This window comes from Macrobrachium nipponense, chromosome 26 (genome assembly GCF_015104395.2).
Source record: "Macrobrachium nipponense isolate FS-2020 chromosome 26, ASM1510439v2, whole genome shotgun sequence".
NCBI classification, from domain to species: Eukaryota; Metazoa; Arthropoda; class Malacostraca; order Decapoda; family Palaemonidae; genus Macrobrachium; species Macrobrachium nipponense.
In genome coordinates this window covers 16,827,492-16,892,491 of record NC_087215.1, presented here as the reverse complement: position 1 = coordinate 16,892,491, position 65,000 = coordinate 16,827,492, and the positions used below count along the sequence as shown (strand labels likewise).

The 65,000-nt window shown below is 40.8% G+C and overlaps 1 long non-coding RNA gene across 2 annotated transcripts; it reads right to left on the bottom strand.

Annotated features, from left to right (window-relative positions):
• Positions 1 to 5,211: 5,211 nt before the first annotated feature.
• On the bottom strand, positions 5,212 to 42,279 carry LOC135199991 (uncharacterized). 2 transcript variants are annotated; one of them, XR_010311166.1, is made up of 3 exons: positions 42,040 to 42,279; positions 29,791 to 29,833; positions 5,212 to 5,247 (listed from the first exon to the last, which is right to left on the bottom strand). It is a non-coding gene; the product is annotated as an uncharacterized LOC135199991 (long non-coding RNA). The 2 variants fall into 2 exon arrangements; XR_010311165.1 differs by lacking the exon at positions 5,212 to 5,247 and adding an exon at positions 8,213 to 8,231.
• Positions 42,280 to 65,000: the final 22,721 nt, after the last annotated feature.

Genomic DNA, 65,000 nt, shown 5'->3' with positions numbered 1-65,000 from the left:
ATGCTAAAACATGAAATAGCACACACACACACACACACACACACACATCATATATATATATAGTATATATATATATATATATATATATATATATATATATATATATATATATATACATATACATATTATATAAAAATATATATAATATACATGCTTGACATATGAATCGTGCATCAACTTGCCGTGTAAAAATATCCACAATAATACCGGCTTCAACATCTAGCATATAAGTCTCAACAGTAGCGCGTCCAACCCCCTACACATACACATATAAAAACCCGCTCCTCTTCTCTCTCTCTCTCTCTCTCTCTGCTCTTCTTCTCTCTCTCTCTCTCTCTCTCTTACTGAGCCATTCATTTCAACGTTCTCTAGCTCACCATGGATATTACAGTCCCTGTCACACAGGTGTACTTCCTGAAATCATCTTGCCAGACACTTCCGATTGCAGCCAGGAAGAGATGAAAGCGACAACGCCTCGTTCCTAATCCCACAAAGAAAAATCGTCGGCAACATTGTCCGCGACAATGGAATTCAAAGCAGTACAACGGAAGCGTGAATAACTAGTGCTGTTGGATTTATATGTATTTCACATTCTAGGAGCTAACCACTTTAAGTACTCCGTTTAGTATACAAAAAATTAAAAAAAAATAACTCGGCAGATGCAGAAGAGGGAGGACAAGGGTTGGCGTTTAACTAGTGCTACTTGATTTACATGTATTTCACATTCTAGGAACTAACCTTTTAAGTACTCTGATTAGTATACAAAAATAAAAAAATAAAAAACTAAGGAGATGCAGAATAGGGAGGACAAGGGTTGGCGTGAGGAATCCTAACCTTACTTAGAATACTGACTCCTGACTAACCTGACCTTACCTTCCTTACCCTAACTTCCGGCACAGTGCCCTGACCTGGCCGGGTCACCCCCCCAAAAAGTAACACTGAATACCTGTCTCACTACTCTGCATACTACAAAAATGAAGAAAAAAAAATACATAAATAAAAAAGTATTAGTCTTTCCACAGACAAGACCTATAACAAGTGGACTAGTATCTTTTACTCCAAATATAAGGAAAGCTGAGAATTAAAGAATACAATTTTATCATAAAGAAAATACCTCGACACATGACTAACACTTATCAAATTGCCTGTTTACGGCTATACGAGATTCAGCCCGTCTGACGTCCTAAGCACATCTTTTGGGTACCTATCGTCATCCACCCTTCCTACATGACCAATCATAACCAAACAGTGGTCCACACTTTCACCTACGCTAATCCTTTTACCATTTCTACACATCTCTACTTTCCCAATCCTATCCATTGTTTTTACACAACGACAAGACTATGCAAAGACTTTACGGCATAAGCTTCAACCTACTTTTTTTTCATTCACTTCACTTCCATAGAGGAGGGTTGGCTCAACAATCCTTTCACACATTCCCACCTTGACTTCCATAGATGTTCCGAGTAGTATGTTCGCAATTGTTTGCTCAAATCCTGCTGCTCTCCTTGCTACACACAGACTCACTTCTTCTCTCACTGTACCACCATCCCAAATAGCTACATAAAATAAAGTTTCCATTCTTCAACATTAACATAATGAATGAGCGTTCCACCTCCTGTTTAGCATTGCATACATTTACTCTCAACTTACAAAAACTTTCACTTTATGTTAAGTGTACGTGCACCGCTGCCCTTATATAAATCCTATTTGTTAAATATTTCTTTCAGCTACTTTTACCAACAAGACCATTTTCAGTCATGCGTCAGTTAAGACTAGCAAACTCTCTTTTTTTCTTTCTTTCTTTTTCTTTCTAACAATTCATCATACTTATTTACGTAAGCGCGCGTATGCAAGGATCTATATTACTGTATATATTCTGATATAATTGGCTTTACTTTACCCCCCCCCCCTCTCTCTCTCTCTCCTCTTTTATTCTTTCTTTACTTTTTAACAATCTTCATCATAACTTATTTTATACGTTACGCCGCGCCGGTCATGCAAGGATCTATATTACTGTATATATTCCTTGATCTATATAATTGGCTTTCACTTCTTCTTTGCTTTTTTTATTTTTGTTTTTTCTTTTTTTTGTTTTTCTTTTTTTTTTTTTTTTTTTTTTTTTTTTTTTTCTTTTTTTCTCTGTTTTTTTTTACTTTGACCCCCCACCCGCCCACCCCCCCCCCCTTCTTCCCCACCCCCCCCCCCTTCTCGTCTCTCTCTCTCTCTCTCTCTACTAATGAGAATATCGATCCAGCTAGTGGTTCTATCCCACTCAATCGATAGAGGCACTACTAACACCCCCCCCCCCCTCTCTCTCTCTCTCTCTCTCTCTCTCCTCTCTCTCTCTCTCTCTCTGTCCTCTGAATTTAAAAAACCCCAATCAACTGCAATGCAACGACCAACCTTTCTTTTACTTTCAACATGAAGTCCGACGCACTGATCAGCTAAAAAAAAAAAAATGCCCTTACGTAGTTTAAAGAAATAAAGTATAAAAAGAAGAAAGGTGGATAAATGGAAGCCTCTTCAAAGATAAAAGAAAAAAGACCAACACGGACAATATAAACTCTCCCCTTTTGGAAGACTGAATATAAAGTTGAATCAAGTTTTAGAAGCCTCTTCAACGACGGTGGATTAAAGAGGTTCTGATCAAAATGGAAGTTGGATAAAGGGGCAATTTCGTGAATAACACAACCACCTCTATACAGTGCTGATTCATTTGTTTTTCACTTGTCTAACCCACGGCTTCTTTTTAGGACCATGTTTTAGCACCTACTTTTTTCATATACTCTAATAGATTACTCATCGTTTCTTTGTTCACTGTCGATATCCCATCATAAAATAAAATACTTGAAATGTCTTTTAGATAATAATACCAACATAAATACCTGTATAATTCAGTCGTGACTGAGCAGATTCAACTGTAGGTTAAATAACTTTATTCAAAGTCCCTGTAAATAAAGTGCAGTTACAAATATGTAAGCAATCATGAATTTAAATGGACAAATTTCTATTTGAGAGAGAGAGAGAGAGAGAGAGAGAGAGAGAGAGAGAGAGAGAGACGCAGTTACGAATATATAAGCGATCATGGATTTAAATGGACAAACTCCTATACTGAGAGAGAGAGAGAGAGAGAGACGCAGTTACGAATATATAAGTAATCATGAATTTAAATGGACAAACTTCTATAACTGAGAGAGAGAGAGAGAGAGAGAGAGAGAGAGAGAGAGAGAAATGAATGGGAGAGGAGGAAAGGACAGACAAGGGTGGAGATATCGAGCGAGTGCCAGCGATCGATATGAGGAGGGGGGTGGGGGATAGGGAGGGTGTGGGTGGAAAAGTGGAAGAGAGAGAGAGAGGGAGAGAGAGAGAGAGAGAGAGAGAGAGGGGGGGGGGGGGGGGGGGTGTTGGCAGCGGCCGGTACAAGTGAAATATTCAACAATTCGAAACCGACGACAGGCCTCGGCCAACATCTCTTTATATTCCTAACTACGCAACTTTCTTTTTCTTCCAACATCCATTTATCCCTTTATTCCATCTTCTCTCTCCCCTCTTTCATCCGAACACCTTTATCCCCTATTCCATATTCCCTTTCTCCTCTTTTATCTCGTCCTTCCCTTCCAAGTCCATTCCAGTCCATTCCATTTTCCCCTCGTTTACCTTCCATTTACTCCCTCCTATCGCCGCCATCTCCACTTCCCCTCCTTCTCATTCCATTCCTATCCAACCCGTTTCTTCCCTATTCCTTGCACACCACCCTTTCCCTTCTATCACTCATTATCTCCATTCCCCCACCCACGTCACCCCCTACCCATTCCACCTTCCCTTCCAGATTCTACTCCATTTCTTCCTTCTTCCTTTGCACCCACCACCTACCCTCCCCTCTTTCATCACCCCTTATTTCTTCAAGTTCCCTCCTCCCTTTCCTCCCCAGCTCCCTCCGTCGTTTCCTTACTCCGCCCACTGCAAATGACAAACGCGAATCGAGCTACTACTGCCTGTGAACAAACACACGGCGATAGGGAGCCCACAATAGCCAGGTCACACTCGCCCCGAATCTTACCAGAAGCCTCGAATGTTTGGGGGCAAAATCATGAAGATAATGAAATTTATTCTTACTGGAATGTCTGGGGGTAAAATCATGAATATAATGAAATTTATTCTTACTGAAATGTCTGGGGGTAAAATCATGAAGATAATGAAATTTATTCTCAGTGGAATGTTTTGGAGGGGTAAAATCATGAAGATAAGATTAATTCTCTCCCGAACGTTTGGGGGGGGATCATGAAATAAAATTAATTCTCACTCGAATGTTTGGAGTAAAATCATAGAGATAAATTAATTCTCACGAATGTTTGGATTAAAATCATGAAGATAAATTAAATTCTCACTCGAATGTTTGGGGTAAAATCATGAAGAAAAAATTAATTCTCACTCGAATGTTTGGGGAGAAAACATTAATAAAAAATTCTCACTCGAATGTTTGGGGTAAAATCATGAAGAAAAAATTAATTCTCACTCGAATGTTTGGGGAGAAAACATTAATAAAAAATTCTCACTCGAATGTTTGGGGTAAAATCATGAAGACAAAACTAATTCTCACTAGAATGTTTCGGGGATATTCTTGAAGATAATAAAATTAAATCTCACTCGAATTTTTATGGGACAATACAATTAATTTTCACTCAAATGTTTAGGTAAACTCACGAAGAAAAATTAATTCGCTCTCGAATGTTTGGGGGTAAAATCATGAGGATAAATTTAATTCTCACTCAAATGTTTGTTGTAAAATCATGAATAAAAAAAATTCTCACTCAAATGTTTGTTGTAAAATCATGAATAAAAAAATTCTCACTCGAATGTTTGGGGGTAAAATCATGAAGACAAATTAATTCTCACTCGAATGTCTGGGGATAAATCACGAAAAGAGAAAAATTCAATATCAAGAATAATTCGGAAATTAATGAAAGTGCAAATTAATTCATTTGGGGGAAAACAAACCAAAGAAAGGTTTTATTTAATCGCACGAGGAAAATCAAGAGTAAAATAATTCAAACCAAGAAATCGTCATAAAAATTAAAGGGGAAAATGCAATTCATTAAGGGAAACAGGAAACCAAAGGGAAAATTATTTCCATTAAGACAAGCAGTTTCTTTTAAGGAAACTCGATTTCCCTGAAGTCATAAGTCCAAATTCAAAATCAAAACTTACATAGAAAACATAATCCGCGGTAGGAAACCAAAACTCCTGAAAAATCAAATCATACGAGAAAAACTGTTAGCAAAATGATAACATGGACAAATTTTAAATCCACGATTAAAATGTGATTCCAAAAAGTTACATTTTTTAAATCCCCATTAAAATGTGATTCCAAACAGTTACATTTTTTAAATCCTCAATTAAAATGTGATTTCAAACAGTTACATTTTTAAAATCCTCAATTAAAATGTGATTTCAAACAGTTACACTTTTTAAAATCCTCAATTTAAAATGTTATTTCAAACAAGTACATTTTTAAATCCCCAATTAAAATGGTTTTCCAACAGTTAAAAATTATAAATCAACAGTTCAATCATTTAAATCCAAAATCCAAATGTGATTTCGAACATTTAAATTGTTAAAATCCACAATTAATATGCGATTCCAAACATTTAAATTATATCTCAAAATAAATGCAATATGAAATCCGATGAGGAAACATAAACCTTCCAAACAATTAAATTATATCTCAAAATAAATACAATATGAAATCCGATGAGGAAACATAAACCTTCCAAACAGTTAAATTACATCTCAAAATAAATGCAATATGAAACCCCATGAGGAAACATAAACCTTCCAAAACATTTAAATTACAAATCTCCAAAATAAATTGCAATAAATGAAAAACCCTAGGAAACATAAACCTATCTGGGAAAGGCGAAATTCCACAGGGTAAATGACATCCCTCTGAAAAACGGAAATCGATCAGGAGGAAAACGAAGTCGAAGTCCAAGAAAGAAAATATACGTTGTGACGAAAATTGCGTTCAAACACGAAGGCTAAAATTCCACGAGAAATCTTACGCCTTCGGAAGACATACAATTTCTTGGCGAAAACTAAATACCATTTCAAAGTAAGCGACGGAAATTATTCAAATGACAGAAACATCACTACACGAGAAAATGACACCAAATCATGACAGTTACTTTCCAGAAAAAAAAAATAACCCCCAGGGGGGCGGGGTATCTTAAACCCAACCATAAACATTTCCCATACAAATATAGGGTCGCTTAAGAAAACTTACTTTCAATAACAATCCCACAACGGCAAACCAAGTCTAAGAGAAAATAAACAAAATAAAAATCACAACGAACGAAATATCCCTTCACTAACACAAAATCCATTAAAGAAACCGACTCACACTGAAGCACACAAAGAAAACTTGAACCAAGGTTAACACTGGAAGTGAGGCTTCCAGATACTACAAGACTTTCCTGTCTTAACTTAGAGAGAGAGAGAGAGAGAGAGAGAGAGAAGGAAATTCTTAAAATGTAATCATTTTTGTATTGTATGCTACTTTACCTACAACGATAAATACATTTTTCTTCAGCCGACAAATTACATGATTCTCCAGTTAACAAAATGTAACTGTACAAGCTATTTATACTTTTTCTCCGCTTGCCACAAGTTTCTCAACTCATAATACAGATTCCTTTATTGTTCCACCAAATTAAACCTCTATCTAATGCAATGAATGTTTCAATTACCTCAAAGAAAACGTATACTTATGCCTTCTACAGGACTTAGCGGAAGAAAGCCACAAAGCCAGACAGAAAAACCCCAAAAAGAGCATTTTACCTACAAATCTCCTTCACCTGACATATTTATACTCAATAAATGTCTTATGCACAGGCCAAAGGAAAAGGAACCACCAAATACCATGAGCTAACCTGAGTCCAAAAACTAACAATACAGAAATGTGGGGATTAACCTCGCCTTTCAAAGACTTCAGCTTAAGCCATTCTGGGAAACCGAAACATGGCAATTTTGCTAATCTGATAACACGAAAACTTAAGTCAGACGGCAAATGCTTCAAAGCAAACACGGGTATAATAAAAACTCTTTGCTCATACACAGTTTTTGTTTTGGCAGGAGCCTAAGTAAATCGAACAGTTTTGTCCATCTGGGGCAACTTTAAAAATAAGAAATTCGTGAACTAATTTACTATACCTTGGAGCTTCTTACAAAGCAAATACTTGGACATGCACATCTTGCAACCTAACATTTAAAAATGAATAATATATAAACCAAGATTCATTCTACTGTCATTATAAGTATGGAAAATATAAACCAAGCATTCTACTGTCATTATAAGTATAACAACCAAGCGGTAGTAAAACAGCCAGATGAAGAACATGTCACGAGTAACTGAACCAGTTTAAAAATGAAACCAATTTAACAAACTGTATGCGTGCGAAAGAGCGAATTGCAAACTCTGTGTGAGAGAGAGAGAGAGAGAGAGAGAGAGAGAGAGAGACCCCCATCAGCCCATCCTTACGTAACATCAAAAAACTTGAAATCTCTAAAAGCCCCGGTCCATACCTTATCTGAGCGAAACAACGCTCTACACAACTTTTCCCCTCCTTTACTCCACTGGGCCCTTCTTGAAAAGCGTTCCCCTTACATCCTCCCCTCCCCCATCCCCCTCCCGCAATTCCCTTATCACCCCATCCCACCCTACCCACTACTTTTCGACCATTGAACCCTACATTTATTGATCGGGGAAGCGGGATGGCATGAAAACGCATACAATCCGATAGCCAGCGATACACAGGGGAGGACAGACAGAGAGAGAGAGAGAGAGAGAGAGAGAGAGAGAGAGAGAGAGACTCATCCAGCTAAGTTTGCAAAGATTACGGAGCCAGAAAGTGACTGGACCCTAAACCCCCTACCTCCCCAATTTCGCTCGCAACTAAATTGTAGGGGGTCTAAACAGCTTGATTGATGTATGGGTTTCAAACAATCCCGCCCTCTCCCCCCCCCCCTTATTTTCCCTTCTAAAAAGTTCGACTTCTGAGATTAACTAATAGCTTAACATGAAGAGGAAGGCCTAGGGTTTCTAAGAGCAGCCGTGAGGATAATTTTTTTTTTTATTCACTCACCACTTACCCTCTTTTAAATGGCAGGCGTATGGCTCGAATTTCGGATTAGGGCGTTGGCGCCTGTGCATCCTACTTTCATCCTTTGGACTGAGAGAAATAAGGGCGATAAGGCACATTTCACTTGTAACAAATTAATGATAGTAATTAATATCGTACAACCCCAGTTACCCATGCCCCCTCAATAGTTAGGTCATAATGAGCATAACAACAAGGATCCCCTTCTTATACGACAGTTACTTTCGAAAAAAAAAAAGAAAAAAAAATTATGATCGTTATTATTATTATTCATAATCGTTAGAACTCTAGAGATCGACTGTACATATACCACACATACATATATATGTATGTATGTATGTATGTGTGTATATATATATATATATATATATATATATATATATATATATACACACACCACACACACATATATAATATATATATATATATATATATATATAAAATACGCCCTTTACAATTTCCAATAAGCTTTCAAACAACTGCCACATACGACAAAATATTTTACATTCATTTCGATGTCTCAAATACGGGTGAACCTTAAATATTTCCGGTCTCCAAACCACCACACTTCGACCCAACGTAAGCTAGACAGGACAGAGCCAACTGCCCAGATGAACATTTAGATATTTCATGAAAGACCCTTTTGGGGGGGAGGGTAAAATATTAAGTTTCCCCATTAATTGCATATGATTACATTTAACTTAACACTTAACACTAATCTTCAACCCAACAGACCACTGTCTTCAACATCCTACAGATAATAGACCAGGGACACTATCGCCGCCCCCAGCCACTGACGCGCAATCCGCTGAAACTTTTTATAATTCTCCCATCACGAGTATCAAGGCAGAAAAATCAAAGTCAATCGCCCGAAATGAAAAAGAATCCTCCGGGAGAAGACGACGGCGACAAATCCATTGGCAGTTTTTTGTGATCGCTCAAAAAAAAAAAAAAAAAAAATTCCCTCTCTTTTTAATATCATTCAGGAAAAATTTATAGCCTTCCGGTATCGACAGAAATGGGCAGTTTCTTTCGCTGCCTACGTTCTATAATATTCCGACAGAGAAACGGAGCTTCTTATTCGTTCCTTCCTTTTCATAACTTGATAGACGTAATAGCAGTTCCTGGAGGTATCTATGTTCGCTCCATAATTGGACGTATTCTTTTTTCATGCACCTTCGTATTCTCATCTCTTGTCCATCTATGCTACATTCGCATTTTTGTTATATTTTGGGCCATTCACATCTACACTTTATTTCGTAAATAAACTACACACTTTACTGCCAGTTTACACTAATCCTTCAGGTCTCAATGATCTTAAAATTCTACACAATATCACGAATCTTGAATACGAGTATGCTTAAATGTTTTCTGTGTATAAGCGAGTAGTATTTTTTTTTTTTTTTTTTGCTACAGACCTATAAAAATAACAATAATTAATACATACTGGTATACAATGATGGTCAAGGTCAAAAGAGACTTCTGAAATAACGATTGCATACACTTATAACAATTATATATATCATAACATTACCTCTCGGTACAACCCACGCCTCCGCCCTGACCACATAACACAGAAAACTCGCTCAAATAATTACACACTAAATTAAAGTATTTCAAGATTCAGGAACTTCTGAGTGATCAAGAAATTCGAGATCCTTCTTCTGGCTTCACTTTCGTCTGTATTTACGAACGTCGACGAAACACCTCGAGGACGGACGAACGGGTTCTGAAGTTAAAGCTGGACATTAAGGGAAATACAGAATAGTTACAGTTTCTAGGGCGAAAAGCTACCCAATCTTCACCTGTAACCAGCGCGGGATGGGTACCTGGAAGAAGGGCGGGAAGGGGGGTGTCACCAAAAGAATATTTTCAATTACAAAAAATCTGGTGATTATTTTCCAAGTAATCCTCCAGTCAGGCAGATACAAACCATACTAAGGTCAAGCTCTTTAGTCCTAATAATAATAATAATAATAATAATAATAATAATAATAATAATAATAATAATAATAATAATACAGGGACTGGCTAAGATTCATCGACCGACAGCTGGGATCTCTGCATAATCCGAGAGGGGAACTCAATAGCCAATCAAATATGGATTTATAACGGCTTGTCCTTATATATACCTACCGAAGGAGAGAGAGAGAGAGAGAGAGAGAGAGAGAGAGAGAGAGAGAGAGAGAGAGAGAGAGAGAATCTGCTCAGTTAAGGCAGAGTGAAAAAGCCACAGTGCAAAATACCACATCACGTAACAGTTACAAAGAGCCATAAATAAAATTAGTCTTGTCTCTCACACGGTACTGATAATTCAACTATGAATGTCTAAGAGAGAGAGAGAGAGAGAGAGAGAGGAGAGAGAGAGAGAGAGAGAGAGAGAGAGAGAGAGAGAGAGAGAGAGAGAGGCTTCTACAGCAGCCAACAGAAACACGTAAAGGGCCTCTCTGCTTTCAAAAACCTCCACTCCTCCTGCCTCCCAGCTAATCTATACCAATACAGGTGCCCAAAGGATCTCACCTGACACTGGGCAGTGCGAAGGGCATATCCAAGCCATCGAAATCTCTCCTATATCCTTTTCTCAACAGTATTTTCCCATTTGGAATTATTTCTAAAACTATCCCTGCCATCTGACTTTTCGTAATATTTTTAAAGCTTTATCTTCAAATCTGCAAAATCTGACATAGTTTCACTTTTACACAGTGATAGAGCAATGCAAATGGCGTGATAAACAGTAAATGCATCTCGTAAAAACGTTTTTGGTGTTAGATATCTTTTGAAACTCTCTAAATAACATGAGACACCAATCTAAAATGGTTAAACTCTAGTCAACATCCAAAGGCACAAAATTTACGAGATCCAATTAAGTAGTTTGTTTATTTGTTTGCAAGGTGTTTTTACGTTGCATGTATCAACCAGTGGTTATTCAGCAACGGGACCCACGGCTTTACGTGACTTCCGAACCACGTCGAGAGTTAACTTCTATCACCAGATCCATTCATGTAGTGCACCTTGAACAAAATTCCTGCCGAGATAATAATTAAAACCTCCGACTAAATTAGAACCCCCCTTCAGCGGGGGGGACTAGCACCGCCGTATCGAATTTCGATGAATAATACGCAACCAGATTATACATGTCAATACACAATTTGGCAATAATGATGCGACAAACATAGCTCTCAGTCAAGCAATCAATCAAAATTTCAATCATGTCACCCATGGATTAGGGGCTGGGAGTGGCGTCCTCTCATTTCATGAAGAGCCGACGACGTGGTTTGAGATAATATCATATGACTAAAATCTACTGGACTAGACGAATGCCGAATTGGTGGAAAAAAACTGAGCAAATATTTGGTTGGGATAAGTGAAGTCTGAAGGAAAATGTAAATACAAATAAATAAATAAATAAATAAAATAAATAAATAAACACACATGGGAATGAATAATTTTTTTTTTTTCTTACATCAACAAAATGTTACCAATACAAAGGAAAAAATACTTAAAAAATATGTGTACTATATATATATATATATATATATATATATATTATATATATATATATATATATATATATATATGTATATATGAGAGAGAAGGAGAGAGGAGAGAGAGATAGAGAGAGAGAGAGAGAGAGAGAGGCGAGGGAGAGAGGAGATGAGAGAGAGAATAATACAACACGGAATATACGAAACCTTTGAAATACTAAAGGAATATAGCATAGAAGATATTAAAAAAAAAAAAAGGGTCAAACATAAGTCAAATGTGAGAAAAATAAGTAGCTATATACACACACATACGCACACACATACACTGTATATATACCATAAACGACAAAATCAAACGTGGCTCAAGAGCCAATCCATCACGTCCATTTTTTTCCCCTTTATAAGACGGCCAAGCCTGCCAGAGGATACCCGATCAATTTCCACCCAGAGCCACAGAGGTCGTCCTGAATTATGAATGGCACTTAAAGGTTCCCTTCCAGTTTAAGTCTCTCTCTCTCTCTCTCTCTCTCTCTCTCTCTCTCTCTCTCTCTCTCTCTCTCTCTCTCTCGTCTGTGTGTGTGTGTGTGTGTGTGAGTGGTAAACAGTATCTTACAAACCAATTCAACTACAAATTAAGGTATTTAGAGGAAATTGGAACACTCACTCACTCACTCTCTCTCTCTCTCTCTCTCTCTCTCTCTCTCTCTCTCTCTCTCTCTCTCTCTCTCAACAGTATGATGTTATAAGCCCATTTAACTAAAAATTAAGATGTTTAGAGGAAATTGAGACTCTCTCTCTCTCTCTCTCTCTCTCTCTCTCTCTCTCTCCGTCTCTCTCTCTCGGTCTCTCACTTCGCTCACTCTCAATCTCTCTCATCTCCTCTCCTCTCTGGTCTCTCTGTGGTAGCCACTGCTAAGTAAAACTTAAATCCTTCTTCCCCAACCCCTATTTTATGAACTTTCCTCCACTTACCTTATTCAATGAACCCTTAACAAAAACCTAAAAAACTAACCTGAGACAAAGTATTTTAATATCAAGACAGATATTAAAATACTTTGTCTCACGAACTATGTCGGATGAACATGAGTGAATATGACAGCTCTGATATCCCTTCGATACGAACGCCTTACAAATTAAGCATTTCCCCTTATGATTCTGACAAGTTCATTCTAAATTTCTCCATCTGAGATGATCACTCCCATTCAAAGAACAGTGACAGGTTTAGAACATGTACGGTCCCAAAAACGTAGCATCATAATAATAATAATAATAATAATAATAATAATAATAATAATACACGCGGTGTTGAACCCTCTCTCACCGGAAGTGCATATAGGGTACATAGACAAACAGTCCGAACATAGATTTTAGGCTGTGGGACAAGCCCTCGGACCCATGAGGTCATTCAGCGCTGAAAAGGAAATTGAGAGTAGAAAGGGTTGAAAGGTGTCACACGAGGACAACCTCGCAGTTGCACGACGAGACAATTGTCAGGAGAGGGTGGAAAGTAAGATGGAAGTAAGAATATGAATGGAGGTACAGTAAAAGGAATGAAAGGAATAACAGCTGGGGGGGCCGAAGGGACGCTGCAAAGAACATTAAGTAATGCTTACTGTACTGACAGCAGTACACAGAAAAAGGTTTTTGGCCTGAATATATTGAGACCTTTCTGTCAGGTCGATACGACCGGGCCTTACTATGGCGAACCTATCAAATGACAGCCTTTCTCGACCGACGAATAAATATACTAGTATATATAATATTAATAAAACCCAATGCACAGAGCCAGGTAACTGCCAAAGGGCTATCACGTCCCACAGCCTCTCCATGAAATCCCACAAGCCAGCCATGCTCGATTCAGTAGATTTGTTTCCAGGCTCCAGGATTCTCTGCCAGCAATTATTTATATATATATAGATGATCTATAACATTTCACATACAAGTCTGGTTTTCCATTTTAATTGCGGGTCAGAACTCTTCTGTTTTTTCCTCTCAATTTTTCCGGTTTAATTCTGATGAAGGTAGACAACCGGAATAAAAACTAAACAGCAACTAGCCAAATAAATAATCAAACCCTACGTAAGACCTTTTCAAATAAAAAACCACGCGCAGGGTGCTCTTTCTGACCACCCGCCATACAAATTTAAAAATGGCAATTCATGCGTAGACACAACTACCGTTTTATTTTTTTTAATCTACCAGGTGGCGTTACCCAGTCAGCGAAATTGAAATATAGACCCAGGCCGCGGGAAGGGCACAAGATGCACGACTGTTGCATAAAATCAGAGTTCCGGTGAGTTTAAATACCGAACATTAAACTTTTTCACTTAACGCACGAAATTTCATATTTTCCTTTCCAGTTACTTCATACTGCAATATTTTCTGCATTCGTACGAAACCATATAACCGTGTCAATCAAACCAACTGAAAACACAGACCTTTTAAAATTTTAACATTTTTATACATGTAACAATCTCTCTCTCTCTCTCTCTCTCTCTCTCTCTCTCTCTCTCTCTCTCTCTCTCTCTCTCGTGCGCGAGCATGCACGACGTACGTATACAAAACTCAAGACCTAAATTCACTGCAATAGGTAACCAATAAAACGACTATTCTGCAGAGAGAGAGAGAGAGAGAGAGAGAGAGAGAGAGAGAGAGAGAGAGAGAATACATAATATATAAAGATAGCCATCTAACACATGTTACAAACACCTGCCGTCTCTCACGCCAACTACAAGAGGCCTATAGTACAGGCGGCTACGGCCCACTCGAAGGTCCTGTCGAAATTCTGAACGTTGGGGATTGGGTAGTTCGAGGCTATACGGTTCGATCTGCCTTTAACTAAAAACAATATCAATAAAAAAAAAATAATTCGATGACAAGCGATATATGTATATGTATATGTATGTATGTGTATATATATGTATGTATGTATGTATACTATAATTACATATATTATACATATATTTACAATTATTATGTGCCTGTGTCCGACTCGTTTCGTTTCTTGAATGACAGATATTCATCCGATTATACCTTTACAAATAAGATTAGAAATGATCTCTATCAATCATAACTAAAGCCAAATAGTTCCCCTCAATTTAACACGGCACTCTTCTCGATATGCACCCAGAGAGAGAGAGAGAGAGAGAGAGAGAGAGAGAGAGAGAGAGAGAGAGAGAGAGAGAGAGAGAGAGATGAGACTACATCATGCATAAAACCAGAAAAAAAAATCGACACGAATCAAAGAATACTGACAAACACAGACAGCTTTCAGAGACGACCAGAAACTCCTATAATTCGACCCAATACTAATGAGACTTAATTTGCACACTTGCATGGACCTTACTTAGCACACTCCACTTGAGAACTGGTAATCCTTTACTGGATTTAAACCCTATAATCAATGAAGGTCCGAAAGACATCCAAAGCAAGTCTTCCGCGTTACTGTTACAGAGACGTGGGGTTCGAAAAGAAAAAAAAAAATATTAGGATGGGGGGAGGGAGGGTTACGACAAAAAAATAAAATTATCTGCAAAAAAGGCAAAATTAAAGGTTATTAACCCCTGGTCATATATTTCACCAGAGAGAGAGAGAGAGAGAGAATATTACACATCAGACTCATTTGCCAGGCTACATAATTATGGACCTACATAGTTCAATATCCAACTTCTTGACAAATATAAAATACCCTACATGATCCCGTTTTCTATCTTCCTTCGTCTGTAAAATCAATTATTAAGATTTCTGCTCTGTAGTTTCCTTTCACTGATCTTACAACTTTTCGTTTTTCTTAAGCTATTTTAAATTTCTCATCAAATCATTACGCGTGTAACGAAAAAAAAAATAAAATTTTTAGGAAACTACTGCCGATAGTCCCTCATTTACCTGAAACAGATTCAAACCTATCGCCATTAGTCCCTAATTAACCTGAGACTGATTCAAACTTATTGCCATTAGTCCATAATTAATCTGAGACTGATTCAACCAGCAAACAATTTACATTGAAACAACCACTGAAACAACTTTCAGTTCTCTCTGAATGATTCAAACCTAGCTTCAATCAGTATAAGAAGGAAATAATAATCCCAATCGCGTGTCTACAAGGGGCAATGTCCTCATTTCCTTCCCCTCAGTGAAACGATCTTCATTTCTTACCCCTTTTTCCGTCCTCCGCCCCTCTCCCTTTCCCTCACAACCCCCAACCCACCCACCAACCCCCTCTCTCACAACCTCCGCCGCCTCTTATGTAGATCGATAAGTAACCGAAAACCATTAACAACATAGTGTAACGCTACATCCACTCCCTACAGTAGTTATGTTATATTAGGACAAACTCACTTCTCTCTCTCTCTCTCTCTCTCTCTCTCTCTCTCTCTCTCTCTCTCTCTCTCTCTCTCTCCTTAATGGAAACGTCTGAAAAAATCAGCCGGGCCCGCAAATATAAAAAGATTTTGATGAAATAATTAACTAATATGAGTCAAGAATTTTTATATATATATAAATAAATATATATATATATAATATATATTTATATATATATTATCCATATATGATATATATATATATATATATATATTATATGTCTCCGTGTTCTACTATATATATGCAATGTATGCCTATAAATCCAATTTTTCCGACTTACGTTTTAAAGGTAAAGAAATCGACCTTTAACTGATCATAAAATCTCAAACACAACTGTGTTCTGGATAGTCCGAATCAATTGCAAAATAGCTTAAATATTGCCGATATTTTAGACGAAAAAAAAATGGGAACACCACTCTCATAATTCTGTCACATTAAATCTTCAATAAACATTACATTCGCGTTCAAAATCACCCAAGCAGTGTGTAAGACGCTCAAAATCAACCCCCCCCCCCCCCACCCCTCCCCAACACCCTCAGCAGTGACAAGACGCGTTTTATCACGTCGAAATTCCCTGGACACTTCGTTCCTCAAAAGTGACTCCCACGGACCTTTTCCTACGGGGGCATTTGATAAGAACGTCGTGGATCAAACAAAAGCTCCTCTGGGGAATCAGGGATATAATGAAGGCTCTCCGACACAACTGGCATCAATGATGGTACGATGATACAATGAATGCTGCTGAGAAACGTTCGCTTTATATTTTCGTGCAATTCATGATTATAACACCAACAAACATATATACACAGATAAACGCATACATACATAATTAACACACACACGCATATACCCAAATACACAATATATAATTAATTTCTATATGAATATTCTCAGGGATTTTCCTCTAAAACGTTGAATGGTAAATGATATAAGATGAGATGAATTACCGATATATTTTCTCCTTAATATTGTCAACAAGTTTACGTACGTACAATATTATATATATAGTTATATACTTAATATACATATACATATATATATATATATATATATATATAGATATATATATATATATAAATTATAAATTACTCTTAATGAATGAGATTAAGTGCGCTCACCCGTCTCATGGATGTTAAGGTACTGGCTTTTAGATGATTAAAATAAAACATAAAAGGATAAAAGTTGGTTATGAACACCTATTATCCTTTTTTTTCTAATCCTAGACCCCATTCACGTAGGATTAAACACTTACTGTAGCCACTTTCTACACTTTCTAGTCAGATCAAACAATTACTTTATCCATTCCTACCAAATAAAACCGAGAGGGAAGAGAGAAAAAGTTGGAGAGAGGCTCAAGGCCTAAAAATTTGGAACAACTTTACTATCATCACTTTGATGGATTACCGGAAGTCTTTGATGTACTGAAGGAAGCTTGAGGCAGGCCTACAGAGAGAGAGAGAGAGAGAGAGAGAGAGAGAGAGAGAGAGAGAGAGAGAGAGAGAGAGAGAGTTTTTTGGACTGAGCCAGCCTTGTGCTGGCATGGGCTCTTGCTCATAGGGCAATGCCTTCTTGAACTGACTGTCAGTTCAAGAAGGCATTGTCTAGGGTAGCCCCCCAGAGAGAGAGAGAGAGACGAGAGGGCAGAGAGAGAGAGAGAGAGAGAGAGAGAGAGAGAGAGAGAGTCACTCACTGGCCCCTGCAAGCCTGTTCCATATGAACAGAATTCATCTCAAGAAGAATAATAATAATAATAATAATAATAAGTTCATCTCAAGAAGAAAAAAATAAAATAATAATAATAATAATAAGAAGAAGAAGAAATCAAGGAAATAATTCTCTCTCTCTCTCTCTCTCTCTCTCTCTCTCTCTCTCTCTCTCTCTCTCACGGAAAGAAACCGAGAGAAAAAGAGAGCAAGGCCACGATGTTCCACACACACACCACCCGAAAGAGAGTAGTACAAGTGAAGGGGGAAAGATAATGATGGACAGGCGAGGGAGAATGTGGTGGGGGGGGGGGGGGAAGAAATTGTGAAAAATTGGGGTAAAAAGGGGAAGTGATACATATAATGGAAGGTTATCGGGGTGAATTTTCGAAGAAGTCCACCACATAACATTCAAACACAATGCAATGTGGGTCGAGGGCAGAAAGATATGAGCGAGAAGCATCGTATCTTGTCTTGAAAATAATAATGGCAGGAGGTACAAATTCTCCGCTGTAAAACATCAACAACAAATACAGAGATATTAAAAATATTCTTCCAAATGCACTGGATGACCGAATGTATATTTAGAAGTGCTGCTTTCAAAACTTTGTTTCTAATTTTTCCGAAGCGGAGTTTTAAACAAATCTAATGAAGTTAAAATAACCTTAAATTTAAATTTGACTATATACTTTTTTTTTAGTAAGCGCCCATTGCCAAAGTTTGAAACTCGTCGGCGTATACAACTTTCTTATACGTATGTCAATATATCTGCACATGCTATGCAGACACGCATGACTTTGACACTAATGATATTTGCTCAAGTTAGTCTCCAGAATTCACAGGAAACACAGAAGGCCAGAATAGAGCCAGTTTCAAATGCGAATAAGTGGCAAACATTTTACAAATACGAGAGAGAGGAACAGAAGAATTCTCTCTCTCGCTCATCTTCTCATCTCTCTCCTCTCTATCTCTCTCATCTCTATCTATCTATCTCTCTCTCTCCTCCCAACACGAACCTCAAGTGTTATCTGCAAGTGTACACAAGCACAGACATCAATACACTTCGAATGTGTTGGAAGTAGACTGTCAAACAAAATTGCATAAGCCACTTACGGAACGCTATCAGTTCAAGTAGCCGTAGCAGCTGCGACGGAGCTTTTTAACAATTCATCGGAGAACGGAGCATCTGGTCATTACAGATAGCGCGAATTATCGAAAGGCAAACACGGCAGCTGTTCGACCAGGTGAGTCCAACCCACTCGGCCATTTTAAGGTTGAAAGAGAGACAGGCACACACTTTTGATGATAAGACCCACAACGCTATTCTTTTTCATTTTTTTTTTATCGCAAGTTATCTCGTTTGGAATCGTTCGTAAAGGCGATCTTCCTATATCAGAAAAAATATAAACAAAATACGTTATCATAATTCATGGCATGTTTACAAACTCGTGTCGTTGCCAAGTCCTCATGAAAAAACTATGAGGGCTGGGCATTTAAGATGCACTTGTATTTTTTTTTATAAATCATAAAATAAATCTTAGCATTCTGAGACAATCGAAAATAGGGAGTACGATGCGGAAAGAAAACCAATATAAATCACCAGTAGAGTATAAGGTTTTTTAAAGTTATTTCTCATGCAATAAATTAAACAATTCACTTATTAATTCAGAACTTATTAAATTAGGCTTCAAGTTCTATTTCCTTTTGAAGCAAAAACCGAAGGGACGCGCAACAAATTTAGCGCAATTCTTTAGCAAAACAAAAAATAAATCTATATAAAAAGAAGCGACAATCTAACCAGGAAAAGAACCTTATATACGGATCCCCATCGCCGAAAAAGGTATATATGGGTAACACGTATCAACCCACGTTCAACCAGAAAAACAAAAAATAATAAATTTTCAGTTCCTCATCCCGAATATGGATTCGCTACTTCAATTCCGTTCTCCCTCGGGCAACCCAATGCCCTGACAAGGAGGAACAAGACAAGAAGGGAAGAACAACAAGACAGGAAAGGGGTACCTCTCACCACCATTTGAAGCAGAGAGAGAATACTGGTCACGATACTTTCTGAATAAGGGGGGGGGGGGGGGGGAACGGACGTATGGCGGGAATGGGAAATAGCTTAATGATATTTGTATGTATTTATGTGTATATATCAGTAGAAGGCTCCACAGTGATATTCTTGTATATCAAGACGAATCATATTTGTAGAAATATTTACAATGCTTAGAGCTTTCGTCCATTCTTCTGTGGACTAGATCAGTTTGTGATCAAGTCCAGAGTCCACAGGAGGATGGACGAAACCCCTAAGCATTATAAATATTTCTACAAATATGATTCGTCTTGATATACAAGAATATTACTGTGGAGCCTTCTACTGTTTACTTAGAAAGCACGATACGTATCTATCTATATATATATACACAATGTATGTATAGTGTAATTTACGTATGGATAAAACCCTAGTCCATCATAAATTAAGAAGCATATCTCACTTGGGCGTGGCCAAGCTGGCACCCACCAAAACGCAAAAATACAACAACAAAAAAAATGAACACGCAGCTTTCCTCTCGCCCCCTTCCCCTTATCTAATCAGCTTCGTTTCCCCCCCTTATTAATTTGTCATTATTCTCCTCACTCCTTTCACACCATACCGCGCCATGTCTTGCATTAATTACTGATGTAGTTGCCAAGAGTGGTATTCCCTACACGACACACGCTCTACACACCAACAATCAATAAATTTGAACATATTTCGATATTATATATATATATATATATATATATATATATATATATAATATATATATATATATATAGCAAATGGAATAACTGGAGGTCTGCATCAGGGTAGTCCCCTGTGACAAGAAGGGTCCCCTGAAATTGAAGGGAAAGTTTCATGGGACGGTGGTCAGACCACCTATGTTATATGAAACAGAAACAGCAAGTATGAGGAAAACAGAGGAGAAGAAGATGGATGTAGCAGAAATGAGAATGTTGAGATGGATGTCGGGAGCAACAAGGAAAGATAGGATTAGAAATGAGTATACAAGAGGATCTACAACATCCAGAGCAACACGGAAAGATAGGATTAGAAATGAGTATATAAGAGGATCGACAAAGGTAGGTGAAATACCAAAGAAGATACAGGAGGGAAGGCTTCGATGGTATGGACACCTGTTACGAAGAGAGGAAAATCCTGTCGGAGGACATACGATGGAAATGGAAGTGCGGGGAAGAGGGAAGAAGGGAAGACCAAGAAAGAGATGCCGTGATTGTGTAGGGGAAGATATGTTATGGAAAGGTATTGACGAGAACGAGGCACAGGACAGAAATCGATGGCGAAGACTCATTCATAACGGCACCCCCCCAAATAAAAATGGGTTAAAACTAGGAAGAATAAGAAGGAGAAGAAGATAAAGCAAAAGGCCTAACGCTGGGACCTATAAGGTCATTCTGCGCTGAAACAGAAATTAAGAGTAGAGAGGTTTAAAAGGTGTAACAAGAGGAAAACCTCGCAGTCGCACTATGAAAACAATTGTCCCTTCGGGACGCTGCAAAAAAAAAAAAAAAAACTCCAGTAATGCTGCAGTGCACCGCATGAGGTGACCAACTGCCGGCCACTAACCAACCCCCCTCCTGGGTAGCAAGCATGTACCCCAAAAACAGTGTCCTAACCTCTTAACTACTTTTAATTAACCCTCCTCAAGATGGGGTCAACACTTTCGTCAGGCTCTCTATAACCCTCCCCTTCAATTTCTAGTTTCCCTAGGCCCTGGACTGGAAAAGACCACTATAGGCTGTTCGTCCTTTCTGCCTCTTGATGGAAAAAAACCTGGGCATATCTTCATGGAATGGGGTTTCTTCTGCCTCGACTGGTTGGCAGGTCGTAATGTCTACACAAGCCTTAGTGTTCTTCAATACGTAATCTCCACACTGTCCCTCTTAGTGTCTTCGATACATTACCCCAATTACAGACGGTCGACGGCAGGGGCTGGAGTTGTAATAATGAAGCCTTTTGTAACCAACTCAACAGATTCCCTTTCTTTCTTTGTCACAAAACGGGGGAAAAAAAACTGTCATGGGATCTCTATTTTGAAGTTCTGCCGTTTTTTTATTCCCTTATTTCCTAAAACCTTCTAAATTCTGAATTATCTGGGGCTATCTCAGACATTCACGTTTCAAAAGCGCATGCCAATGTCAGACTGACTTAAAGGCACTGTAAGGCCGCCTTTTAAAATGGCTTGTGGAGAGATGTTGCATCTCCTATACAAGTTAACTGGATGACCTGCAACTTCTACAAAAAAAGAGGTTATAACAGTTTCACTGTTAGAGTTGGTTGCTTTGTTTATATGGTGTTTTTACATTGCATGTAAACAACAGTTATTCAGCAACGGGACCAAGGCTTTACGTGACTTTCGAACCACGTCGAGAGTGAACTTCTACCACCAGAAATACACACCTCTCACCCCTCAATGGAATGCCCGAGAATCGGGCTCGTTGCCACTGAGGTGGCAGGCCAAGACCATACCGATCACGCCACTGAGGCGCTTTCAATATCTGAGACACAAACACAGAATAACAAGAAGTTTAGGCCAAAAGGCCACGAGTTGCTGGGATTACATGAGGCCATTCCATTATAAAGGAACAAAACTGACAGTAAGAGGTTGAAAAGGCGTAACCGGAGTAAAACCTCGCAGTAGCACTATTTAACATTGTTCGACGAGGGTAGAAAGTATGATGGATGAAAGAATATGAATGGAAGTACAGTAAAAGGAATGAAACTGGCTGCAGCTAGGGGCCGAAAGGACGGAACATAGAACCTCAAGTAATGCCAACAGTGAGCCACGTGAGGTGTACTGACGGAACTGTTCCCCTCCGGGGTTTCACAGTTAGCCTTCCTTTCCAACTTTCAAAAGACTATCGATGAATGTTTGAAGTCTTCCTTCGTAAGAATCGCTGTCGTAGCAGCGTGTGCGACTGCCGTGAAATGAATCAGATTAATCAGATGAGGGTAGGTGCTGGGAAGTATATGGAAGCGATGATGAAGGGAGGCGTCTTCTTCTTCTCTGACATATCAAGTAAGAACTGCTGACGTGACACGTCAACCAGGGACAAACAAAAAGGGATTTACTATGAGATTCAGGGCTCTGTAACACGGTTTTTTCGCAATAACTTTTTATCTATGCATTCATCAAATATAACGCTTATTCAGAATACATATTATATTCAACACATAAATTTTGAGTGTATTCTACACTACGTAGGTTGAATAAATTTGGTACTTATAATGTAAAAGTGAACCCTTTTGAAGACGGGCCAACTTACTCAGAAGAAAAGGTTTCGAACGCACTCGTTACGTAAACTTATGACAGCATTTCTTCCCTCTTTCTCGATGGATGATTGGCTATACGTAACGAAGGCTAAACCTTTGGCAACAATGACATACAAATTTAAATACAAACAAAGCAGTACACCTTTATGAACTCTGGAACCTCTCCACTGATAATTGTCATAATGAACAAACCAACAAAATATGTTAATGAATACAAATGCACTTCGATTATTAGTCTAACTCCCAAAATAAGTTTCCAAAGAAATTACAGTCTACTTTATAGGTCACAATCAGATTGACAAGATGTAGGGAATAGTTGGTAATTATCAAAAACATAGTAGACAAGCTTGATTTGATAACTGCTATATCCAATGTCAAGCAATTTTTATTTATTGGCTATCTACCTATTTACTGAAAAAAATAGCCGGTACCGTATATTGGCTTTAAACCTTCACCAATAATTATCGTCAGAATGGGACTTCATGAGGCTCCACCCACTTTCGCCTCGTTATAATTATCAGGATAACACTGAAGGCTACCTATGGGCATTGTTGAATTAGAAAATTCAAACTTCTGGCTATAAAAACTAATTTCTCGAGTAGTTGAAAGAAGTTCTAATGATCCTCAAGGATCCCAGCAGTTGGCCTAAACGTTTAATTCATGTATATTACTGCTATACTGTTGCGGCACTACTGCTACAGTAGTATTACTACGCTAGCACTGATACACCCACATCTATGTATCGTTCCGCCATTCATAAAGTCTTTGGGTTTTCAGAGCCGATGGAATTTCTGTCTGGTGGATGGGCGGGCAACATTTAGTCAAAAGGTGTTTGTTTACCTTGCTTACGTAATGAACTGTTTTCGACTCTTGGCTCGTAATCATTGGCCATGTGTCGGCTAGATCATTTTTACTCTATAAAAATTAAAAAAAAAAACTATCGGGTTTAGGTTATTGATAATGCTGACAAAATTTGTGTGTGGGTTGTAAAATATACAGATGTCAACTTTCAGCTACATCCGATGCTTTGACAAGAAGCAAAGTCCAAAAAAACCGTGTTACAGAGACCCTGAATCTCATAGTTGTTAACCTCTATAAGATTTGAAAGTAATAAAAGAAGTCCTATTCCTCTCTCTCTCTCTCTCTTTTCTCTCTCTTTGTGTGTGTGTGTGTGTGTGTGTGTGTGTGTGACAAGCAAAATATGTTCAGTAAACCTATACCACGATGTTCAGAAACTGCCTACCATAAAGAGAAGTAAATGATTGTACTCTCTCTAACTCTAATCTCTCTTCTCTCTCTCTCCTCCTCTCTCTCTCTCTCTCTCTCTATCTCTCTCTCGTGTTAACGGGTCCCCTTCCATCTGTCCGCAAACAGTATCGCTTTTAATTTTAATTAACGCCATCGTGTACTTTCCTCAACCCCAATTCCGCTTATCGGAAAACTTCACAATGTGCTGTTGCTATCGATGCGGGATAGAATAAAGCCCCTCTGCCAAATGAAGAGGAGGTGGGGGTATGAAGCACAAGCGGAAATAACGGGGGCAGATTTCAGAATTACTTGTTGACCAATAAGGGGACCTTGTTTTTCTGTGCCTGAACAGCAATAATCATGGAAAAATAACCGAATAGATGCTAGGCTGTTTAGCTGTTAAAAATAACAACCAAATACAGAAATAAAAAATATATTGTTTAGCTATAAAATGAACAAATTAATATATATATATATATATATATATATATATATATATATATATATATATATATATATATATATATATATATATATATATAATTGTTGGTGAGTCAAAATGAACTAGCGCCAAATTACAGAATTTACAAATCAAAAGTTTGACCTAAAACTTTCACGAAGGCTTCCAGCGACTTTTTTAATTTTTTTATTTTTATTTTTATTTATTTTATTTTTTTTACCTCAAGTAATCTCCGGTGTCGAATTCTGTTGCCAATAACGTATAATAACTCACAAAGAAGGACCTCGGATTCTGGGAAAATATGAAATGTAATAAATAAAAAAGTAAACATTTGACATACGATATCTCAACACAGTTATTAGTAGATTCAGTCATATAATACTGAGTCCAAACATAGAGATATGTAATCACCATATCAACTTTAAAATTAGGCTTCTAAATCATACCGCTGCTAATAAAAAATGCCTCACATATAACTATTATTTTCGATTCAAGCATATAACGGCCTAGCATCTAGTAAATCCTTAGACTAAAATCTATTACTAACAACTGACCAAAATAAATATAAAAATAAAGCTATTAAAACAAGCCCCTCTACGTGGTATATTATTAACGTTCACCGTTTTCTTTCGTTAGCGACGAAATTCACGTTAAAGAAAATGCACCTGATACATTTACAGCATGGACTACGGAAAACATTACTCTAGGACGCACTCAAATAAATAATTGCTGGGTATCCATTAAAAATGTTAACTGCTTAGTACTCTTTTATCTAAACGATTTTACGGGTAGTTTACAGTTTTGCGGGATTATTTCATTACAATCTCCAATACTGCAGGAAAAATGATCAGCATATACCTAGCCTAAAACCCATCTCAATGATTAAGTAGAGATGCTACTGTCCGTTTTTGGCCTATGTTCTCAGTGAGTACTATCCACTTAGGCTGAACATGTTAGACGGGGAAAAACCCCACCAACTGGAGAGCTCGACACGAACTCAGCCTTGCTTCCAATTCAAAATCATATTTGCAATGAATTTCTAATTTATGTATTGTATTTATATATTGCAGCCTCTAGAGGTCTGAAATTACATACTACTATCTTGCTCAAAATATATGACTCCCATGGACAGCACTCGATCAATTTTATCATTTAGAATACACATTAAACTCTTAATTAATCACAGATTACAGTAAACACTCAAATTCCAGGAATTTGATTAGTATCAATTGTTAAAGATAATTAGCATTTTTCCAAGAGATGCAACCTCTAAGTCTATTTTCTAGATATTCTTAATCGTTTGTATGGGTATACAGCACAGTATATATTTGACACAAGCTGGTTTGGTTGCTGAATCTGGGTAACAAGGATATTAATTACTGACAGGGAGATGACAAGTCAGGGGAGCTGACCACTCATCTGACTATTAAATACTGCCACTGTTCTAATGGAATCTTTAAAAAAAAGAGATGAACCTCTTCCATGTCTAACACTGTGTGACAATGGCTAATAACTGGAACGTTAGCAAATCAATAATTGAAAATTTAAACTTCATGGTCAAGTGTAAGATCAGGGGAGGGCTGATTCCATTGATCTATGAAACCAATCATCCTATGTGGCTGATATGGATTTATGCCAAGGATAAATGAAAAGTGCACTTCATCTGGCACCCAACCATTTGTTAAAGAGAAAACACATCACCATACTACTAAAGTCTTATGGCCAATGCAAAGGAGGAGAAGAGACCTGGCACGAACCTTGAAAGATGCAAGCTTGTCTAAAAGAGGGTGAAAAGCTACTTAAAAGTTTGAGGGTACAAAACAAAGTCCAAGGACCTACACATGTTATCTAGTAGAACAGTGGGAGGATACTAGTCAGTCACATTACTACACTCAGTACCTAAAACCAAAGTTGCCCCTGAACAGGGTTACATGTAACTCCGAAACATGTGCATTTACACTGGAATCCAGATCATTTCCTTTGCTAAAACTTGTTATTGAGTCCATGCATAGGAAATGGAGTCAAAAGTGGTAGGGTCAAGCTCACATTCTTGGTAGGGGCAATTCAACCCAACCCAACTGAAGTACTGGGAAGTTACATCATGCTGAAACTTCTAGCAGTTCTAGCCAGATTCCCAATTAAGGGCAGAACCTTCATTACAAAAAGGAGACTGAACCATGCCCAACCCTTCCAAAGTTGAACTAAGAGAGTGGTAGTTGAGTCATAAAGAAGCTTAATTACTAAAGGATATCTCCTACAGAATACATGGTCTGTAAAGTGAGATGTCTCCTCTTCTCTTAATGAGCAAGTCTGGAAGGTAGATGATCCTTTAGGCTACAATGGAGTCACGTACACTGGTCACCTGCTTCTCAAGAAGAATGCTCAACTTGAAAGACAAAGCAGTCACAGAGGAACCTCTGCTATGCAAGGCAGAGAAGAGATTTTTCCAGATCCCCATGGTAGAAAGAAATTGCAATTTTCCTTCAACCCAACAAAGAGTACTGTTATCCAAAAAGAATAGATGGCGGCCATACTACCAGACTCCTAAAACATGGTGATTTTCATTATTGCAATACCTTTGATGATTTTTACAATTACAATATTTGATATTATATGAGGTCACAGTGACTTCTTGACTTGGGGTACTAATCCCTTACCCAAGAACTAAAGTTTTAAAAATATGGCTTAACAAAATGGTAAAAAAACATTCTAACAAAAAATGAAAAAAACATTTTGGATATTAGCATATGATGAATGCTTTAAATTAGCTTTAAAAAATGTTGACGTCAGCAGGACCTGACAGTGTCAAAATTATTGAAGGTTAAGCATATTCTACATTATCCTGATAAATGGAGCCTTGAAACATTTGAATGAAGGTTGCTCACTGGTTAATGGAACACTTGTGGATTATATAATACATATATCTTCATATTTTAACCTTACACATATATACTGTATATTTTTATATTTGGAAAAAACTCACAAAATATGCACCCATTTTAATATGTGGAATAATTTACAAAAGTAGAGGCACCACTTTTTTTTTTTAAGAACACAAAAGTTGATTAAACAAAGATAATGAAAGTTGAGCATATACTAAATGGGATGAGCAATGTCTGGGGTAAATGCAGCTGAGTAAAGATTTCCAATCACCAGGGTTACATGGGTTGTTAATGCAATGTTACCAAATGTATGGCATCACATTGTGAACAATGGCTTTCATCCAGTTTTCACTATTTTTTACATAATTATTATCTATCAGTTACATTCGGCATCATTTCTGTAGTTACTCGAGTCTGGTTTCATTCTAAAGCAGTAAAATAAGTTAAGTCATATGAAGACTACATCTGGTACCTAAGCATTACATGAGCATAAAGATTGTTTATAGTTTTCATAGTCATTCATTAAAATCATCTCTTTCTGTCCTGGGTGTTTTATGAATAGTTTGTATATTATCAGATTTAGCTTGAAAACAATGTCATGTAAACAACGTAAACAAACAGACAGTGGCTTTATCTCCAAGTTTAGCAGATTATGTTACAGCCTTATCAGCAGCCACAATTTACCAAAATTATTTAAGTTCCTTGATTTGTCAAGCTATAGGTATGTAAACCACTAAATAGAGATAAAGTAGGTGTCGTTACCAAAGTGGCCTGACGGGTGCTGGTACAGTCCAAATAGGCTGCACTGTGCAAGATGATAAATAATCTACTCACTCATTTGATTATTTTAAAAAGATACACTATTATTACATAGTAAATAATTCACAAAATTTGTTACTGACGATACCCTGACTTCGACAGATATTCTTATGCATAAAATTTTAAAGATCTATAAAAAATAAAGGGACCATTCAACCCAAGTCTAAGTCATCACTGTATGACCAGAAATGTTCAAGAGGCAACCAGTGATTGCTGTTATGTCATAAAGTGACTCCCTACTAGGGAATGTTATAACGCCTTTGCCGTTTGGTCTTTTCACAGATTTCATATTGAAAAAAGTGGTCAGAGATGGAAAAGGAAGCTTAGACTGTAATTGACAAGACTTAGAGCAGGCAGCTAATGCCCTTATATCAACAGAACACCACAATTTACTAAGCTTGATTAACAGAACACATCTAATATATTTAATATCTAGATAATTTGTTTTACATCAAGCCAGCAGCCTTGTGCTGGCACAGGCTCTGGCTTTAGGGCATCCCATAACTAATATCTAGATGGATGGGACTCAAAATAATTCTACACAAAACACGAATAATGAGAACATTATGTAATTAGGGATGGAATAACATGAGGTGAAAATAGCATTAATGAGGCTGAATCTTTAAAATATTTAGGAACAATGATATCCTGTATAAGTCTGAATAAGATTTGAAGATCAAATTGACTGAAAAGTGAGGCAAAAGTACAAGTATACCTAAGTCTGGTTTACTGTAATCTATATACGTATTGTATAGCTAAACTGACATGAACAAAGTACAACAATGAAACTCAACTACGGTACATGTATATCTAACAGATTTTGTTAATCTGAGAACAACGCTTTAGGAAGAATATCTGGAATCTGATGAAGAGATCAGAAAGAATTATAACAATATCCAACTCTGAAGTTCCTTGTGTACATGACATTAAGATGATAGGTAGATGGAGAGGGCTCTTTGTAATTTCATTATATTTCTATACATGTGTGACATTTATAATTATCAGGGAACACTTTCACAATTTCTAGTACAGTACTATTTCATCTTATCTTCAAGACTGAAGTTTTGAAGGGATTATAAAAAAAACTGCTCCCCCTCAACTCTATTTCCAAAAATGTATCACTAAAAGAAGTTCAAAAACATTTCACGTTTAATAAAGAAATGTGACAAATAAACTTAATTTTACAATAAATATGGCTAAAAGTTTGCAATAAAATATGCCTATGTAGTATACTTGTTCTACTGTGGTATCCTCTAAATTAAGCACTGGACATTAATCTGTAAAATGTATACTGTGACTTTACAAAAAATATGAAAAAGATTACTCGCACTTACTTCGATCTGCTGAACTGTCATGAGCTAGGGTAGACTGATGAAACTGAAACGAAAAATAAAACTCAAGGTTAAAAACCTGCCACCTAACAAGTCGAAGACAGTATCTGTATGAGAAAGAATACAGCTATAAAAATGAAGGTGGCTCAAACTTCTAAAACAATTACAGAGAAACATAACTAAAAAATGGGAGAGAAAACGAGTGTGGCATCTTTGGGCAATTTTAACTGGCCTACTGAAGTTCTGGAATTTCTTAAATATGTGTACCTAACCAAAAAGAACCATCTATCATTTTAGGATGTTCTTTCTTTCAATTCAAGTACAGTAAAATGATATAGGTAGCCTAGATACTTTAGGATAGGCAAGAGATCCATGGATACAGTGTCTATGTAGGTGAAGTTAAGGTTTTATATGTAGCCTTAGATAAAATACATGAGACAGATGATTGCATATTTTTGTCTAATCCCCACCTTTTGTACAATTACTAGAGATTCAAACATGCAACTTGGAATCTTAATTGTTCCCTTGTCTCAAAACCCTGCAATCCAGATGGAATCCACCTGAACTATTTCATTGTCTAGAAGGGTAAACAAATTTAGATTTGTTTTTTGCAGATAATCTATGGTCATCATAACACTGAACTTTTCTTATTCCATAAATCTCTATTAACACTGCTCTACATCCATGATGTTTGAATGTTTCTTTAAAATGATCAGGTGGTGAACCAAACCTAGTGAAGAAATGTATGCCAAAAAGGCAAACTCTTGGTGATCACAAAAAAAGTTTAGACTTTTACCATTCATGTCATTATAAATACCACTTAGTATGACACATTCTTATTAAAAGGCTAAGGGCCATTGACAATATCCCAATGCATCCACAAAATAGAACATAAAATAAAATAAAGATTTTTTTTCAAAAGGCTAAACTATATTTAAATATCTGAACTAGTTGCAGACATTAAAAAGGATGGCAAATGAATATTGTTTTACAACAAACACAATAGCAGCCTGTGGTATAGGTTAGGTCAGGTTAAAGGTTTGGGGGACCAGTACCCTAGCAGTGGGTTGACACATTGCAAGGTTAATATGGTTAACCTCTTCTGTAGACTATCTTCAGCAACATAATATCATGAGACAACTTGGAAATCTGCAAATCTGCAAAATATTGTACACTATTCCTTTCATGCAACACAACTAGCTGTGACTAGAAACCTGATCTTACACACACCTGCCTTATATCTTTTGAGTAAGTGCTGATAATCATTTCAGATTAAACAAAATTAATAAAAATTGCTGCTAAGTGGATTCCTATAGTACTGTTCAATTAAAATGTTCTGTTATATTCAGAACTCATAATAAATCCATGGTTTGGTTTTCAAGTTCTGAAAAACTAAAACAAATTTTTTTTACACTATATCAATCTTGATTTCACTACATCAGAAAAGCTACCAACCTGTCAAATTGTGAAAAATGTGTTTATACAGGTTAAAGCTACTACAAATGACCTGATCTTCATTTGCTATATACTTGACATGTTTCAAGTTGTATGGCCACTAGGTGATAATCAAGCTAGAACTTCTTTAAATGAAGGAAAAAATAGGAACATTCAAAATGTTGCCATCCTCCTGTTGTGGCATTCATCATAGTAATCAAGTGTAAACAGTTATCTCCCTTATGAGTTACATATCTGCTGAGTTCTAGCTATTCTATTCATTTTGTTCTTAAAATGAATCACTGGCTATAGCTACCTGCCTCTCACTCCAATTGTGTTACAAATTGCAGGGCTAGATTACTGGACGTAAACTAAGTCTAGCATCAATGCTGGTTACACAAACCTTTAACCATTCTTTAAATATCAACTCTCACCTAAACCTAAGGTGACTGTTTACACAACCATAACAACAAATATATATTACCACCAGAACTGACGAAGAAAGGTGTAAGGATCACTAATATACCAAACTCAAGCAATGACTTTGTCTTTACAAGTGTCATTATGTATCTCTCTCTTCTAATTTATAGTATGCTAATTTTGACTAGGCTACTTCAAAAGCAATGTAGTCTCCATGACATATCATACGTTGCCGAATATTTGTCTTGGGCTGTAAAGTCTGAGAAATAAAAATACAATATATATTCTATACTCGATCGCTCTTAACCTGAAACTAAAGACCTAAATGGCATTTATCTACTAAAAAACTGTACTTTCTAACAGTTTTTTCAACAAATGGTAAAATAATTCCTCTCAATGAAAACATGGTATTTTTATTATAAAATAAGGTTTCACACATACTTACCGAACAATTACATAGCTATACGCTTCTTACCTACGGCAGTCGAAATTCCAAATTTCTCGGCGCTAATTGGCGCTGCTGACGTGTAGGTGATACAAACCCCGCCCACTTTCGGGGTATCCCCCGGTACTACTGAGCTTTGCTGACAATTCGTTTAGCCGCCCCGTCCATCTGTGGGGAGGAGGCAGGGAGGGGCTTTAATCATTGTAATTGTTCGGTAAGTATGTGTGAAACCTTATTTTATAATAAAAATACCATTTTCACACATGAAACTTACCGAACAATTACATAGCTGAATCCACATTACCCGGCTGGTGGGTATATGGACTTTAAGTGCAAATAAGAAAAAAAAACTCACATTGCAAGAATGTTGTAGTACCTTACCTCGTGAGAGAGCAGCTGCAGGAGAATACTGCCTCTGGTCGGCGCTCTCATCACTTGTAGGGAACGTGGCAGTAGTGGCCAGGATCGTTCCTACTACTAGTGGGTATTCTGCAACCATGGAGGTTCACCGATGGTTGATCAGAATGAAATAATATGCGCCCCTTGCACTGGGCTGTGACCAGATTAAAATAACAATCAAAGACCATCACCTACACATAACCATAAAAAAAATAATAAACCAAACCCTACCATAAAAACTGGCGGGTACTCCTCGGTACCGTGTTACCCCCAGGCTTCCCAAAACTCGACCACCTTCTAATCAAAACGAAGAGATAGTCAAAAGGAAGGGAATTGGACCAAATCCCCCTATGCTTCCTTTCCCAACACCATGCCCATCACCGACAAAGGTCCTAAACGGACAACAATTATCAAACGTTGCTTCCACATCCTTCAGGTAATGGAGAGCAAAAACCGATCTCGACCTCCAGAACGTAGCTTGTAAAATAGATGCTAGCGACGTATTATGTCTAAAAGCCATGGAAGTCGCTACTGCCCTAACCTCGTGGGCTTTAACTTTACACACCTGTAGAGTCTGATCTCTTACTGACGTGTGTGCTTCCTGAATCACAGGCTCCTTAAAAAGAACGAAATTGCGTTCTTAGACATAGGACGGCTCGGATCTTTAACCGAACACCACAATCGGTTCGAACTTCCTCTCAATGCCTTTGTTTTATGAATATAAAATTTTAAAACAGTGCTCTCACCGGACACAAAGAACGTTCTGTTCCTCGTCCTCTTCTCCTTACTAATCCTGACAAGCTTCGAATGGAGAAAGAAAAACGAGGGCCATGGTCTCGAAGGATCTTCATTCTTCGCTAAAAAATCCTGAGTATAGGCACACACAGCTTTGTCTTGTGTAAATCCTATCTCTTACTCATTGCTTGCATCTCGCTGATTCTACCAGCTGAAGCTAAGGCGACTAAGAATAACGTCTTCTTAGTAAGATCCTTCAAAGAAGCCGAATTAAGAGGTTCAAAATTCGCTTTAGAGAGCCAGGACAATACCACGTCTAAATTCCAGTCCACTAAACCTGGTCTCCATTGTCCTAGTGGATCAAAAAGATTTAATCAAGTCGCTGATGTCCGAGTTATTAGATATATTTAAGTTTCTACTATGTTTAAAAACTGATGCCAACATAGATCTGTATCCTTTTATTGTCGAAGTCGATAACTTCCTAACGTCTCTCAGATATATTAGGAAGTTTGCTATCTCTTGTATAGAGGTTTTAGAAGAAGTTGTGTGACTTTCTCTGCACCAATTTCTAAAAACTCCCCATTTTGACTGATAGAGTTTGGCCGAAGAGGCTCTTCTACAGTTAGCAATAGCCTCTGCCGCTCTTCTTGAAAAACCTTTCGCTCTGACCAGGTCCCGGACAGTCTGAATCCTGTCAGAGCGAGATACGACAACCCTTGGTGATTTCTGTCGAAATGAAATGGGGCTGTTTGAGTAGCGATGGAATTTGTGGCAGAAGCCTGGGGAAGTCTACTAACATCCTCAGGAGATCCGGGAATAACCCACTCCTTTCTGGGCCAAAAAGGAGCTATTAGAGTCATCGTAACGTTCTGGTGACTCTGGAACTTGTTTAATACTTCTCTGATCATCGCAAATGGTGGAAATGCGTAAACATTCAGACCTGACCAGTCGAGAAGCATTGCATCCGTTTTCCAGGCTAACGGGTCCGGGACCGGAGAACAGAATAGAGGAAGCCTGTTGTTCCTGGACGTTGCAAAGAGGTCTATCGTTGGTTGTCCCCACAACCGCCATAGATCCTGACAAACTCTGATATCCAATGTCCACTCCGTCGGAAGAACCTGATGCGCACGACTGAGTTCGTCTGCTAAAACGTTGAGCTTCCCTTGCACGTACCTGGGGAAGAGAGTCACTTTGTGCGCATTCGCCCACAGAAGAAGATGCTCCGTCATTCTGTACAGGGAGAACGAATGTATCCCTCCCTGTTTTTTTATATATGACAGCGCTGTGGTGTTGTCCGAGAACACCGCAACTTTCTTCCCTTCGACTAGAGGGGTGAAACTTTGAAGCCCAAGAAAAATTGCTTTCAGCTCTTTTATGTTGAATTATAAGACCTCTCTCCTGCTCCGTCCAGATACCTGATGTCTTCTCTTTCCCCAACAGGGCTCCCCATCCTGAGTCCGATGCGTCGGCATAAAATTCTAGCTCTGGATTCGTTCTTTCGAGAAACAAACCCTCCTGAGCTCTTTCCTTATCCGACAACCACCAACGAAGATCTTTCTTGATTTCCTCGGAGATCGGAATAAACAGTCGAATCCGGTTGAATTTTCCGGTCCCAATTGGCCTTTAGGTAGAATTGTAGCGTCCTCATGTGAAGACGACCAAGTGTAACAAAAGTCTCCACCGAAGCGCGAGTCCCTAACAGGCTCATCCACTCCATGAGCCGTGCAGGACGAGCGGTTTAACAGCTTCCGTACAGTCGCAAGGAGAGGGAGTATTCTCCTTGGGGAGAGAAAAACCCGAAAAATTGTGAGTCCAGAATCATCCCCAAATATGGAATCCTCTGACTCGGTACTAACTGTGACTTCTCTAAATTCATTACTAATCCCAGTTGCTGTGTTAATATTAGTGTCCGATTTAAATCCCTCACACACTGGAGACTGGAGTCGGACCTTAGAAGCCAGTCGTCCAGATAAAAAGCAATATTGATTCCCATCAAATGTAACCATCGACTTACCGGGGCCAGGACTCGAGTAAATACTTGTGGGGCTGTCGAAAGTCCGAAACCAAAAAGCGCTCTGAACTGATAAACTCTGCCGTCGAAAAACGAAACCGTAGATATTTCCTGGAGCTCCGATGAATAGGTACATGGAAATATGCATCTTTCATGTCCAGCGATACCATCCAGTCTCCCTGGTCGAAGAGCTGACATAACCGACCGGTTGGTTTCCATACGAAACTTCGTCTTCAGAACAAAGATATTGAGAGCACTCACATCCAGGACCGGCCTCCAGCCCCCGATGACTTGGGGACAACGAAACAGCCGTGTAAAAGCCCGGCTGAGATGTCTTCCACTATTTCTATGGCCTTCTTGGTAATCAGGGCTTCTATCCTTTGGCAAGAGCCAAAGCTCTTTCTGATCCCTGCGAGTATGCTGTTAAGGCGATGGGAATACTCGACAGTGGTGGATCTTGCACAAACGGGATCACATAACCTTCTCTTAATACTGTGATCCCACTGTTCCGCCCCTCTTCGACTCCATTCCCGCCAAAACAGGCGGAGTCTTGCTCCTACATGTGTGTGAGGGTAAAAATTCCTACTTGTCCGACTGTCTCGAGGGTGGTTTCTTACTGGTTGTGGCCTGTGGACGCAAATTAGTCCTTGGTCTGGGATGCCATCTAGACTTTCCTCCGCGAAAAGGTTGCTTCTGAAGAGGTGACCCTTTAGCTCCTGTAGGTGGTGTCTCCTTGGGTACGTCGTGTCGACGAACGAGTCAATAAGTCGTTGTAGACTTTTTTTTTTTTCTCTAGATCTGCTAGAAACTTGCTGAATAACCTGTTCAGGGAATAAATGCGACTTACATAAAGGCGCAAACATGAGAGCAGACTTCTGGTTAGAAGTTACTCCTTGGAGGTGAAATGAGCACCAAAGTTCTCTTTTTAAGGACGCCAGAGTAAAAAGAGATGCAAGCTCCCCTGAGCCATCCCTGACTGCTTTGTCGGCACACGATAATACATCAAGCCAGTCTGTCGCCAAGCTATCTTTCCAGAGACTGACAATCCTCTATTTTCCTTGCTAATGCAGCAATAGTCCAGTCTAAGAAGCTGAAAACTTCTATTACCTAAATAGGTTCTTAATCAGGTGGTCGAAATCAGGCGAAGAAAAGAAAATTTTCGCCGACGAAAACGCTGTCCTTCTGTTAGCATCCACCAGACCTGAGAAATCTCCTTGGGCGGAGGCAGCGACTCCCAAAGAGGGCAATTCTCCGGTAGCATAAAATTTATTTATATGTCTTCTGTAACTTGGACGGTGGGACAGCGAAGGCGGCTTTACCAGACTCCCTCTTCTTCTCCAGCCAACTTCTCTGATTCTTTGAAGACTCTTTTCGCCGACTGCGAAAGCACCAGTTTAGGTAGACTCGCCGAAAGTACTTTCCTATCCTTAACAAAGGTAGAAGGAGGCGAAGATAGAGGAGCTGGCTCGAATTCCGTATAAGAAGCCAGCAAAAACTTCATTAAGTTGGAGTAAGCAGAAGCCGCTTTCGACTCTTGTTCCGACTGATCCTCCCCATCCGACATTGTCGACTGCTTGGCTTCTTCATCCGATTAAGACTTAACTTTCTTCAACGACTTAACTAAGTCCTGAAGCTGTCTCAACGGTTCCAAAAAAGCTTCTTCTTTGTTGTTCGCATCATCTCCCGATGGTGGGGCGCGAAGGAGACAACTTCCTTGATGAAAACTTGCGAGTCGCACTCTCTCTCTCGTTAGCTGGCGAACGAGTCGAAACTTTCCTTGTTTCAGTCGCGAGACAAAACCATGCGAGTCCGACACTGATACCTCGCGAGATCGTTTGCGAACAGCACCCGAACCTCTACTAGGCGAAAGATACACAGGGTTCTCCCAAATGCTACACGAGGGTTGAGGACTCTTTTCCCTCCCGCCCTCTCACAGTTGATGACGAATTATCCAATGGCACTGCGCGCCTTCCTTTTCAACGGGCGTGACCCTTCACTCCACTTCTTTCGCCTGGTATTCAGGCGAACACACCTCCGAGTCCGACGACAAACCTACACCAGACACATCTACACCTTTCCAGTGGTGTCTCTTTACAGAAATCGAGTCGAAATTCACGACTGAGTCGACGGCCGCCCGTGGGCAAACCCTCCAGTCTCCCTTCGACTCACGGTATGCTTCTCCCAGGTGCTGGGGAGCGGGACAGTGACCTCGGTCTAGAAGACGTGGAGGGACGGACAGCCGCCTCCTCGGATACGACACTTGCACTTTTCACTTCACCAGACTTAATCACAAATTCACGAAAGATGTACCTAAATCCATGACAGATTTAGCAAGCAGCTCAAATTTTCCTATCCATCTTATTTTCTAACTGGGCAATGGTGTCGGAATCAGAAGCATGGGGAACCTGAGCCGGAGTAAGGTGTACTGAAGTAGGAGGACTATCAATAGGAGAGACGTTTGACAAAATAGGAGAAGGAAAAAGCGGGCTTCTTTGCCTCTGACGGCAAAGGAGTTGACTCTAATCTAGCCCTACTATCAGCCCTAATGGCTGCCTTTCTTTTCCTATCTTTTTCCATCTTATCAAGATGAGACAAAAAACTCTTCCATCCTTGATCATCTAGATCTTCACATTCATTACATGTACGCTCTTTAGTACACTCTTGCCCCCTACAGTTCACGCACTTCGAGTGTGGGTCATAACATAACTTGGCTAATCTAGTTTTGCAGCCTTCACTGCAAAACCTAACGATGAACCTGAATCTGACATAACTCACACTAAACAGATGAATAAAGAAAGCAGCTAAGCCGTCACACAAAAAACAACCAAGAAAATTGTACTTCACCAAATCGGGTGTCAACAAAAATGGCGAACAGTTGACTGCAGCGAAATACACAGGTGTTTCACCGTGGGCGGCAGAAAACGAATTGTCAAGCAAAGCTCAGTAGTACCGGGGATCCCCGAAAGTGGGCGGGTTGTATCACCTACACGTCAGCAGCGCCAATTAGCGCGAGAAATTTGGAATTTCGACTGCCGTAAGGTAAGAAGCGTATAGCTATGTAATTGTTCGGTAAGTTTCATGTGTGAAATGAACAGTATTAATGGTCCAATGATATTAACTAAGTTTTTCATGAGCATTTGTGATAAATCCAAGGATAAACATTCAATGCCTTACTGTTCATTAGCATGGAAGACAATATTGGAAGATTGAAAAATATGCATAACCAGAATAATTAAAAATAAAAGTTCTTTGTAGTTCAACTGTGACGAACCTACCACATTAAACTTGTGATCATAAATAATCTGCGTAATAAACACTAATGAAAGAACCTGAATCATAAACATATTCTAAAAATTACAATGCACACAAGTTGTGGCTTTCAGCACTTGCGCTCCACTCAGGAACGACAGCCGGTGTCTTATAATGAATGCAGTTAAGGAGAAAATTTGGATTTGAATGCAGCAAAGGAGAAAATTTGGAGTTGTCTGAAAATAAAAGCATAGCTGGAGAATAAAAAAAAAATCAAAATTCTTGTTGACTAAATATGTGGTGAATCTATTACTTACACCTTGAGATCATTAAAAAGAGGAGCGAAACCAAACACAGCACTTTTCATTAGGCCTACATATTCTAACAAAACTTCACCAAGGTCTAGCCCTAAGAGAAAATGAGTCATGTGCTTTGGTTAAATGCCCTAATACTATAAAAGCATTAAAAGAGGCATTAATAAATGTGCACAAGAAGTACAAACAGGGAACTGTGAAATTTACAATTCCTACCCAAATTAAACGTTGGATAAATTTTAACAAAATGGCCCAATCTGTAAACTCTACTAGGCTCTATCTGAATCCCCAGCCCTGAACCTTTGCAAAATACAGCAGAGCATATTACAGAATCCTATATTAATAATTGCAATAATTCTACAGAAGAGCTCCAAACAGAGAGGTCGTTTATTAATAAGATTTTTTGACTGAACAATATAGAAAGGGGTGTATATAATGTAGTACTGGTGAGATAATTATATAAGAGAAATTTATGGAGATAATTTGAAAAATTTACCATTTTTTTTTTTTATGCTTTTACAATCATCTCCATGGGCTGGCACTAAACTCAGTATCCCCAAGAGCTTTTCTGTATAATAACCTAAATAATATATACAGTACAGGTTCAATCTGGGCTGCATTTTGTAAAATAAGATAAAGTGCCAATCTTGCTAATTAATACCTTGTTCTTCATTTTCTTTGCAAAAAAATAAGAAAAAAATGCAATCATCATTACACAATTTATGATGCTATAACTGGGGTTTGGCAAGATATCACCTTATCACACCAGTACCACAAGAATTGTACATTGGGCTAGGCTATCATCCAATAATCTATAGTCGATTCATATAAGGTAGATTCTTGCGCCTACGAGACGTTTGTTTGGCAGCCTCTGATTGGCTGGTACCGGGAGGTAGGCCGTTCGCTCATTGTGTCCCATTTTCGTCTGTGACTTAGAAAACATGCAGTATGTTTATATTTCTTCATTTATCTCACGTTTTCCAAAGATAATAAAGTTTTGGTCATACCAAAGGATTCGGTATTAATTGTACAACTAAATAATCTTTTCCTGAAACCAATTAGATAAAACACAAAGGAATTACAACGAGTAAAAGTGAAGAGAAAAAATTTCAATCTTTACACCTGTTTTTATTTATCATCGGATCTTTAATAAGTCATACGATCAAGATGAATTAAAACTTGTATTTTCATACAATAAAATCACCCTGAATACGCTGGTGCTTTCAGATTTTGGATGCGTGTAATATGTGAAGACAAAATGAAGAATATGTCTTATTATTTTGCAGCCGTACTTGACTCAGCCTGATAGGAAATCTATCTTTCTTGATTATTTGTTGTTTATTATTTCATATCACTCAAATAAGTCTCTGATGTCTCTTTCATTTGAAAATATATTCATAAAATAAAATTAGAAACAATATCTTGAAACAACCTGATTAAAGTTTAGGCTGAGTTGAAGAGTGTGAAGTCGTCTTTCCACAGAGTTCACTTCTTTCTGGATTGAATTCCCTCGGCCCGCATGTGTCTGAGCTAACGATGCCAGATGCATCCATCTGATTATTATTATTTTTTTCCTTATCAGATATGCCCAGACATACTATATGATATTGGATTTAAAATGTTCGACAGTTATAATGGAAATTCTGTGTATTTATTTTCAGAAAATGTAATAATATAACATGGTAAATATTGTCGAAACTGCAACCTTTTATATCGATAATTGGCAACTGAAATCTCTCGCTGAAACATGACGCCTTGCAGATCTCATTCTCTCAGCAATACCGTCAAACTTGAATCATTTACTGATGCAAAATAATAAGACATATTCTCCAATTTTCTCCTCACATTTTACACGCATCCAAAATCTGAAAGCACCAGCGCATTCAGGGTGAATTTGTAGTATGAAAACACAAGTTTTATTTTATCTTAATCGCTCGCGTTAATGATGCAAAATCCGATGATAACTAAAAACAGGTATAAAGAATTAAATGCTTCTCTTTTCACTTTTACTCGTTGTAATTCCTTTGTGTTTTATCTTATTGATTTCAGGATAAGATGACTTAGTTGTACAATTAATAGCCGAATCCTATGGTATGACCGAAATTTTCCTATCTTGAGCAAAGCGTGAGTTGATTGAAGAAATTTAAACATAATATTGCTAGTTTTCTAAGCCACAGTAGAAAATAATGAGACTGAGTGAGCGGCCTACCAGCCAATCAGAGGCCGCCAAACAAACGTCTCGTAGGCGCAAGAATCTACCTTAAATGAATCGACTATAGTCACTTTTACAAAAATGAGGGGAAATGCCTATAATAAAAACAAGAAATTTAAATCAAGATGGCCATCAGCAGGTTACTAGGTAGTAGGTACGTTGTTGTTTTTGGTCAGGTCATTGGGAAAACGTAAAAAAAAAAAAAAAAATCAATAAAGCACAATAAAGCATTTAGCCTAACATTCTGCATACAAAACTAAGCATGGCTAAGCCTAGGCCTATGTTTAAAACCAGATTTCATGGGAAATAACAAAATAATTCAGATTAGCCTACAGCCGACTTTAATTTAGATTTAAGCCAACACTGAATATGCATATAAACGATGTTTCGATCTCTGCATACAATTTGTTAGGCCTATGTACTCAACACCCTATGTTCGCCTACACTAACCTTAGCCAGGTAACCTAGGCCTCTATCTTGTCTTGTAATAATAGGACTACGGTTAAGGATGTAATTACATCTTCCGTGTGTAAAAGCAACACTGACTGAACCTAATCTAAAAGCTATCAAAGTGAAAGGCTTGGCCTAAGCTAGAGTGTTTCGTCAGGCTATTTCCGTGTAGGCCTACCTAGCCTATGCTGAGCCAAAGTAGGAACACCGTATTTTCTTACGAGTTCTACCCAAAACCCACCACTAGGATGTATAATACGACATAAAGCCCGGCACTAGAATGTAAAATAGTACAACCTCCAACAATAACCACAACCCCTGCGATGTTATTTATTCCCGGAAAATAAGAAAATTGGGAATTACCGAGTCACCCATCGAGCCCACATTATTCCGACGTCAAATAAGTACAACATCGAACTCATCACTGGGATGTAAAATACAACATCTGGGCCATCATCCGGATGTAAAATACAACATCGCACAACCCACAACCCCTACGATGTTATTTATAACCAGAACATCATCAAACGATGACAGGGGGAAAAAATACGGGCGCCCCCGAAGAAGATGTGATTTGGCTCACCTGGGCCAGTGGCTGCACTCTGTTCAGTTCCCCGTCGTGTAAAACCGATCTAAAATTCCCTTGAAACTGAGCACACAAGTGTCCGATTTGCCCCCCCAAACTATAATTACTGTCCACCGCCGCCCACTCCAACACAACCACAACAATAACAAACGTCTAATAATATGGCGTCATCGAAGGTCAAGTCACGTGACCCAGAGCCGTTAGTTCCTCCGGCCGACAACAGATGGTGCTGTGTGGTGTCTCTCTCTCTCTCTCTCTCTCTCTCTCTCTCTCTCTCTCTCTCTCCCTCCTCGCTCTCTGTGGCACTATCGCGGTGTGGGGCTCCTCCTGGCTCACTTTTGAATAAGTTCTTTCTCGTTTCTTCTTATTTATATGTAACCCCCTCATTCGTTAATAACGAATTTGCCACTACATAAGCATTCGCCTTTACAATATGCTCTTTACTGGCACATGTTCCATCGCATTGTATTTCTTATTACCACCTTTTCAGAGAATTGAGAAGCAAACTTCCCAGAAAATGAAAAGGAAGGGGAGGTCAATTATGATATAATATAAAAGACATGAATCCGTTTATACAACATTTCACGGGGATAGTGGAAAATTCATGATATATATAATGTAATGCGATGTTTTAAATGACTACAATTTAGATGCAAGCAAGACAAATGTAGGGTGAACATGAATGTGCAGTATGGCAAATGAGACAACCTAGTACACTCTACACAAAATAGGATACCTATGCTTGAAGGACAAAGTGACTGTTTTTGAAGAATATCACGAATCAAAGCGCCGCCTTTTGAATATTAACTAAGTGAGAAGCGCAATTAATGAAAGACGATAACAATGACAAATAATCTTGTCGAGATAAGGTGTTTTTACTGACAAAAGACCGCGATATGTATACTGACACAAATGACAGATAGAAGATAAATGAAATGTTACCGACCATACAAGGAATTTATCATATACTAAGATTTATAAATCATACTGAAGTGTTAATGATAATAAGAATAGGCCAATTTTGACCACCAAATACAAATGCTGTAGATTTAATAACAAAATAGAAGACCATCTAAATACTTCTGAATTGGTCGTGTTTCGTCTGATGAAACTGTAACTTTTAACTTTATAGAAGCTGTTGCATAGACCATATATGAGGGTCGACAGGAGGACGTAATAACAAAGGACAGAAGTGATTAAAATGGCAATGATGATTTCACGATCAGTAAAACAAGATTTAGCAGTTTGTGTTTTCAGAGACATATATGACGACGCTAAATGTTATAATGATCATTACACTTCCTGGTGCAAAGAAGAAGAAAAGTCCAGTACTTGGTTGGTATTGCCAGTAAATGTAGGTATATGTTTGGGATAAAGTGAATGTAGTTATTATAACAGTGGCATAATGTCGTGCACTTATAGAACTTTAGAAATTGAGCATCGTGGTGAAAATTTATCTTTTTAAGCGGCAGACGATCATACGAGCGGCACAACTGAAAGTACTGAATTTTAGAGTGATATCGATTCTGTTGTAAACTGCTCAGGTTTCAAATATTTCTTGGGGAAAGATGGCTCTTAACTTATAATACAAATCCCCTATCAAATGCACTATCTTGTATTGTTACAAGCTTAAGTGACATCAAAGATCAATTTTTAAAAACATTTTTTTTACAATTCCTTCTCATGTTAAAAGGTAGACCTATATTCTATGTATTTCACTTGGAAATAGATCACGTGATAATGCTGTTTATCTTTATATAATAATTACAGGGGAAATTTATTGATATAAAGAGATGCATCTGCTGCGAATTCCATTACTTATATACAAAGAACACAGTCGATGCTACTTACAACATCACCACTTTCAAAGCTAGGCTCATCGACCTCGAATCTCCTTTTATGGTTGCACTGTATACTGAGAAATGCTTTCCCATCGCCTACTGTCATTTCCTTCATTTTGCTCTCGAAATCTTTACAGTTTCTTTCTGCAGCTAATTTATTTTCCGCTTGCCCATGTTATTTTCTCATTCACACGTCAAAATTCTTTGTTTGGGGAGTGATGCTGAGCAGTTTAGTTCTACAAAATATGTTACCCATGGAGCTTCTAAACACTCTTATTTATGCCCCTTTTCTTTTCTCTGTCGATGCTTTTGACTCCGAGAATTTCCAGTGTTTGTTTATGTAAACTTTTTTCCTCGATTTTTCCTGGAATATTCTTAATTTGGTTAATGGCTCAATCTTTCTTTCTGGGAAGACACCAGTTCAGCAAGCTGGAAGATAATAATAACAGCGCTCCAATAGTCTAAGCTTCTATCCATAGCTTTGACTTCAACTAATTTTAGAGAACTATAGACTCTGTTAAACTCTTGTCGATTTCGTCATCTTCAAAATAGTCAGGCTTCTTTCAGATTACCAGAATACCCTTTGAAGCTCATTGAGAGATTGTTTGGATGTAATTCTAGACGTCTCTCGATCACTGGTATGGTATATTGGTTTATTAGTTAATCCTTTTGCCAATTATTCTAAACATTATTTTGTAAATGCTTGCTAAACCACTTCATATCTGGTGTTGCTGATGGTACTACATCTTTTTCCTTTCTCGTTTCTACTTGTGCGCTTCCGGGATTCAGTGGCTTATCTTCTTTATAACTGAATCTCTCTAGTTGGTCTTTTTTCCATTATGCCTGTTTTCCCAAATGGTTAAATTGTTAGGGGCAGTTGGGACGGGCAACAAGAGGTCCTGTTCTTGCCCAGGGCCGAAAAAATAAGAAAAAGGCAGAAAGGAAAGGGGGCTCTATAAACCGTATTGATATGGAACAAGCCCACCAAAGTGGCCACTGACTTGAAATTCAAGCTTCCAAAGAATATTATGGTGTTCATTAGAAAGTAGTAACAGAAGGTAACAGATAAACAGACAGAAGAGACTAGTAATTGGAAAAGAAAAAAAATAAATGGACAAATAATGAAATAAATAAACAGATACTGGTAAAATGTAATGAGATTATAAAATACACACTGTTAACAGTCATTTCACGTTGGTCTATTCCACGTGGTCTATTCTTGCTCACAGCTGTGGCCCTCAGGATTTCCTTTAATTAAAGAGAAAAATGTCTAGTTCCTGAATACGCTATTTCGAAAGAAGAAGAAGAAAAACAGACCTTCGGGGAAAGAAAGAAAGAAAGAAAGACAGAGAGCGAGAGATTTCAGCAATTTATAACACCAAGAGACAAGACATAATTAAAATTCAGAATCTTTCCTGCTATATTTCGATAAACCAAAATATCTCTCGTGGAATATAGAAAATCAACGAAAAATCGAGAGTGAGAGAGAGGAGAGTATATGAACTGGATACCTCAGATATGGATTTCAGTTTGAAGAAAATGTGGCCTTATCTGGCCTTGGCAGTAGCTGTTATTATGACGTTGTTGTCCAGATGTTGTTGGAAATCCGGAAGAATAGTGATGTTGTTTGGTGTGGGTGCCTATTCGCTGGCGAGATTTCTCTCCTGACTGATAATGATGGAGCTGAAGAGCCTAAGGAAAAGGAACTGAACGAGAGAATTGCTGGCTTGCGAGAAGCCATCCAATGCCAGAGAGAGCAGCGTGTGCACTTGGACAGGACAATAATTCTTCAGCTACAAGAGAGGCTCGACTACCAAGAAGAGACGCAGAAGGCGGGTGGAAGGGAAGAACGCGTTGGTGAAATGCAGATGACTCAGGAGGTGTTGCAACAGCAGGCCTTGCAAGAGAGGGCTCACTCGCTCGAAGCTGGAACGATAAAGAGAAGAGGGAGAAACGGCAGCTGGAAGACAAGATGGTCAAGATGGCCGAAGAAAACCAGCATGTGAAGAACAACGTGAAGGAATTGTCAGAGGACGATGCCCTTTGTGAGAGATAAGGAACTGTCTGGGCAGTGGTCAGACGTAAACCTGCCTGCTTGAGGGGCTCGAGAAACTGCTATGACAGAAGGAGAAAGACAAGTGCAGGCTATTGATGGCAGAAGCGGCAACGGATAGCGAGGCTCATCCAGGAACAAAAAGACTCAAACGAAAAGTGGAATCCGACAGGAAAGACTTGGAGCTGAGGGTTGCAGCGCTGCAGAAAGGCTTTGGAGGACCTCTTGGAAGGAAAAGCGTGGGGACTCCAGTGTAAAGTTGAAACAGCGAAACTCAAGAGGAAGGAGCTGGCATGCCTCTAGAGGAAGGAAATAGTGGCCTGGAGTCGCTGAAGAAGAAGGCCGGTGTCCAGAGCGAATGGAACGACCAGATGGATGATGAGGTTGAATGGCTGCGAGGAACGAAGGAGAAAATGGTCTCTGATTTGAAGAAGCTCCAGGAGAAATAAAGACGAATGGAGGAGAGCAAGTGAAAAGTGCAGAAGCTTGTGTGGATGTTGAAGAAATGGCATGATGAAGACTGCACTGACCTCATTCAGACGGATATGTGGAAATTTTGAGGAAGATGTTTATTTTGTAATAAGTTTGTTTTGTTAATCGTTGAAGGAAATTTAACTAGAACGGGAAATAAATATGTTAAAATGTTTTCCTAGAGTTTGATTAATTGGTGGATGGAAAAGAAAAGGGGGGAATATAGAAAGGGTGAAAAAAATGTGGGGATTTGTGTAGGTGCCAGGAGTAGTAAAGAGGATTAGGAGAGCCCAAGAAATTGAGAGGATTCGAGTAGGATTAGTGGAGGTGCCAGGAGAAGAAGAGAGGATTAAGTAGGATTGGTGGAGTGCAAGGAAAAGAACTTGAAGATTCAGAGGAATCCCAGGAGGAAATTGAGAGGATGCAGTGGCATATTCTGGTTCTAAGGTACAGAATAGCTATTATACTGTGCAGAGACTGGCGGGCGAGGCCCGCCGAGCATCCCGGGACGGGGGGCGGGCTGGCGTCCGCCGAGCGTCCCGGGCTGACGGGCGGGCAGGCGTCCGCCGAGCGTCGCGGGACGGGCGGGCAGGCGTCCGCCGAGCGTCCCGGGAACGGGCGGGCAGGCGTCCGCCGAGCGTGGGCCCCGGGACGGGCCTGGGGCAGGCGTGCCGACCGCCGAGCGTCCCGGGACGGGCGGGCAGGCGTCCGCCGAGTTCGTACGGGACGGGCGGGCATGCGTCCGCGGGCCGAGCGTCCGTCCCGGGACGGGCGGGCAGGCGTCCGCCGAGAGTCCCGGGACGGGCGGGCAGGCGTCCGCCGAGCGTCCCGGGACGGGCGGCAGGCGTCCGCCGCGGTCCCGGGATGGGCGTGCAGCCCGTCCGTGAGCGTCCCGGGACGGGCGGGCAGGCGTCCGCCGACGCGTCCCGGGACGGGCGGGCAGGCGTCCGCCGAGCGTCCCGGGATTCGGGCGGTTAGGCGTCCCGCCGGAGCGTCCCGGGACGGGCCGGGCTGGCGTGGCGTCCGCCGCGGGTCCCGGGACGGGCGGGCAGGCGTGGGCCGCCGGCGGTCCCGGGATGGGCGTGCAGGCCCGTCCGTGGAGCGTCCCGGACGGCGGGCAGCCCGTCCGTGGAGTTCGTCCCGGGACGGGCGGGGCGGGTCAGCAAGTCGTCCGCCGATTGTCCAAACAGGGCGGGCAGGGCAGGCGTCGCCGCGGGTCCCCCGGGAACGGCGGGCAGGCGTCAACCGCGGGTCCCGGGAACGGGCGGGCAGGCGTCCACCGGCGAGCGTCCCGGGACGGGTGGGCAGGCGTCTGTCGTGGGTCCCGGGACAGGTGGGCAGGAGTCCGCCGAGCGTGGGCCCGGGAAGGGCGGGCAGGGCGCAGAGAACGTCCCGGGACGGGCAGGGAGGCGTCAGCCAAGCGTCCCGGGACGGGCGGGCAGGCGTCCGCCGAGTTGTCCCGGGACGGGCGGGCAGGCGTCCGACGAGCGTCCCGGGGACGGGCCGGCAGGCGTGCCGTGCCGAGTGTCCCGGGACGGGCGGGATTGCGGGTCCCGGGACTGGCGGGCAGGCGTCTGCCGAGCGTCCCACCCGGGAGGGTGGGCAGGCGCGGGGCGCCGGCGTCCCAGACGGGGCCGGGCAGGCGTCGCGAGTGTCCCGGGGAGGGCGGTGGGCAGGCATCCGCCGAGCGTCCCAAGGACGGGCGGGCAGGCGGGCGTCCCGGCGAGCGGGGTCCCGAGCGGGTGGGGCAGGCGTCTGCGGGGAGAGTCCGGGAACGGGCGGACAGGCCCCGCGGAGCGTCCCGGGACGGGCGGCAGGCGGGTCAGCCGCCCGGGTCCCGGGAGGTCGGGCGGGCAGGCGTCCGCCGAGCGCCCGGGACGGGCGGGGCAGGCTTCCGCCGAGCGTCGGGACGGGGGGCAGTGTCCGCCGAGGTCCCCGGGACGGGCGGGAGGCGTCCGCCAGCGGGTCCCGGGACCGGCGGGCACGGAAGTCCGCCCCGGGTCCTGGGACGGGCGGGAACAGGCGGTCCGCCGCGGGTCCCGTGACGGGCGGGCAGGCGTCCCGCCGATCGTCCCCGGGGGGACGGTAGCGGGCAGGCATCCGCCGAGCGTCCAGGGAGGCGGGCAGGCTGCCCGACCGAGCGTCCCGGGACGGGCGGGCAGGGCTCCCGCCACCGCGCGTCCCCGGGAGGGCGGGGGTGCAGGGGTGTCCCGCCGAGGTTCGTCCCGGACGGGCGGGGCAGGCTCCGCGAGCGTCCTGACGGGGGGGGCAGGTCCGCCGAGCGTCCCGGGACAGAGGCGGGCAGGCGTCCGGCGGGCCCGGGACAGGCGGCAGCGTCCGCCCCGGTCCGCGACGGGCGGGGCAGGGCAGTCCGCGCGGTCCCGTGACGGGAGGGCAGGGCGTCGCCGAGCATCCCGGGAAGGGCGGGCGGGCGTCAGCCGAGAGGTCCCGGGACGGGCGGGCAGGCGTCCGCGAGCGTTCCCAGGGACGGGCGGGCAGGCGTCCGCCGAGCGTCCCGGGACGGGCGGGCAGGCGTCCGCCGAGTGTCCGGGACGGGGGGGGGCAGGCGTTTCGCCGTGGGTTCCCGGGGAGGGCGGGCAGGAGTCCGCCGAGCGTCCCGGGTCGGGCGGGCAGGCGTCCGACGAGCATCCCGGTCGGGCGGGCAGGCGTCCGCCGCGAGTTTTCCCGACGGGTGGGGAAACAAGTGTCCGTCGAGCGTCCCTTGACAGGCCGGCAGGCGTCTGCCGCGTGTCCTGGGACGGGCGGGCAGGCGCCGCCGAGCGTCCCGGACTGGCGGGCAGGCTGTCCGCGAGCGTCGGGACGGGCAGGGCAGGCGTCCGCCGCGTCACCCAGGACGGGCGGGCAGGCGTCCGCGAGCGTCTCGGACGGGCAGGCAGGCGTCTGCCGAGCGTCTGGGACAGGCGGGCAGGCGTCTGCCGAGCGTCCCGGGGAGGGAGGCGTCCGCCGAGCGTCCCGGGACCGGCGGGCAGGCGTCCCCTGCGGGTCCGGGACGGGTGGGCAGGCGTTCGCCACGGGCCACGGGCGGGCACTCTAATGCTGAATGCGAACGAGTGTTCAGTAAAGTCAACCTCTTTAAAACTAAACAAAGAAACAGAAAGAAAACAAGGACAGTTAATGGGCTTTACTCTCTGCTAGTTGCATCAAAGGTTCAGGAGGGTATCAGTGTTCATTTTACTCCTGCAAATGATATGTTTCCAGAATAAATAATCATGCTCAGTTATTCCGGAACGTCAGAGAACATGAATTTGATTAGGAAGAAGATTCTTAAAGATATACTTTACAATTATTATTGTTATTAATTCCTTTATCATGGGATAGGTATCAGTACCAGTCATGTTTAGTTATAAATATTTATTTTAAATTACTACTCAGTGATGCTATTTTGATTTTCGATGTTTTGGGGTGTTCAAAGATATGTATGGGTGGGCCTATCAACTCACATATCTTCGTGTTAATTCGTTATCAGTTTAGTTTACATTATGGAAAGAAGTGACGTTCTAAGCTGTATACTTTTTTTCCACAGTGTTAATACAATATAGTAATAATTTGTCTATAAACAATTGTTTGATAACATTAACTAATTATTCATAATTCCTTTTTTTCGTTTTTGTAGAGAGAAATGTTTCATTTGTATTTTCTTCTTAATTATATATGTAAATTGCAAGATATTAATGACTACAAAGAAATCATACATAAATTCATTATTTTGTCAAATTATAAAAATGTGTTAAATATCAGAAACATTGTGAGATAATAATTACGATAAAATCTACAATTTTGTACGATATTTTTTACTGTAAAACCCTTAATTTTGAGGAGCCAGTACGATGCCACTCTCTCTCTCTCTCTCTCTCTCTCTCTCTCTCTCTCTCTCTCTCTCTCTTTAAACCTATCAGCTCAGATTTAAGAGTGTATGTAGATGAAGAACGTATATAGTATCTTCAAGGCACAACTTTTACCTTCTTCTATCTTCCCTGATAGCCAAGTCGTACCAATTTGGTGAAAATATAATGGAGCCTCTTCTTACTATCTGAAACACGTACATCGTTCGAAGGTCTTAGTATCATTTCAAAACATTATAAGTCATGAATTCATGTTATGAATTGTTTTCAGCCCATGCAGTTACTCAAGCTGTATATTGATCTTATCTGTCCATTTCCGAATATTGTGCTTCTATTTTGGCTCTCCTGAACAAGATTGAGCCATAAAGCAACCACTTAAGCAACGGACCTTCCCATTTTTCTTTCTGGTGTGAGAGTAACTCACTTTGTTGCAGATTAACCTTGTGCCTCCCCCACCCTCCCTCCCCCTACCTCTCTCTCTCTCTCTCTCTCTCCTCTCCCCTCTCTATCTCTCTCTCTGTTTGTGTTTGCTAGCTATGGGTACGCCATTTGCTTCATTTATAGGGGTTAGGATGTTTACCAACCCACAAGGGAATCAAAATGTAACCTTATGCATGATATTTGATATTTTGGGACTGATAGTAGGCGCCAGTCATACATGCAAATACGTTTATTAGTACCTGTATGATTTTAATTTACGTTTATAAATCACGAATGAAAAAAGTTTATTCTTTAAAAAATCACGGAATCTGCCTATGTCCTCATGTAATTCTACGAAGACCTTGGTCAGTACGTATAAGAAAAAAAAAAACAAAAAAAACTTGGCGGTTTCTCCCAACCCATCTCTATTAACTGTGTATGGGATACGTGATGTTTATTGGTTTTCATGGCTTTTCCTATTTTCTTCTTACTTAAGATTTTATGAATATTTATTAGTCTTAAATTCCCATATGACCTGCATAGTCAGTACTCCAACCAAAAGAAAGATTCAATGGTCATTGATATTTCCAAATGTTTTAGCAAGATGTCGGATTGGTAGAAGACTTGATTGGTACCACTGTGGGAAAAAATAACGTACGCGTTACTTTAGTATCTTAATAAATACAGCATCATACTCGGTGAAATTGAAACTAATTAAATCATATGAATTTACAGCATAACACAGGCAGGGACAATCATAGATCATAATTGTGTAATAATAATTCTTGAAATATTTTACAAAAAGTGGTCAAAGACGAATGTTTTTTTTTCCATGACGCGTTTAATGTCCAGTTTATGGACCAACAAATCTAAATTTATTTTACAGGTAAAATATACGAAAAAATTACTAGTCTTTTGTTGCACTTATGTGTGTGATTTATAGATTATACTACACATTTTTCCTTAAACACAGAGAGCTATTGTTCACGTACTGTGTTCGCTGAGTTGCTGTTTGCAAGAACAGTTTGTGCTTCTCGTTCACTTCACAACATGGCTGTGTTTTATGGTTTTAATGCTATAAGTGTAGACATAATGCGATATTATTATAACATTACTCTGATTACATGACACTGTAACTTAATATCAGTAATTGATGTTGTCTGCTTTCCTTATTCTCACCTAAAGAATGCTGCTAATTAGGATTTCATATTTGATGTGTTTGAAGCTTAATCGATGTTCGTGAATAAATCACAGTGGTGGAAAATAAGGTAATGTAAACATAGAATACAACGAAAACAGCGTAAAGATAGAAAAAAAGAAGAGTATACTCATATATATGTTAAAATATGGTAGGGATTTATGAATACCCAGAGTCTTTAGCATGTGTTTGCTAGCATATTAGCCGATGAGACTCTGCGACACCATTATATAAGAATAACAAACCGATTTGTTCGTTCGTACATCCATTTGAATCCCCGATTTCACTGACATCACAAATCCCGATAAATTGAGGCGCGACAATGTCAGAGGCCGAAGAAAATGGCAAAGATGTGACAGACGAGGGAGAGGAGAAAGGGATAACGATGGTCGACGTTCTAAATGAGGAGGAAGAGAGAGAACTGGACGCAGCTGCCGTCTTGGGAGGCTCAGACGATACCAGCTGCACCTACGATCTTGTAAGTTCTCCATGGAGCATGGTGATTTCTCCCCCTTGCTTCGTTATTTTCTTATGGCTGGAAGCCGTGGTGACTTTAGGAACTTATATATTGCCATTATTCCCTGTTTGTCATTTAGCGCAAGTATGTCGACCCTTAGGTTATTCTCCGTGATCTTCAACCTAACCTGCTGCCAAGGTACCTGTTAGGGTAAGAATGACGTACCTACCCCAGGCAATTCTTTCAGGTTAAGGATTCGTCTCATCCAACCTACCATGGCAGGCCTAGCAGGTTTCGGACAGGATAGTTATAGGATAATTCTTCCGAATTCTAACATTAATTATGACCAAATACCCTGTGCTGAGGTAAGTTTTAAGCAACCATTGGTTAGGTAGACGAGCTGTGGTCAACTTTTTAGGCACAAGATATTGTTATGGCAGCCGTATCTCTGATTGTGATAGGGGGAAAAACCAGAGACTACCAACCCTTATCACGGTGGACAGGTCTTAGGGTAGAACACCACGGCAGGCCAACCCTCATCACGGTGGACGGGTCTTATTCACTCGATATTTAGTAATTGGTGAAACAAGAATACAATTACAACTCCAAGCATACCATTTAAAAGACTGAAGTTTCGTCAACATAATGTGATATACTAGTATGAAAGCCCCATACGAACTAAAATAAGCATGTGACGCTCTTCGTGTTTTCAGTTTTGAAATCCAATATGGCGGCTATCGTGGGATGTACAGGTCCTGATCAGTGACGAAAATCGTCTTTCCCAGCCTTCCCAGCAATCATTTGAACAATGTTAGCGTAAATAGGGATGTAACGTTTATTGATCTTACTCAAGATTGCAGTTGTAATCGGCACAATAAAACAACATTTTGTTGCCTATATTACTGAATGTATGAAACTTTTTATTCCCGTGGTCATGGTTTGAACTGAATTCATTCTCACCTTGTAATCGGTGGTTTTTATCCTTACTGAAACTCCACAGTGCTTATTTGATTGTTAGTAGATATTGGTACGGCAGTGATTTGCGCATGCGTCAATTTCAGGCTTCCTGCCATACAAATAACAGTGTAAAGGGGGTATGTCAAATTTTGTCAGTGGCGCTATTGACTTGCTGTAAGTACGGCAGTTTGCTAATCATGCAGCAGTTGCCGTACACTGTTGCTAAGAGCTATAGATACAGCACCAGAAGATCAGCGACAGTAGTAGGGTAAAAAACCGCATGGTACAGGGGTGGACCATGTACGATCAATGTGTACAAGCCCAAGAAAAGTACATTATAACGCGTCCTGGCACTGGAGTAGAGGTCTTTAGCTCCGTTTCTCACCAACAACAAGTTGCGTCTGATGCCCATATCCGATGTCAGGACGCGTTATAATGTACTTTTTTTGGGGTTGTACACATTGATCGTACATGGTCCACCCCTGCACCATGCGGTTTTTTACCCTAATAATAGTAGAACTGAATTGTTTCGCTGAACATGTTCAATTCAAAATGTTAAAGTGGAAGCACCATACTGTAATCACCAAAGCACCAAAACATTTTGACAGTAAATGAAAATATAAAAAATCATAATAATACTCAAACATTTTGACTATATATACATTAAAAATAGTAAAACTAAACTAATCTATCTGTGTACGTACTTCATATCTTCTTTGAACCTCCTTTGAACCATGTAATAGCTAGGTACATCAGTTTTCGCCTTAAAACTGATGTTTTCAGGTTTCAACGAGCTGAAAAAAGCAATAGACGTATACAAAGAGTCAAACTTCCAGAAATTGTATATCCGTAGGTCACGAATGATCGAATCCGCCCTGAAAAGAGCTCTGAAGAGGAGATTTAAAGAAGACTTGGAGCTCCTCTTCGGAGCTCTTTTCAGGGCCGACTCGATCATTCGTGACCTAGGCTACGGATATACAATTTCTGGAAGTTTGACTCTTCGTAGACGTCTATTGCCTTTTTCAGCTCGTTGAAACCTGAAAACATGTTTTTCAACAAAAACTGATGTGTTATTACATGGTTCATGTTGCTAGGTCGTCATTTTCTTGCTGTCACTGATATGCGCCTGAGGTGGTAAACAAGAGTTCGCGCATGTATAATTCACTGCCGTACCAATATCTATCGCAATATGGGATACGGCTGCCGTACCAATATCCAGTTCGAACTTTTTATCACCATTAGCTTAGCCCTTGGTAAGATAATAGGTCAAGGCATAGACTTTGTTATAGTGTCCTAGCTATAGGGGGAAACACCGCCTTGGATCCATTGTCATTGGGTGGATCAGCCTTATTCAATCGATATTTAATTGGTGAAACTAGTATACAATTACATCTTTATGCATACCATTCAAAAGATTGAAGTTTCGTTAACATAATGTGATATTTATATATATGAAAGTGCCATACGAATAAGCATATGAGGTCTTCTTAAATATGTATTGCAATACACCCCCTGAACACCTGAACTAGCCCTGGTCACTTACCAGCCCGAACCATCATTTATTAAAAATTTACCAAATCTTTTGGTTAAAATAAACGATCAGTGTTGCCAATCTCCTGGCAAACACCCTCGTTACTAGTTACCAGCCCACCGCTAGTAGCCCTGCCTCAACGGGCCGGTCACACCTGCCCTCTCACGTCAATCACTTATCGTTCGCGGTGGAGTACAGAGTATCCACAGCGAACTCCTTTTTGGTCTTGCCCGGCCTTCATTTGACACCTTTGATTTGATTGATTTTGGTGACGAATTACGCATCCCTTTGGATTACGGTTGGATTGCTCTTAATACCTTGTCATTAGACATTGATTCTGCAAAGGAAGAAAACAACACAGGCTACGACAACGACTACTGCATCCTCGGCCACGACATCACAGAAAACGACGAGCGGAAGTTCAACAACGTATCGTTCTTTGCCAAACAATGCAAGAAAAGGATGAGACCCTATGACGATAGTCATTCCTTATGCGTAAATTGTAGGCCTGTCCAATATAATGTAAAGACCAGATGTTTGGAATGTCAGGAGTGGTCTTTGGACCAGATGTTAGGGTATCTCAAACATAGGAAAGGTCTTGTATTAAGAAGTAACTGTAGCAGGAAGAGACTAACGTAGATCAAGATAAAGACTTAGAGACAGTGCTCTTTAAGAGACTTGAGAGTACGCTGACAGAGTATGACATCTCTGTTACCGATTTTATGTCAAGATTATGTGAGGATAGATCGAGCAATAGGGATACTAAAATTACTAATCGTTCTTTTCCAGCTCCCCTGCCTGTTCCAGAATCAGCCCTAACCGGTGCTGGGGTTATGGGATCCGCAAGCCAGAGGGCAGGATCCGCCGTCCCCCCTGGCGCGGAGCAGGCAGTGTTGGCAGCAGATTCCCTTCCCTCGATGACATCTCTGTTACCGATTTTATGTTAAGATTATGTGAGGATAGATCGAGCAATAGGGATACGAAATTACTAATCGTTCTTTTCAGCTCCCCTGCCTGTTCCAGAATCAGCCCTAACCGGTGCTGGGGGTTATGGGGATCCGCAAGCCCAGAGGGCAGGATCCGCCGTCCCCTGGCGCGGAGCAGGCAGTGTTGGCAGCAGATTCCCCTTCCCTCGATGTGTAAGTTCTCAGGATGATAAAAACTAAACATAAACATAGTGTTTAGTTTAGGAAGAGAAGTGCAGGCTTCTTCGGGTCGGTTTCTATTAAAAAGTAGTAGTTTTAGAGGCACAGTGTCCTTAGAGCATCTTTAGGCTTTTTCCTGCTTCGAGTTCCTTGCATCAGAAGCTTTTAGGCCAGGGTTGGTCTTTTCAGATATGCTCCTTCGTCTTTAAGGTTACTTTCCTCTACGTATACGATACGATAATTGTTAATATCAACTAATTCTCCGTTCAATGCAGATGACTTACGATATTCAGTAGAAGAGAAATCGAATAAAATTAACTACGGTTAGCCTAGTGTTCACGATGATATATCGTATGCATATTCAGTAGCCTAGCCTAACCTAAAGTATTCGCTGTACAACATATCGGTAGTTATTTTTATATTGGCTAACGCTGTAGGCTTAAGGCATTCTTGACTTCGGATAATTCAATACAGGTGTAATTGAAAACGAACGAGAATCCGATCTGAGGATAATTAATATGAATGTAATCGAAACAGAATGAAGATCGGATTCTGTCCGACTAAAGCATTATAATTGTATTATGTGACATCATATTGGCGTAGTATAAACACTAAACTCGGCAGTCATTCACGCTGGAATCAGCGGATGACGAATACGGGTTTGGGTCGCCGTATCCATCTCTTCTCTCCTGATTGACTAAAATGACTAACGTAACAACACTCTCACTTATGCCAAGTTGTACAAACGTCTTAAAGGAGACGTGTCTTCAACTATGTTGACATTTAATATAGTCAATGAGGTATCTATCTTGGGGCATATAATCAGAGTCAGATATAAGGAATTTGTATGTATGACGTCTTCATACGTCTAACAGACTATTGCCGTCAGTATTTACATTGAGCTTATGTCAATTACAGTTACAAAGTATTACCAGTCGTATTATCAAATTACAATGACAACTGAAATTAATATAGGCCTAATAAGTTAATTTAATTACCTTTAAATATTATTTTATTACTTTTTCAATTAAATTACAATTACACTAGCTTGTCGTCAAACAGCACTATTGTAAGGAGGTGTTTGGTTTAGACAGACAACGATGCCGGCTAGTCTATTTTTTTTTTCTCCTTGGCTTCAGATTCAACCATATCACTTGGTCTCGGCTAATGTTTTTGTCCTTAGTTAGCATATTAATGAATATCTGGATACTTAACTTATGTAACGAAGTCATACTGTTCGTCTTACGATGTAATTTAAGACCAAAATTTGACTGATACGTCTCATTGGAAGCTAGTTTTTCCCTCGGGTTAGATGGCGTTAAATTTAGGATTCCGTTCGTTTTTCACTCGGTTTTCATAGGTATTACGAACCTTACACTTTATATATGTTATTAATCCTTTGTCTGTGTGAAAAACAACAGTAATGAGCTCTTCATGCTATTAGTTTCTTTTACCACGGCTGCGTTGGAATTCATACAAAAGCTCGGGGACTTCTGTCCAGGTTGCTGATGAACGTAATTTTGGGCCTTATTAGCTTCAGCTGCATTTATAACATGAATACAGTAATACCGTCCCACGCGGATGAATACAATAACGGATGTGCTATCGGATTCGATTACTGTACACGCTGATCAATACAATAAAGTGATGTTGTTATAGGAGTCGATCGCATTAGCAACAAGTTCTCGTTCGGTTTGTTCATAGTGTACGGAGTTATACGAGTATTATCGTTAAGATAATACCTTTTAACTTGCGCAATTTGCGGAGGTGGAGATATTAGACGATCGTAATCTCTCTCTCTCTCTCTCTCTCTCTCTCTCTCTCTCTCTCTCTCTCTCTCTCTCTCTCTCTCTCTCTCTCTCTCTCTTCCCTTTTATCTCTCTCTCTTTTCCCTGATTTTATATTCTCTCTTTATCCTAGACGATTGTGTTTCTCTCTCTCTCTCTCTCTCTCTCTCTCTCTCTCTCTCTCTCTCTCTCTCTCTCTCTTTTCTGATTTCATATTCTCTCATCCTATTTTCCACGCTCTCCTAACACTGGACTCATTGTGCAACAGAGGTTTTGTTCATGAAACTTACCTGACAGATATATATATAGCTGTATTTCCGAGTCCGACAGAATTTAAAAATTCGTGGCACACGCATGTGGCGGCCAGGTGGTAGTACCCATTCCCGCCGTGGGAGGCGGATATCAGGAACTATTCCCATTTTCTATTCATATTTTTTCTGTCGCCGGTCGATAAACAACTGTTTACAGACCTCCGCCTAGGATTTTGAAAACTTCATTAGCCGCTTAAGTATCCTAATTGTTATTTCGATTATTAACTTGGATTTGTGGCTAGGCATACGCTATCGTAAATTTTTTCATTGCATTTGATGTCTGAAGCTAGTTAGCCTAGTTTCAGACTTTGTTGTCTGCATGGTAATGTGAGGACTACCGGAACTTTCGGTAGACACTCGCTTAGTATATATGACGTTTACATGTTTTCTTTGCATAAGTTCAATGTAATTAGTAAAGGTGTGACTGATTACGGAAGAAGGAGGATTCATGTACGCATTTTTAGAGCGTGTTAGAATCAGGAGTTTTCCTCCACAGTAAACAGAAGTTAGAAATAATTAACCTTCTAACCTCCTGTAGATTTTATTTTGCCTAACCCTGTGGGGTATGGCTACGGGCCTAGAAGAAGAGTCTGCTAGAGGATTACATCAAGTAATCTTAGACTAAAAGTGCTCGCTCTCCATTCAGTGTTGTGAAGTGTAGTGCCCCTTGTGTTGTGGAGGGGGCGTCAGATCGGCCCCATAATGCCTCTAGGCTGGACCTCTGTCGGACTCCCAGGACTCAGGGATGAGGGCATGTCGAAAGCCGCAAGAGGGTTACGGGGGCTCCCCACCGATCTGGCGTCCCTTCGGCAGAACCTGTTGACGCTTCCCAGGCTGCTAAAGATCGTGCTCGTGCACGAATCTTGAAGGATTGCTTCTCTCCTCCCCGAGGCGTCCTCCCCGCGCAAGGGGTGGAGCTCGGAAGGACTCGCGCCCTCTAAGAAGCTTTAGAGAAGAGGACGCTTCACGTCCTCTCTCTCGTAGGAGGGAACGTCAGATCGGCCCCATAACGCCTCTAGGCCTAGACCTCTGTCGGACTCCCAGGAAACCAGGGAGAGGGCATGTCAAAAGCCGAAGGAGGGTTACGGGTTTTTTATGCTGATCTGGCTTCCTTTCGGCAGGTCCTGTTGTCGCTTCCCAGGCTGCCGAAGATCGAGCACGTGCAGAGAAGAAAGAGGAAGTTCACGTCCTCTCTCTCGTCACGAGAGGATGAAAGAGTAAAGAGACCACAATTTCCCTTTTAGAAGAATGCACTGGCTCTTTTTCTAAGGGACATTTAAGGAGGCTCATCATCTTTCCAGAAGAGTGATTTGAGCCTCCTGCGAGAACGCTCATGTATATATCATTTATACATTATTAAGGAGGCTCATTCATCTTGCCAGAAGAGTGATTTGAGCCTCTGCGAGTGACCGCTCATGTATACATCATGATACATTATTAAGGAGGCTCATTCATCTTGCCAGAAGAGTGATTTGAGCCTCCTGCGAGTGAACGCTCATGAAGTTTAGAGCTGTTTCAACCTCGCTAGCATTCCAAAAGAATTTGGTAATCAAGGACATTCTTGATTCCACCTTTTGGAGGAGCAACTCAGTATTCGTCTCCTCTCCTCATTGCGCTCCGTATACGTTATGTAACGTTCGCTTTACTTCGATAAAGCAAGCTGATAAGTTTGACGGTCCTGGCAAGCTGCTTTGCACAGTCAAAACAACTTATGTCTCTGGTCGGCATAAGAAGGCAATTTAGACGTTAGGAAGCTTTTGGAGGTGCTCGACGTCCTATAAGTAGAGACATTCTCCAGGACGCCTCGGCAAGCACCTTGCGGAAGACGAAAAACATACGTCTTCCTTTAGTGTTCACACACTTCAGAAGCAGCGTGCGGCTCTCCATGGAGACTGCATGAGGAGTCCCCCTTAAAAATATTCAATGTCATACGCAAAACGCGGTTCGTCATAACATTGAGATGTTGGCAAGGTCGCTCTCCAGGACGCCTCTTGGCGGGCCTTGCATGCATCAAGGCGCTCAACGAGTTCCTCTCTGAAACGTCGTTAGAAGACTTGGTGTTCTCTGCTCAGACACGCTCGTAGCTAAGCAGGACGTTTTTTTGAGGACGCTCAGCAGGACGCTTTCCAGGACGCTAAGCAGGACGCTTTTGAGGACGCTTTTCAGGACGCTCAGCAGGACGCTTTTGAGGACGCTCAGCAGGACGCTTTTGTGGACATTCGCCAGGAACGCTTCGGTGGAAGCTCGGCAGGACGCTTTGCGAGAGAAAAGACTTGTTGAAGGCGTCTTATTTGCTGTTGAGGGCATTTCTTTACAGAAATTTTTAAAAGGATTCGGAGTTAGCGGAGAGACATACCCGAATTTTTTCTTCTATCCCTCTTTCCTCTGCATCGATTTCTTTGAGGATCGGGAAGATTATATACTCGGATTCCTGGGTGACTTTCGTCATGTTAAAGGGTTTTCCTCTATTAGCAAAGTGCTAATAGTTTTGTCAAGTCAGGACGTTTTCCCCATTGTCATTTAAGTGGGGGACCCCTCATAAATGGGGTAGTTCTCATTGACATAGATTTTAACGTTTTTATCGTTTAAGCGGATAAACTCATAACAAATTTCGGAAGAGCTCTCATTCATTTTCAGAGGCTCATCCGGGTTAAGAGAAAGACTTGTAGACTATCCAGGAAGTCTTTTGTCCAATATCATAAAAACATTGAACGGTCTTTTTCGATCCACGGTTCTCTCTTGATGATCTCTATTCGAATGTTACTCCCTTTTCTTGAAAAAGAGTCTTGGCAAAGATTCAAGGAGTTCTTTTAAAAGTCTCGTTCATTAGAACGTGGACAGTCGTTTTCCTTTCTTTCTCTCTTCCTCGTACAGGAAAGATGTAGTAGAGAATTCGATGTTCAAATACTACAATACTTACGTAGTTTATCTGTGCGTCATTTTTGCTAACGCATGGGTCGAATCATATACGCATATCGTATTTACCTCTGCGGATAGAAGCCGAAAGAACTGTTGTTAATAATGATTTATTTGACACTCCCTTCAACCTTCCAAGAGTTTTCGGAGGAAGAACAACTCTTCAGGTTTTGTTACGACAACACAACTCAGCTTCTGTATTTAGCGAATTCTGTTTCGTTTAAATAGGCCTGCTGAGAGTTTCCTTTTGCTCGATAATATCATACCTATTCCTTCGTAAAGGGAGTAGCTGGCAACTCAGGCAGTTAGTATTCTGTTCACCATTGAAGCTTTCCTTCGAGAAGACTTCTTCTTCACTCTCTTTGATAGAGATCGAAGGTGGTCGATCTCCAATCCTTATATTGTTTTCTTGAAGGAAAGAATTTAGGATGGAGATCGTTGTTCAGAATCCTATAAATATACTACGTATATTAACCTCGCGACATGATTCTACTAAGCAGTTGAATGGTCCGAGGGGTAGGCGCATATCCTAGTTTTTCTACGGATTGCGACTTAGACGAGAAGTATTCTAATTGAACTGCAACTCGGGGTTGCCTGCAACCTCCCAGGAGTTTGTTTCAATTTTATATTCTTATGGTTTTGTCACGACAACACCATTTCAACTTTTATATTTACCGAAATTCGTTTCGCCTAAATATAATTGCTCGAGCATATCTTTTATGCTCGGTGGTTCTAGCCGAACGCATTCCTTTGTGGAATATGGATTACCTGGCAACTCAGGATGACGAGTCAGCGGGAGCTCAGGCTCTGCTACTGCGTATTGAACTGCCTGTGCCTGATAGCCGCTCAGTATCAGCTGGGCCTCCGAGATGCACGGTTGTTTTATGTCTCTCTCTCTTCTCTCTCCCCTGCTTTGATTGACTACCGAACCTATCTCTGCCCAACAATCTTGAACTTAGGTCTCTGATTAAAGGGGATTCTCGCAATTATGAAGGACCATCTACTGCTGTGACGATAGATTCCATCGCCTTCGATATTGTGAGAATTTTCAACAGAGATATCTTAGACTTATTGGTTTTACTGTTTACCGCATGGTAACAGAAGTCTGTACAAGTCTCCCTGCTGCATCGCACTGATAATGCGAATGATTTTGCAGACATCTGAGTTTGTCTTTGATATATCTCATATTCGTAGGTGTACAATTGTTCATTGTTCATCCCGAATTAACAGATATGTCATAAAGACATCGCCTACTCTCCGACCTGACAGCTCTACTTCCAAATGTTCAGCCCATGAGAAGCAGTTCTTCAGGCGGCTTTCCCCTGTGTTTTTCATTACTGAAGAACGCCCCGCTTTCATTGCAAACTACGACTTCTCACCGGACAGCAATGAAATAGCGGTAGCGTTTTCAGTCAGTTGTAAGCACAGGTTCAGAATCTTGAGAATCCTTCTCTCGATTCGTCTGTGAAGACGTAGGTTGCATTCAATATCTACCTTCGTCTTCAACGGTACATAGCGATAAGATCTTCAAGAGATGGCAGTCTCTTGGCCAAGGCAAAGCAGTGCTGCCTATTTTCAGTGTTCAATCGAGGAGGCCGTTTCTGAGTAAGTGACTATTCCTCCAACTCGACCTCTTTGAATTTTCCTTATGGTTCTATCTTCCGTCTGAAGTATGAGTAAGCTAGAAGTCCTAACTATTGTAGAATATGCAAATTGTTGTTGACGGCCTCTAGGCTCAGAGATTTCGGTTCTGTCAAACAACAAAGCTTCACGATCTTTGAGGGTCTGTGGAGATCTTGAAATTCTCTGGATCAAAGGTTCCGGCATGGAACTTAGACGAGTAGTCTGAGTTTCTGATGCCAAAAGCATTTCGAACCTATCCTTTCTGCGAACTTAATACATGTGACCAGAAAGGCTAATATTCTAACCGCTCTAGCCACGGCAAAGGGGGGGGTTAGTGAGGTTTTAGCCATCATCAGAGGTTTTGGCTTTAAAGGACATAATGCGGTCTGTCCTCTAAGCCTTCCGTTCTTGATAAGAACGAAAACCTGTCTAACCCTTGACCCGAAGGCTTGGAGACCAAGGGTATGGCACAATTTATTGGGCAAGGGCATTAGAGTCCTGTGCCCTGTAGGCTCTCTCAAGTTTTATCCTGATAAAACTATAGAAAGTCAAGGTCAACGACAATCTGCGGTGCTCCGTAAAAAGATCAGACTGGTTCATGTCCAAGAACACCCTGGCATTATAGCCAAGGAGTTCTTTTAAGAGGTCTCAGTCATTATGTTGGCATAAAGATTTGAGATTTTTTCTTAATATGAATGCTCAAGAAGTGAGGGCGCGGCCTCGGAAGCATTTCAACAGAACATGACACTCAGTAACATCCTGAGTGCCACGCTTTAGCGAAGCAACTCTGTGTTCGCTTCACACTCCCGACAATCTGCGGTGTTCCGTAAAAGACCAGACTGGTTCATGTCCAAGAACACCCTGGCATTATAGCCAAGGAGTTCTTTTAAGAGGTCTCATTCATTATGTTTGCATAAAGATTTGAGATTTTTTCTTAATATGAATGCTCAAGAGGTGAGGGCGCGGCCTCGGAAGCATTTCAACAGAGCATGACACTCAGTAACATCCTGAGTGCCACGCTTTAGCGAAGCAACTCTGTGTTCGCTTCACACTCCCGACGGGATGTGAAGACGACAATTTGAGATCTGTAAGTCGCTAGGACCATACATTTCCGTAGATATATTATTGGGGGCAGGCAGCAAACACGAATCCTATCCTATAGAAATGGGTCATAGGTGTGCTTTTCTTTTAACTTTGAAGGGTTGGTCGCTTGAGACGCGTTCCTTTCTTTAGCCTAGAAGTTATGGAACTAACTTTGATAGGTTAGGTCAGGTGGTGGTTTATTAACTTCGGTGTCCCTCAGAAGTATGGTCATATGGTCTAGTCACATTGTGGTCACGTCCCCGTTGACAGATCATCTAGAGCGCACCAGCATTACAGGTCTCTACCTCGCTGGCAACTCTAGTAAAGCAGAAGCAGACTTTGGTGACAGTAATCACGAAGTCGGCTATGCTAACAGGTGAGGAAACCAAGATGTATATCATCTACTTAATTAAGTTTCCCAAAAATCCTAGTTCTGTCTCTTCCCACCATCCGAAGGTGGGATTCAGCTATATATATTATCTGTCAGGTAAGTTTCATGAACAAAATGTTATTGTTTATTAATACAATTAAGTTTGTTCATACTTACCTGGCGAGATATATAATTAAAGTGCCCACCCACCTCCCCTCAGGAGACAGTGGCACTGATAAAATATGAATAGAAAATGGGAATAGTTCCTGATATCCGCCTCCCACGGCGGGAATGGGTACTACCACCTGGCCGCCCACTGCGTGTGCGCGAATTTTTAAATTCTGTCGGACTTCGGAAAATACAGCTATATATATCTGCCAGGTAAGTATGAACAAACTTAATTGTATTATAACAATAACATTTTTCTTCCTTTCACACCTTTTCAAACTTTCTCAATTTCCCTTCAGCGCTGACTGACCTCATAGGTCCCAATACTCGGCCTTTGGCCAAAATTCTATTTTTAAACCCAACAATCTTGCTGTCTGAGTTAGGATTAGAGTAGGGAGCGACTATTAGGAATATGTATAAGGTAGCATGATATGATATATCACAAGAGGATTTTAAGTATTAGGACAGATAGGAAAGAACATGTCTAGGTCTATCTGAGGGTGAGGGTATTCTTTCAAGTGCCAACCAGGCAGAGTACAGACAGGCAGGTACAACACTACAAGAGGACATCACTACGATCGACGACACCGTCGCAGACGCACCGATGGACATGGTTGTCTCCTCCGTACATGAGAGGCCTAAGGCCACATGGGAGGTGGGCTTCAGTTAACCTCCATACATGAGGGCCAGGCCACATGGGAGGTCTTCGATTCCCTCCAACATAGAGGCCGAGAGCCACATGGGAGGTCTTCAGATTCCCTCCA